General features: G+C 39.6%; 1 protein-coding gene across 1 annotated transcript; it reads left to right on the top strand.

Moving 5' to 3' along the window:
* Nucleotides 1-40,997: 40,997 nt before the first annotated feature.
* On the top strand, nucleotides 40,998-42,437 carry LOC138885223 (uncharacterized). Its single transcript, XM_070166138.1, has one exon. It carries the CDS (start codon nucleotides 40,998-41,000, stop codon nucleotides 42,435-42,437), a length of 1,440 nt encoding a protein of 479 aa, XP_070022239.1.
* Nucleotides 42,438-72,089: the final 29,652 nt, after the last annotated feature.

Raw genomic sequence — 72,089 nt, 5'->3', positions numbered from 1 at the left:
TTGATTCATTTAACATTTATTGATATCGTTAAGTAAATTATGGCTAGATACAAGCGAATTGGTGGTGGAAACAAGAGGTAAAGCGATAGTTGATGCTTGAATTGTGTTTGTGGCATTGAGATAAGTGTTTGGTATATCCTTAGCTTGAGGAATTAGGAGTTGTGTCTTATTTGCTATGTGTTAATTGTTGAGTACGACGTATAGGTGTGGTGACGAGTATCTATACGTCGGTGTCAAGCATGCTCGTGAGTCTTATACTATGATTAATGTGGCTCCGTTTCGTAATGTTCATGCTTTATATGATGATTTCTGTTGTTGAACAAAGCTTGTGGAAGTATTATTGGTATTAAACATTGTAGAGCGTTAGCTCAAGTTGGGAATTGAGTTGTGAAGTAATTGTGGAAAAGAGAAGAGGTTTATGATATTGTCTCCCTTGTCGGGATGTTGTTGCTTTTGATATTATCTCCATTGTCGGGATGTTATTACTCATGATATTGTTCCATTGCCGGGATATTGTTGTTATGCTATTGTTCCCTTGTCGTGATTTTATTGTGATATTATTGATTCCATTGCCCAAATTGATTTGTAATTGTTGCTTGGGTAAGGAAGAGTATAAAGCACGAAGGGTGATGTCGGGCATGATTTTGAGAGTGTTAATGCACGAAGGGTGATGCCGTGCCGATATTATGAGGTAAAAAAATGAAGGGTGATGTCGTGCCGCATGATGTACAATGTCATTCCATGATATGAGTGATAATGCATGAAGGATAATTTCGTGCCATGATTATGTGAGGTAAAAGCACGAGGGGTAATGCCGTGCCGATTCTATTGATTTTTATGGTGAGGATGAGAGTAAAAGCACGAAAGGTGATGCCGTGCACTGGTTATTGAGTTCCTGATTCTTGCTGATAATTGAATTATGGTGTTCTTTACATTAATTTATTGGTTTTTTGTTGTTACTTAATATTCCCTGTAGCATGTTTCCCCCTCCTATCTTTAACTATAAATTTTTGCCTTTATTTTTCCGCTGTGTATGATTTAACTACACAGGTTTATTTGGTAGTCTTGTCTTAGCCTTGTCACTACTTCGCCGGGGTTAGGCTAGGCACTTACCAGCACATGGGGTCGGTTGTGCTGATACTACACTCTGCACTATGTGCAGATCCCGGTGTTGCAGCTTTGGGACCACAGTGAGGCTGCTACCTTCAGTCCATCAGGCGACCCGAGGTAGTCCTGCAGGCGTCCCCAAGCCTTGGCGTCTCCTTATATCTTTCCATTTTATTTCTTTTATGTATTTTAGAGACATCTTTGTATTTATCTTTCAACCACTGTTTGTAGTATTCTTAGATAGTCTGTGAGATTGTGACACCAGTTCTGGGTGGCTTATGTTTATGAATATTTATCGGTATTATTTTAAATCTTACATGACATTCTTCCGTTTTATTATTTCCGTTGTTTATAAAATATTAACTCACAATTGTTAAGAGATTAAAAATGAAAAGGGTTAAATAATTGGAATAATTGATTTGCCTAGCTTTCACTAGTAGGCATCATCACGACTCCCGATGGTAAAAAATTCGGGTCGTGGGAGTTAAGTACTATTGTTTAGAACAAGATATATCAAATTTGATTTTGACAAAATAAAGACTGGAACTTGGAAACAAAAATTCAATTTCTTCCGGAGAATGTGGCTTTACATTGGCCAAGAGTTTTGAAGGAATAGACAAATAATGTGATGTTCTTTCAATTCCCGTAGATAAAGACAAACGATCTTCAATGGGTTAATGTTATCTACGTTAACTTTATTTTTCCCCTGTTGGGGATTTTATTTTATGATTTTATTGAAGTCTTCATGTATATATGGCACATGATATAGTTAATAATATGCTTCACTTGTTGAAGCTAGAAAGTGAGTTTGTATCTACAGAATTAATTAAAAGGGAACTACAGAATATTGTTATTTTGACTACTTGCAAGTGAGATCTTTTTTGGTCAGTTTTATGTGTAATTGGATGCAATACTACACAAAAAAGAATATGACAGTATTACATACAGACAAATCTATATAATAGTTTCGGTAGTAATTCTTACACTGATATGAAAATGCCTTATCTTTGTGTGTTTTCCCTTGCATGGCCATTAATGGCTAAGACAATATATTTGAATATCTAGTGAATTGTTCTGCCATAAAACTCATTGTTCCTTATGAGAAGCAACTTCGTCAAGTCTTAACCATTTATACTGATACTTAATGATCCTAAATGACTATGACCATATATTCCTCTCTAGTGGTGGTTGTGGACCAACACAATCTTTATTTTCACTAAGTCAAACTCTTTATCACACTTATTTGTGCATGATATCATGTGATTTCTAGAAATTTGGCCTTAATTAACTTCACTAACTACTTAATATAGAAAATTAGTTTAAGCCTTAATCCTTTACATTGATATATTCTACGAGTTATTGTGATATATATTATTACATTGAGTGGTTGTAGCTATTCTTATCATTTTCTTGGTCCTATTTCATATATGGCTGGACAGGAACAAGTTTGAATTACTCCAAGTGGGAGTTCTCGAAGTCGAGGGAGGGGACTGTCATGACCCAAAATTCACTAAGGGCTGTGATGGTGGTGGACATCACTGCCAGGCAAGACAACACCAAGAAGTTAATTAAATTCTCATTTTAGTATTTATTGAAATCATTCCTTTGATACATTAGACCGTAAATAATGAAATTTATTAAAATAACATGATGTTTTTAACAAACTTAATATTTAATAATCTCATAATCATCCCAGAAACCGGTGTCACAAGTGCATGAACTATTTCTAGGAAATCAAATAAAGTACAATAACTGTCCGGTATACAAATTGAATAGAAGATAAACACTATACACTAAAAGAAACTATGCCGGTTGCGGGTCGCCTCGAGAGATGCAGCTCACCTAAGTCTTCGTATCATCCATGTTGATATGCCCATTAGGACGCTAGAGGTACATATGCATGTACAACAAAAATGCACATCAAGTGTAGCATGAGCACAAAAATAACGTATACTCAGTAAGTATCCCGTCTCATCTCGAAGAAGTAGAGACGAGAGGTCGACTTCGACACTTACTAGTAGTCCAATAACAATATACCAATAATATAGTAAATCGAGGATTTTCATAAAAAGGGTTGTAACTCAATAGCATGAGGCAAGTAAACAATCCTTTCTTTTATAGGAAATTCCCAAATTAATTTTCGTCATTTATACATTTATCTCAAGCCAGAGAGAAACAAATATCAACATCAATGAATTTCAAGGCAAGCAATACAAGCACGCGCAAGTCATGCCGAGGTCGTACGGCCCGATCCAACAAATATTTAAATTGTGCACTGCTAGAGGGTCGAATGGAGCGAACCACAGATGCATCTATTTAATCTACCGAAGCGTTCGCCCGTTCCACAATAGATAAACACATTCAAATAGTCAAATCAAGGATTCATCAAGGAGCAATTATTCAGAAAAGGAAAGCTTCTCTTTTAAAAGTCAAGAAATGATGTCTAACCGTTTAGAAATTTATTTATACGTTCGATATGTTTTAAGTATTTTTAAGTTGACAACAAGGTTGCAAATATTACAAGTAAAGCATGCTTTTGGTAACTAGACTACCTAGACTTAACCATAATAGTAGCTACGCACGGACTCTCGTCACCTCGTGCGTACGTAGCCCCCACAAATAGGAGCTCATATTCAATTAATTCACATATAGGGATAATTCCCTCTTACAAGGTTAGAAAAGAGACTCACCTCGCTCCGAAGTTCTATAACCGGCAATCCACACCCTTCCGAAGACTCAAATTTATGCACAACGTTACAAAGCTCATGCTTGGTGGTGAAAATGGAACCTCAAAGTTGCTCCAAAATCGGCTCCAATAGAAGAAATGGGGTTGAAATAAACCCAACCCCCGATTTAAAAGAACATCATTGCCTCCAGCATTTTCGCACCTGCGGTCACTTGACCGCTTCTGCGGTTCCGCAGGTGCGACCCACAATCCGCTTCTACGATCCTCCTCTAGGTCCTCAACTTCCGCATCTACGCCCTTCATTCCGCAGGTGCGGTCCCACTTCTGCGGCAAGATGATTGCATCTACATTCCCACCCTACCCCAACCACTCCCCCTTCTGCGGCACCAAGACACTTCCGCGGCTCCGCACTTGCGGCCAAGACCTCACAGGTGCGGTTACACCAGATGACAGCAGGCTTCATCTCTTCCTCCCAACTCCAATTTGATCCGTTTACCACCCGGAATCCATCCGAGGCCTCCAGAACCCCATCCAATCATGCCAACCTGTCCCATGACATAACTCGGACCTGCTCGAGGCCTCAAATCACATCAAACAACGCTGAAATGATGAATCACACCCAAATTCGAGCTTTATGAACTTTAGAACTTCAAACTTCTACATCCGATGTCGAAACCTATCAAATCACGTCCAATTGACCTCAAATTTTGCACACAAATCATATTTGACATCACGGACCTACTCCAACTTCCGAAAATTAGGATCCAACCCCGATATCAAAAAGTCCACTTCCAATCAAACATCCCACAAACCTTCAAATTTCTAACTTTGGACAAATGACTCCGAAATGACCTACGGGCCTCCAAATCCACTCCCGATTAGGATCCCAATACCAGAATCACCATACGGAGCTATTCCCAGACTCGGAATCCCAAACGGACATCGATAACACTGAAATGCACTTCAACCCAAACTTATAAAAAATTTCCAAAATGTTAACTTCCACAATAGGCACTGAAACGCTCCCGGGTTATCTAAAACCTGATCCTGACATACACCTAAGTCCAAAATCATCGTATGAACCTGCTGGGACCTTCAAATCTTGATTCCGAAGTCGTTTACTCAAAAATCCAATCTTAGTCAATTCTTCCAACTTCAAGTTTTTGAAATGAGAATTTTCTTTCTAAATCAACTCTGAACATCCCGAAATTCAATTCTAACCATGCATACAAGTTAATACCTGAAGTGAGGCTGCTTATGGCCTCAAACTGCCGAACAACGCACTAGAGCTCAAAACGACCGGTCGAGTCGTTACATTATCTCCCACTTAAACATACGTTCATCCTCGAACGTGCTGAGAACTATACTGGAGTTGTCCGAAATAACTGTTTAACACCTCGTGCACCTACCCATGCTACCACAACTCGGTTGAGCACATCAGCTTGGTCAATTCTGAAGATCTCCTCTTCTATTTAGGAAAATGAGCCTTAGAGCCCAGTTTCGATATCTGAAATTCTCTACCAAGCATGCTTCCAATATATGAACACCAAATCAATTACTACATGAGGTACCAGAACATAACTGCATACCTTTGCTGAATTCTCACCATGAAGCACATCATTCACAGGACCACAACAACATTCATTGATCATATAATCGACATTCCTCGAATCTGATGCTCACAATGTACCTCATGACATATATAAGTCTTGTTCCAACTCTTCCAATACTGCCGTGACGGAAGAGACGTGTAGAAACTTATAACCAACTGCCGAGTCGACAACTCATTGAGTCTATACTCCTCACAAGAATCATTACATCCTTCTGAACCAAATGATAGTATTTTCCCTTTAATATGCTTCATATAACCCGATTTCACTGATCCTAGATCCAATAATCTTGTCTCATCCAGTACGAGCTGCTCGGGTAATAAGTCACCCCAGACTTGACCAAAAGTCTCATATGATGCCAAAATGTGCCGATAGGCCACAAACTTGAACGTGATACATAAGAAAAGTGAACCCTGGAAGGGAGTACTCAACCCACGCAACTATTATGAACCTTCCCAAGAAAATAGGAAGCAAAACACACACAAAAAATTAGAATATAGGGGACTGAACTCAACATCACATTGTTGCGGCATGCAACCCGATCCAAATAACATACAACTCACATAAGGAGATACACTCTGAGCTAAATTTCTCGTTACTACAAAATATCGAATATCGGTCACAAGCACACTAAGTGCATAATACCATCCTTGGGGAGACATATAGCACCATAAGCTACAAAACTCAAGCACAACGGAGGTGCGATATATGATCTGAAACTCAAGAGCCATCCTGCTCACATAACACCATCGTTATACGGAACCTCAACACATAAGAAAATTATCAATCTGTTTCACAACTCACACGTCACAATGTAGCATTACATGAGATAGCCGACGACGAAGTAGAATCCAACGTCTGAATACTCCTTCATAAGGAGTGTTATGCTAAAATGAACACATCTGGCCTAATATAGAACCCATATTCATATTTAAATCCATCCACCGACCTCAAGCCGATTTTTATCGCACCATATTAGGCTAATAACCTTTCAGGGTTCATTATAACCCCTTTTTCCCATAACACACAAGAACAACCATCACGAACAGAACAATCTCCCACAGCCCACAACCAAATGATTTGTGCGCCCTCCGGGCATAAATTCTCAAATTAGCACCATTACCACAATCTTCACACTTGGTTTAAATCTTCAGTCAAGCATGTGACTACATGTCACGCTATCTTCCCGTGAAACACACTCCCACGACCTTTCGCACCAACTAACGAGTCTGCATATCCATACCACCGATCGCACTAACGTTGTAAAGAAAATCAAGAATCCATAACCAGATTGCAAAGCCTCTTTCACAAAATACCGATCTCAAGTGATGCCGAGGGTCATACCGGCTTACTCTAAGCATTCAAGCCCTTTTTTCCTACTCATCCGAGCTCGTGACATCTTTTCCAACACCGAATCAAATCTCGGTTCCTCACTTTCAATTTTCATATCGCTCACTGCACCTAACTTGCCAATATCCGATAGTATAAGAAATTCATCATAACTCCTGAACCACTATTAGGGTATACACTTCATCATACAAAAACCCTTTACTTAACTCATTTCAAGAGAACCATAGAAATACACGAGTGAATTCTCATAACCGCAAAATATGCAAATCCTCAAGTAGTGGTCTGAACCACTCGGACCCTTCCGGGATCTGCCTACACATAACATGCCATAATACTGGAATACTTCTAAATAAAATCAATTACGGCGGCCGACAAGCCTCACACGTACCGTCACGAATCACATGCATAATTTAATCACGCTGAAGGAACTGATCACTACCACCATTATGCCAATTCAACCATGTCTAACCAATCTAACTTCTTCCAATTTATCCTTGATTGCCTTAGAAATAATAACAACTCCATTCAGCATATAACACACTCAATCCGCACTCAACCCGAGTAGCCTTGTATCACGGGACCATGATGTCTCAAATCCTATGAAACATCTCATACCTTCCTTGTACGCATATTTGCATCCTCAACTGATACACCCATTCCAAGAATTCCCTATAAATACGAAGTCATTTTCTCTCTTTCCTCCAAATGCTACACTGCAATCCAAAATATCATAGAATATTTCGTGCCTCTTATCATAACCCGTTACAAAAGCTCGATCCTTAACCATACAGTGGACACGAAATTCTTAGGCACCGCATTTTTAACCTTTGAATTTGCCAGAACCGTTGTTGAGAGTCACCCACTCTGGCTTGGTCTCGAATATAATCAACTCCAAGGATTTGCTGGCATATGAACACCCATATCAATGAAATACTCGACTGAATCGCTTCCCTTGTAAATCACCTATGTACTGAGCATAAATTCTAAATCTTCCCAAAGCCCAAACATGAGTCCATAAGGCCAACTACAACATATCTTTATCAATTCCTTTGCTCAACTTACCACCTATGTTCTTTTCCCCTAGCTGTATTAACTCACCATTATGCTGATAACCCGAAACCTCATAAGTAAATAATCATGTAACCCAATCGTAGGAGGTGGAACTCTCCCACTTAGCTTGAAGCTATCATTACACAACTCTAGAACCCAGCAAGATTGTTTCTTCATTGTTGACATGATCTAGCATAACCAACCCGCCAAATTCTGCAAAATCTTTCTGTAAAACCCTTTATGAATACTTTGAATCATCAACCCCATTCACATGACCGATCTCTTTGCCGTATAGCCAATAGAATTCTTCGTAGAAGCTTTTCCAACCATACAATTATTGATCTACTCATAGGAGATAACCCACCTGTGGAAATTACATGCTGACATCTCCCGACGATGTTGCACGAGGTACAATCACTATGACATCTGCAACCCATCTTGAGGTCGTGCTCATTCACCGACTGCACTAGTCCGTTCTCGTCCTATGGACATCCACTAAGTACACGACAATATATTCCAATTCAAAGTCATGTTGTATCCTTACTCACATTAAGCAACTCATTTCCACTGTATCAAATCTCCCGCCGTATAATGGCCGATATTTTAAGTCAAGTCCGAAAACCTAGCCACTGTCCACCCTGAATCCCAATTCATTCCTAACTTTTTCTCCAAGTGTGGTTATCCTGCCACTGATCCCATATGCTACTTGCTACTCTCCCACTTTGGTCAAACTCACTCCTCTAAGCAATTTCTCGGCTCATGTCTTCCACACTAGGCTTTCTAGAAGTTTAATCACCACAAGACACATCCTATATATCCTTCCTCATCCTCTGTCGCCTAATTGTCGCCTTAAATCACCATCTATCTTGGTAGAACATGCACCAACAGATCGCTACTACTCTAAACCTTTTTGAAGATCATCTTTCTTGAGCCGTCAGCATTAGAAATACTGATTCGATCCTAAACATCTGCACATTACAATCTCTAATAGTCGTTCCCTGACACCATCTCGCAATACCCTGCCTAAAGGTGAGTTGAAGAAGATCATAACACCAACAAACTTAACACATTTAATCGACGAAGACGACACCACGTCGCATATGAAAATTCCACCGCACTTGAAAACACCAAGGCTCGCTATTCTATCGACCCAAACCTAATTATTCTTAGTCCAATTGCCTTTCCTCTGCTGGAAATAAAATACTGAATCTCTGAATCATGAACTGAGTAAACCTCCTTGCAAGTCATTCACTATCCCGACATGTAGGTAATCATCCTACTATCACATCAATACTGTGCGACAACCGCTCATAAGCATCATGGCAACTTATGCCTAGCCTCAGAGCTCTTAGAAGTACAGCTACAAAGCTGAAATGACAGAATATCCTTCCACAAGGTGACGATAATAGCTCAAACAACCACACAGAGAGAAACATCCCGCACCACATTCGTAGTACCATTATAATTACTCACCCGCTGATTCATGAGCAGTGCTTCGCGTCACATAATATTGAGTGGAAAGGAAATAAAGGCATAAGCCTCAAAGGGAATCAAATCGCATGATGAGGAAATCAAGAAGGGAAGTTCTCCTAACAGCCATGTAGCCTCTAGAAGATAAGTACAGACGTCTCCGTACCAATCCGCGAGACTCTACTAGACTTGCTCATGACTCGTGAGACTTAAGGGAACCTACTGCTCTGATACCATGTTGTCACAACCCAAAATCCACTAAGGGTCATGATGGCGCTGGACACCACTGTCAGGCAAGCCAACACCAAGAAGTTAATTAAATTCTCATTTTAGTATTTATTGAAATCATTCTTTTGATACATTAAATAGTAAATAATGAAATTTATTGAAATAAGATGATGTTTTTAAGAAAATTAATATTTAATAATTCTATAATCACCCGAGAACCCGGTATCACAAGTGCATAAGCTATTTCTAGGAAATCAAATGAAGTACAATAACTGTCCAGGATACAAATTGGACAGAAGGTAAATACTATACACTGAAAGAGACTATGCCGGCTGCGGGTCTCCTCGAGAGATGCAGCTCACCTAAGTCTCTGTATCTAATATCGAAGAAGTAGAGATGAGAGGTTGACTTCGATACTTACTAGTGGTCCAATAACAATATACCAATAATATAGTAAATCAAGGATTTTCATAAAAAAAGGTTGTAACTCAATAGCATGAGGCAAGTAAACAATCCTTTCTTTTATAGGAAATTCACAAATTCATTTTCGTCATTTATACATTTATCTCAGGCCAGAGAGAAACAAATACCAACATCAATGAATTTCAAGGCAAGCAATACAGGTACGCGCAAATCATGACAAGGTCGTACGACCCGATCCAACAAATATTTAAACTGTGCATTGCCAGAGGGTCAAATGGTGCGAACCATATATGAATCTATTTAATCTACCGAGGCATTTGACCCGTTCCACAATTGATAAACACATTCAAACAGTCAAATCAAGGATTCATCAAGGAGCAATTATTCAGAAAAGGCAAGCTTCTCTTTTAAAAGTCAAGAAATGATGTCCAACCGTTTAGATATTTATTTATACGTTCGATATGTTTTAATTATTTTTAAGTTGACAACAAGGTTGTAAATTCATGATTTCGATATTGTTTGATGTGATTTGAGGCCTCTATCATGTCCGTGTTATGCCTTGGGATAGGTTTGTGTGATTGGATGGGGTCCTGGGGGCCTCGGATGTATTTCGGGTTGATTTTGAGTCATTTTTCCACATGTTGCTGTTGTTGCTGCTGAAGTCTGGTGCGTCCTTCTTCATGTTCGCGAAGGAAGGATCGTGTATCAAAGGGTTGGGGAAAGCAGAGCTTCACGATCGCGAGAGGGTCTACGCGATCTCATAGAGAGGCAAACAGGAGGGAGGTCCCAGGGGATTTTGCTCTATGCGTTCGCGTGCCTGGGGCCACGTTTGCGAAAGGGAAGGGGAGTTGGTCATCACGTTCAAGACCGTCATGTTGCATTCTCGTAGTGGAGTTTTGGGAGCTGGACATGAGTGTTCTTCGCGAAAGCGAGGTTTTGGCCGCATTTGCGAAGAAGGGAGAGGACTGGGCAGTGCCTTTTAAAAGACGGGGGTTGGGCTCACTTCAACCCCATTTCCTCCATGGGAGCCAATTTTGGAGCAATTTTAAAGTGCCATTTTCATCACCAAGCATGAGGTAAGTGATTTCTACTAGTTTTGAGTTAAATACAATGTTTATATATGGATTTAGACATGGAAATTAGTAAAAATTTGGGATTTTGAAGTAAAACCTAGAAAATTAGTATTTTTAGATTTTAACCACGAAATTGGACATGGAATTGAGAATAAATTATATATTTGAGTTCATGATACTATGGGTAAAGTTTATCTTTGAAACTTTTCGGAATCCGGGCACGTGGGCCCAAGGGTGATTTTATCGACTTTTCGATCGGGGTTAGAAATTCTTATAAATTAGATTATGATGAGTATTAGAGTATATATTTATGGGATGCACAATTATTGGCTAGTTTTTGAGCATTGGGTGCCGGTGCTTGTCATCAGAAGGGCTTGGAGCCGATTATGGAACTTCGGAGCAAGGTAAGTCTCCTTTCTAACCTTGTAAGAGGGAATTATGACCATAGGTAAACTAAACCAATATGTGCTTCTATTTGTGAGGGCTACGTACGCACGAGGTGATGAGAGTTCGTGGGTAGCTACTATTATGCTTAAGTCCGGGTAGTCTAGGACCCAAAAACATGCTATACTTGTGATATTTGTAACCTTATTGTCAATGAAAATTGCTTAATCATATCGAACTTGGTAAATAAATTTCCAAAAGGATTAAACTTCATTTTCTTGACCGTTAAAAAAATGATTAACATTTTCCTTGGATGATTGCTCCTTAATGAATTCTCGATTGATTGTTTGATTGTGTTTTCCTTTTGTGAAATGGGCCGAACGCCTCGGCAAATTAAATATATGCATCTATGATTCGCGCAATTCAACCCTCTGGCAGTGCAGAGTTTAAATATTATGTTGGATCGGGTCGTACGACCTCGGCATGATTTGCGCATGTTTGTGATGCTTGCCTTGAAATTTAAAAAACATGATATTGCCTCCCTGGTCCGAGATAAATTGATAAATGATGAAAATGTATTTGGAAATCCCTTGTTATCAAAAGGATTGTTTACTTGCTTCATGATTTCTTTAAGTTTACTGATGTTTTTAATAAAATTCATGACTAATTATATTATTAGTACATTACTGTTGGACCACTAGTAAGTGTCAGAGTCGACCTCTCATCACTATTTCTTCAAAATTAGACTGGATACTTACTACGTATATGTTGTTTTTATACTCATACTATACTTGCTGTACATTTTATTGTACAGGCACATGTATGTATAGTGGCCTTGTGGGTGCAGCGACATGGTTGATACGGGAACTTAGGTGAGCTGCATCTTATACTACGATGCGTAGCCAGCAGAGTCTCCTTCAGAGTATTTACATTTTTCTCTCCTGCCCAAATTTATATTCTGGACAGATGCTATATTTTATTTATTTATTCTAGTTGATGCTCATGAACTTGTGACTCCAGGTTCTGGGATGATTATGGATTATTCATTGATGACATAGTTAAAATATTATTATTTATTCTGAAATCTCATATTTTACTATTAAATTAAAGAAAAATTATGGTTTCAAAAATACTAAAATGAGAACTAAATTAAGTATTTATGTTTGGCTTGCCTCACAGCGGTGTCCGGCGTCATTACGACCTTATTGGATTTTAGGTCGTGACAAAGTGCCAACCAGTATTGCTACTTTAGCATGTTACTAATAGCCATGAGTGATTCGGCAATGTAGTGCATGTCTAGGAAAGCAATTGATTTGGAATGGAAAGATTCAAGTAGAAAGGGAAGACAACTAAAAATTTAGCAATTTAACTTGTATTCATAGGTCGACCATTACACTTACCATGAGGTATCAAATATAATTATGGATACAAAGTTAAACATAAACTCGAGTTCACCTCTTTCGAGGATGAAGGATTGAATAACTAGCTACTGGAGTAGCGAGTGATGTCTGAGGTATTGCGAGTAATAATAAGACCCTCATGGTAGTGGTAATTAAGTCCTTTCTGCATGTGATTGGATTTCTACATGGAGCTGTTAAACAACCTTAAAGGGTTTAAAAATATTCTAGCTCTTAATGCTCGCAGGTCGCATGAACTATTTGCTAGTATGAATTACGTGTATTATTTTATGGTGGTTAGTGGTTTGAGTCTAGTCCACCATATGCAAAGTGAAAGATTGTAACGACCCGACCGGTCATTTTGAGTGTTGTAGCCCCGATCCCTCATTTACTACTTATTTTTTGCTTAATTGTTATTATGTAACTTGCCGGGGTAGTTAGTTCAGCTCCGGGGATATTTTAGAATGAGTTGAGACACTTAGTCTCAAGACTGGGAGTTTAAGTTGAAAAGGATGACCGGATGTTGACTTATGTATAAACGATTCCAGAAAGGAGTTTTGATGGTTCTGTTAGCTTTGTTGGGTGATTTTGGACTTAGGAGTATGTCTGATTTAAAGTTCCACAGTTGATTTAGGCTTGAAATGGCAAAAGTTGGAAAAAACTAGAAGTTTTGGAAATTTAGAAGTTTGATCGAGAGTTGACTTTGTAGTTACCGGGCTCAGATTAGGGTTCTGGGAGTTGGAGTATGTCCATTGTATCATTTGTAACTTGTATGCAAAATTTCAGGTCAATCAAACTTGATTTGATAGGTTTCAGCATCAAAAGTAGAAGTTAGAAGTTCAAAAGTTCATTAGACTTGAATCGATGCGTGATTCGTGGTTTAGCATTGTTTGATGTGATTCGAAGGCTCGACCTAATTCATATCATATTTTAGGACTTGTTGTTGCATTTGGTTGAGGTCCCGAGGGCCTCCGGTGGATTTAGGATGGTTAACGGGTCAAATTTTGAACTTGGAGATTTGTTGAAATTTTCTAGTGCACAGGTTTGGTTTCCTTATACGCGATCGCGTGGACATATCTGTGATCACGTAGGCTTAATTTGGCAGCTGAGGTCTTTGTTCTACGCTTTCACGAGTTGAGTACTGCGATCATGTAGTTGTGGGAAGCAGTGAATCATGAACGCATGGTTAAGGTCGCATTCACGTAGAGTATTGGATGCAGCAGCTGAGATCACGTGTTTATTCTTAGAGATCGCGTTAAGAGGGACGCAATTGCGTAGGTTGAGTAATCAGTTCTTCGCTTTCGCACGGGGATTGACGCGTTCGCGTAGGGTTAAATTTTAGGGCAGCATAGTTGTGCTTCGCGATTACGAAGCATTTTCTGCGATCGTGATTAAAGGACATCTGGACAGATTTAAATATTTCAAAAACGAGGGTTTGAGTTTATTTTGATTTTTGTAGCTGGGTTGGAGGCGATTCTCGGAGATATTTTTAAGAGGGTGATTGGGGTAAGTGATTCTTACTTAGTTTTGGTTAAATTCCATGATTATATCTTTGATTTCATCATTTAAGTAGTGATTTGGGTTAAAATAAATTGGAAAAAAATGAAGGAAACTCTTTAGGCCAATTTTCGGGAATTTAATCGAGCTATTACTATCGAATTTGAGTAAATTTGGTATAGGTGGACTCGTGGTTGGATTGGTGTTCAGATTTTGTGACTTTTATCAGAGTACAAGACATGGGCTCGGGGGTTGACTTTTCTGAGGAGAGTTTTCATAAGCTCAAGACTTCCTTGATTTTAACTCTAGTTCTAGTTTTGCTTTCAGGGTTCTTATACGGTGTGTTGTGATACTTCTCAGATTGGTATTGGGTGTGTCTTGATGTAGGAGGGTAGAGTGATTGCTTATGCTTCAAGCTAGTTGAAGCCCGATGAGAAGAACTACCTTGTCCATGATTTAGAGTTGGAAGCCATCATTCATGCATTAAAGATTTGGAGGCACTATCTCTATGGTGTGTCTTGTGAAGTATTTATAAATTATCGGAGTCTCCAGCACTTTTTCAAACAAAAGGATCAAAATTTGAGACATCAGGGATGATTGGAACTGCTAAAGGACTATGATATTACTATTTTGTATCATCCCAGGAAGGCCAATATGGTGGTCGATGTCTTGAGTAAAAAGGCAGTGAGTATGGGTAGCCTTGCATTCATTCTTGTTGGTGAGAGACGTCTTGTAGTTTATGCTCAGGCCTTGGCCAACCAGTTCATGAGATTAGATGTTTCGGAGCCTAGTCGAGTTCTATCTTGTGTGGATTCTCGGTCTTCCTTATTTGATCGCATCAGAGAGCGCTAGTATGATGATCCCCATTTGCTTGTCCTTATGGACACGGTTCAACACGGTGATGCCAAGTATGTTACTATTGGGGACGATAGGGTGCTGAGGATGCAGGGTCGGATTTGTGTGCCTAATATAGATAGGCAACGTAAGTTCATTTTTGAGGAGGCCCACAATTTGCGGTATTCCATTCGTCCTGGTGCCGTAAAGATGTAACAGGACTTGAGGCAGCATTATTTGTGGGGGAGGATGAAGAAGGATATAATGGGGTTTGTAGCTCGGTGCCTTAATTGTCTCCAGGTAAAGTATGAGCATCAGAGACCAAGCGGATTGCTTCAGAGGCTTGAGATTTTAGAGTAGAAATGGGAGCGTATCACCATAGATTTTGTAGTTGGACTCCTATGGACTTCGAGGATGTTTGATGCCATTTGGGTGATTGTGGATTGGTTGACCAAGTTCGTGCACTTCATTCCTATTGGAACTACTTATTCTTTGGAGCGGTTTCCTGAGATTAACATCCGCGAGATTGTTCGCCTTCACGGTTTGTCAGTGTCCATCATTTTAGATTGGGGCACGTAGTTTACTTCGCAATTTTAGAGAGTCGTGCAGTGAGAGTTGGGCACACAGGTTAAGTTGAGTACAACATTTCACCCTCAGACAGATGGGCAGTCTGAGCGCACTATTCTGATATTGGAGGTTATGCTACGTGCTTGTGTCATAGATTTCGGGGGTTCTTGGGATCCGTTTCTGCCTCTCGCAGAGTTTGCCTACAACAACAGATACCAATTGAGCATTAAGATGGCTATGTATGAGGCTTTGTATGGTAGACTGTGTCGGTCTCCGGTGGGTTGGTTTGAGCAGTGTGAGGCTAGGCTATTGGGTACTGACTTGGTTCAGGATGCTTTGGACAAGGTTAAACTGATTCAAGATTGGCTTCGCATGACGTAGTCTAGACAGAAGAGTTACGTCGATTGGAAGGTTCGTGATGTTGATTAGATGGTTAGGGAGCGGGTACTGCTTAAGATTTCATTCATGAAGGGTGATATAAGGTTCAGAAAGAATGGCAAGTTAATCCATCCGTATATTGGGCCGTTTGAGGTGCTTTAGAGGATTGGAGAGGTGGCTTACAAGTTTTCCTTGCCACCAAGTTTGTCGAGTGTTCATCCAGTATTTCATGTTTCTATGCTCCGGAAGTATGTTAGCGATTCGTCTCATGTTATGGACTTCAGCACGGTTCAGTTGGATGGTGATTTTGACTTATGATGTGAAGCCGGTGGCCATTTTAGGTCGGCAGGTTCGAAAGTTGAGGTCAAAGGACATAGCTTCAATAAAGGTGCAGCAGAGAGGTCAGCCAGTTGGGGAGGCTACTTGGGAGACCGAGTGGGAGATGTGGAGAAGATATCTACGCCTATTTGAGACTCCAGGTACATTTTTAGACCCATTCGAGGACGAACGTTTTTAAGAGGGAGAGGATGTAACAATTTGGCCGGTCATTTTGAGTGTTGTATCCTAGTTTCCTCATTTACTATTGCTTGTTTGCTTAACTATTGTTAAGTGACTTGCCGGGATAGTTAGTTTGGTTCCGAGGATGTTTCAGAATGAGTTGAGACACTTAGTCTAAAGGTCGGGAGCTTAAGTTGAAAAGGTTGAACGGATCTTAACTTATGTGTAAATAACTCCAAAATATAGTTTTGGTGGTTCCGTTAGCTCCGTTGGGTGATTTTGGAATTAGGAGTGTGTCCGGATAGTGATTTGGAGGTCCGTAGTTGATTTAGGCTTGAAATGGCGAAACTTGGAAAAAATTAGAAGTTTTTAAAATTTTGAAGTTTGACCGAGAGTTGACTTTGTGGTTACCAGGCTCGGATTAGGGTTCCGGAAGTTGGAGTAGGTCTGTTGTGTCATTTGTGACTTGTGTAAAAAAATTGAGGTCAATAGGACGTGATTTGATAGGTTTCGACATCGAAAATAGAAGTTCAAAAGTTTATTAGGCTTGAATCGATGTGCGATTTATGGTTTTAGCGTTGTTTGATATTCGAATAAGTTTTTATTTGTGCCTTAGGACTTTTTGGTGTGTTTGGTTGAGGTCCTAGGGGACTCGGGTAGTTTCGGATGGTTAACGGGTTAAATTTTGGGCTTAGAGATTTGTTGAAATTTTCTGGTGCGCGGGTCTTGTTTACATATATGCGATCGCGTGGACAAGTCCGCGATCACGTAGTCTTAATTAGGCAGTTGAGGTCTTCGTTCTACGTGTTCACGAGTTACGGACTGCGATCACGTAGTTGTGAGAAGCAATGAATTGCGAACGCATGGCTAAGGTTGTGTTCGCATAGAGTATAGGAGGCAGCAGATGAGGTCAGTGTTTGTTCTTCGCGATCACGTGAAGAGGGACGCGATCGCGTAGGTTGAGGAATTAGTTCTTCGCGTTCGCGTGGGGATTGATGCATTCGCGTAAGGTTATATTTTGGTGCAACATAGTTTTGCTTCGTGATCGTGAAGCATTTTCTGCGATCGCGATTAAAGACATCTAGGCAGATATTTTAAAAACGAGGGTTTGAGTTTATTTCACAAATGTTATTTTGGGATCTCGATTGGAGGCGACTCTTGGAGATATTTTCAAAGGAGTGATTAGGATAAGTGACTCTTACTTAGTTTTGGTTAAATTTCATGATTATATCTTTGATTTCATTATTTAATTAGTGATTTGGGTTGAAAAATTGGGGGGAAATGGAGGAATCTTTTTAGGCCAATTTTTGGGGATTTGATCGAGATTTCGGTATCGAATTTGAGTAATTTTTATATGGGTGGACTCGTGGTTATATGGGTGTTTTGATTTCGTGACATTTATCAGAGTCCGAGGGCCCGGGGGTTGACTTTTGAGTTGACTTTTTGACTTTTGATTAAGAACTTAGCATTTTTATATGGAATTGATTCCTACAAATTTGGTTGATCGTATCGAATTGTTTATGGCTAGACTTGAGGCATTCAGAGGCCGTTTCGCGAGAAAAGGCTTGTTGGAGTAGAGATTTGCACAATTTGAGGTAAGTAACACTTCTAAACTTGATTTTGAGGGTATGAAATTCCGAATTACGTGTTATGTGATTGGTGCTGAGGTGACGCATATGCTAGGTGAAGGGCGTGTGAGTGTGCACCATAAGAATTGTGACTCGGTTGATTTCACGCAACTGTATAGTTGATTAATCTTGTCGCTATCCGTATTTTCACCATGAGTTAAAGAATTGAGTTGCGAGTCACGTTAGAAATCATGCTTAGGCTACGTGTTGGTACTGTTGGGACCTACCGAGATCATGTTACATGTTGAATTATTTGCTTAATTTGTAATTGTGTACTCAGTCACAACTATTATTTGCATATTATATCTCAGTCTCTGCTGTCCTTTATTGATACATTCTATCATCATTGTTTGGGCTGATTATCATGATTCTTGTGAGCTCGAAAGATTGGAGAGATTGATGACTGAGTGAGTCCGAAGGCCTGATTGTGAGGATATTTATGGGATCGAGCTGCACGTCACAGCATATTTATTTGATTCATGCCATGATTGGCTTATAATAGAGCTTGAGCTAAAATTGCCCCTCCAGAGTCTGCACATCTACAGTGAGCGCATGTACCTACTGAGTGTGAATATGAGTGCCAAGTGCGAGTGTCGAGCGATTGTGAGGAAGGAATGACTGTGAGGAACGAGTGATTATGAGGATAGAGTGAATGGGAGGACTGAGCGGCTGATACTCTGAGAGTATGCATATGATTTTATTACTGCTTTGTACTTCAGTTGGCATATATAATTTCTATGTAGACACTGAGATGTACCATATCTTGTTTCAATTGAACTTGACATTATTTACTTGTTTGGGCTTTAACTGTTAAACTTGGAAGCATTCCTACATTTCTGTACTATAATTCTGTAATTGAACTATACATGTGAAGCTTATCACTACTTTTAGCCCAATAGGTAGACTTGTTACTTATTGAGTTGGTTGTACTCACACTACATCCTGCGCTTCGTGTGCAGATCCAGGTATTTTCGGATACGGTGGTTGCTGATTCTCATAGTTTACTATCATTCGGAGATATTCGGGGTAGCTACCCTAGCCTCCGCAGACCTTGACTCTCCTCCCCTACCCTTGGCCTTATTTTTTCAATTTTAGTTTTCTTAGACAGTATTTCATACTTCTGTTGTATAGATGCTCATGTACTTGTGACACCCTAGCTTTGGGAATTACCGTATTGAGTTAGTATTTTATCTAGTTTTTATGAGAGTTTTACTTATTTAAACCTATTTCAGTATATTTTAAATTTGAAAGTGTTGGTAATATATGAGTTGTCGACTTGCCTAGTACCATGATATGTGCCATCACGACAGGTTGAGTTTTTGGTCGTGACAGAGATGTTGGATATTATGTTTCGATCGCGGGTCGCCGATGTGGACTGACCCGACTCGTTTTAGAAGAGATTAAACTTAAGGAGGTTACTAACGGAGTTTTTTGTTTTTTAACTACTAAAAAACTACCGCACATGCTTGAGAGATGTAGGAACATGGAGTGGTAGTTTTCACCGGTATTTTTTCCTCTATTCCTCTTATATATATATCTCTGGTAGAAGAATTCTCAATGAGTGAAAACCCTTCTGTTCTTCTCCCAAACAACACACGTACAAAGAAGGAAAGATTTAGCTTGTGAAATTAACTTTATTTCCTGGTGATTCAAAGCAGATTGGGACAATTATCTTGGTAGCAATTACAATAATTTCCATTGTGTATGATAACGTACTACAATTTGTTGTTCTTGATCCATAATTTAGTTTATCAGAGAACGTTATACCACTATAGTCATGGCCAAAATCATTATAGGCAAGATATGTTGCTTTAATTACTTTTGCCCTGTAATAACCACATTGCCATAATAGTTTGGCATAATCACAATAAGTACGTGATCAATGACTATTCATGCCATAATAATGAAATTATTTTCTTATTTCATCTCAAACCTTCTTCTAGAGGTGAGTGTGGTATATTCACTACCACTAGCATGTTCATATTCTTCCAAGAATGAAGATGTATTCATAAATCATATGTTGTCACATTCATATCATGAATAGACCATAATCATCTATATGTGCCTTATAAAATCTCGTGTCAAATCAATGATAAACATTACTTTCACAGAGTGAATGATTATTTTAAGAATACTTATTATTCTCATTATCACAATGATGACAATTATGATTTTATTTATTGCCACATACACATCCATTGATACCTTCATGATAATAACTTGTCTTCTTTCAGACCTATTATATACTACTACCACATTCTCTTAAGGGAACGAGAATGAAGCAAATTCAATGGGACGAGTTTTCACTTTTTGTGCTCACAATCATACATGAATTTGATCATGGCAAGACATATAAATTTTATCACTTCGGGTGGTTAAAATTTCTTATAAACTCTATTAGAGTTATAATCAAAATTTATTGTTGATAAGATTTACTGATTACGTTTTCTAATCGGTATACATATATTATAGACTAATTATTCATATATCATATATAAAAGGAATCTTTACACAAATAGCCCGTCATATTCATTATAAACTTTTTATCCATATACATAAATTATCCATTAATTATACATGTATAATACATAAATTATACATATATTATGCTTTCGCCGGCTCCATGTGCACACAATGGTTCAAAAGTGATGTGGGTGAATGGTGATGTCATTTGATGGAGACAACTCTTTTGAGTTGTTTTTCTCATTAATCTATGTAAAGAAGCTGAATGTGTTGTTATAATATTATATAGGCTGAATGGCCTAAATGGCACTTGTACTTCATCCACTTTATCATGTCGATCCCCAAACTTAGATATTTGTCAATTGAACACTTATACTCATTCAAAACGTGAATAATAAATGCTTATCTAAGGAGGCTGCCAGTGCGTGTATGACAATCGCCTACACGTAGGACGCCACGACAATAAAATAAAACCATGTAGGCTCCAAGTCACATATGATGGCCAAATAAGATAAAAAATCGGCAAAGGATTATTTACCCCCCCCCCCAAACCCACATTTTCCCCTCATTTTATAATTACCCACGTACTTAGTGCTTAGATAGTATCGAACAACAATGAGTCTCTCCTCTCTTCTCCGTCGTTGTTGCTGGGATTTTCATCTGTACTGTTGTTACCAAAGTTTGTGGGGTAAGTTTCTTCATTTGTTCTTCATATTTGTCTTTATTGTTCTTCATTTCCCTCTTTTTATGGGGCTTTTGCCCTGTTTAGGGTTTCTTAGGGGAAGGTTGGTTAGGTCGTAATTGTTGTTTAATATCCCTTAATATATAGGGCTTTTATTGTGTTTTGCTACATGTTAGAGTGAAAGCCTTTTTTAATATAGTGTCATGCATGTAATTGCATATTTAGTTATTCCGTTTAGTGTTTTGGGTTTTTGTTGTCAAAGCAGAATTTCATCCTATGTTTATGCATTTTTTTGTGATGTTTGTTGGGTCTCCTTCTTGTTAATGGTCCACCACAGTATTTCTGAATATTATAAGGCATTGTGGGGACGAAAAAGGAATCTTGGAAGCTTTTTTACTTTAAAAATCTGTCTTTTTTGTTGGTTTGTTTATAGAGTTGAGTAAAGGTGCAACTTTTGATAACAAATTGTCATTGATAACACTGTTTTTTTTGTTACTTTGCAGGTATGAAAAGAAAATGGTTTCAACCCTAGTTAACCTACAAATCCACCACAGTGGTAATTTTGTATCTGACCCTGACCTAAGGTATGCAAATGGACTAACTTGTCCTCAATTAGCTACAGTTGATGTTGATGAGCTACATATTATGTTGTTTCACAAGTTTGTTAGTGACTTGGGATTTTTAGAAGTTGATTTATTTGGATGCAAAGTTAACAAAAGTGTACATTTTAAAACAGATGCTGATGTGTTAAAGTTTCTTAATACATTGAAAGGTGGTGACTTTGTTGATGTTTGTATTGTCCATAAAATTAGTGATCCTATTCTTGTCGAGGACATAACTGAACTAGACCCCACTATACAAACAGATAGGCATGACATTGGGTTAAATGTTAGGGCTAATGTGTCACCTCCCAACTATGATATAAATAGGACTGAAAAGGGGGAAGATATAAATGAAGAGATAGAAGAATCAGATGAAGATGAAGGTAATAACTTCTCATCCTATCACCTTCAAACATCAGAATCTGATTTTGATGAGGACCTTGATGATTCTGAAGGGTCTGACTCACTGTTTGATATAGATGAGAACATTGAAGATTGTAGTGATTTGGAAGATGATTTAGCTGCATTTAGACAGTCTAAACTCAACAAAAAGAAGGATGCCCAAGTAAATATAAATGAGATACCATCTAGTACAGTTGGTATAGATACTGGTTTTGAAGATATGCATAAGATCAAAAGGGGAAAATATGAAGGGAAACTAGGAGGGGATGAGAAGTATTTTAATAGCTTAGATCCAGGTAGTGAGTGTAGTGAAGATGAAAGAGAACTTGTTGGCCCTAATGAAGTAAGGGATGCATCAGCTAGGAATCCAAGTAAGAAGGTCTACTTTGACACAACTTGCAAAAGAATATTTTTTGTATTGTATATGATATTTGAGAATGTTGTACAGTTTAGAGAGGCATTGCAGACATATTCTATTCAAAAAGGTATGAACCTTAAGTTGAAACCTAATGAGAAGGAAAGGGTTAGGGCAAAGTGCACAAAGAAAGGCTGGCCATGGCATATCCTTGGTAGCATAGAAGGCAGCACCAGTAATTTTAGGGTGATTACATACTACCCTGTCCATAAATGCTACAAGAAAATAAGGAACAAGATGTGTACATGCAATTACAGCAATGCATTATAAGAACTATGAGGTTGAGCTATATGTTGACCATTGGTATAGAAAGGATACCTACCTTAAGGCATATAGCAGATTTATTCAACCTTTAACTAGAATGAATTTGTGGCCAAAAAGCACAGTACAAGCTATTGAGCCACCTGTTATAACTGCAATGCCAGGAAGGCCAAAGAAACAAAGGAGAAAAGTTGCTGATGAACCAAAGAAGAATTTTGGGAAGGGTACAAGGATAGGGAGACAAATGAGATGTTCTTTGTGCAAGACTCTAGGACATAACAAGAAAGGATGCCCATCAGCAGTAAGTATTAATGTTTGTTTTGTTACTAATTGAAAGAATTCGATTACGAGTGATAGTTTTGTTATGTGTATGCAGAGAAACCAAGGGGGAAGGGCTGGAACTAGTTCAGTTGGAGGTGAAACTGCTGAAAGTGGAACTGCAGCAGCAGCAGCAGTTGAAAGTGCATCAGTACCAGCAACTAGATCATCAGCAGCAACACCTTCAACTATGGAAAGTGTTACCTTCACTCCACCAATCATTGATCCAAGCACACAACAATCAACTAATGTTGCAGGAGGTCCAAAAAGGAAGACCAATGAGCCTAGAAGAGGTGGTGCAAATGCAGGGTCTAAGAGACCAAAGGCAGTAGGATATGGTGTGCTATTTGATTCAAGTGGCACTGTTATACAGAGGGTAAATATTTCCACTCAATTATACAATGGTTTACTACATAATCCCTCACTCACAACCTTTTATTTTTGTGTAGTCTGGAACTACTGACAGAGTGGTACACAATCCTTCTACACTCATAAGTTCTGCTCCTACCAACATTGAACTTAGGTTCAAACCACCTGGACTAAAGTGGAAGGGCCGAGCAGCAGTTATACAAAGGCAGCTGCTATAACAGAGTTACAGAAGGGCAAAAGCCTGCTACAACCACTCAAGTCACCCCAGTTACACAATACACACCAAGCAGCCAAGCTACAATATATATTAATTGAAGTGCTCAACTAATATTTACACATGTATGTTTTTGTTAACTGTGGTAGACAATATTTTGTAAAGCTACTTCATTATGTATGTTTTTGTTGACTGCCTATCGTTGGCAATATTTTGTAAACCAGCTCTCTTATTTTGGATGTTTTATTAACTACATATAACAGAGGCCATTATATTAGTACTTGTTGCTGTAATGGAGCCTTTGTCAATATATTCCATGAACAAAATTGTACACCAACACAAAATATGTAGCCTAAACCCAGGAAATAAGAAAGTGCACTATCAATAATATAATAGCTAACATTAGAACAACTACAACCAAAATTATAATAGCAGCAACTCTGAACTTCGACCTTCCTTGTCTTCTTTGACAATGGCATCGATCACTTTTCTTAATAAGAGCCGCAAGAAGAGTCTTGTAGTGTTCTTCCTCAATCGCAAGATCAACCCATCTGAAAAAGCCACAACCTTCACCAATCTCATATTTTCGGCTGCCCAGGAACCTCCTTCCAGGATTGGTGGGTGTTCGTGATATTTTAAGATCTGCAGCAACTCCACAATAACACAAATGTTCCTTCCTCATTGTTGAAGGAGAAGAGGCGGCAGTAACTTATTTGTTGCAGGAGAAGCAGAAAAAAAATTGACTTTCAAAACAAAAGGAGATGGCAAAAATTAATGGGCAACGAAGAATCACAGGAAAATAAAATTCTATTTTTCACTATTGAAGCTAACAAAGAAAGAAGAAGGCATCAGATTTGCTAAATTTAGCTTCTATAATGTTTAACAATGGAGAATAAGGTAGGAAGAAAAGATGGCTGTTAAATAGGCTAAATTATTACCTTTAGGGCTTTTTAAACTGTTTTTACACCCCTTACAGGCGTGTGAATCACGCACTGAAGCCACATATGATACAAAGGATAAGCCATGTTAGATAAGCGTTTATTATTCACGTTTTGAATGAGTATAAGCGTTCAATTGACAAATATTTAAGTTTGGGGACCGACATAACAAAGTGGGTGAAGTACATGTGCCATTTAGGCTATTCTGCCTATTATATATATCTAGATAGGGAAAAAAGAAATTTAAATTTTCAAGTGTTCTTTTAGTATTAAAATAAATGTCTAACCTACTTTGAGTCCTTGTTTTCTTTCTCATTTTAGTGCTTCAAAATTGTATTTTAATTCGTGGGCCATGATTTCCCATAATACCTCGTCCTCTAAAGTGAATTTTGGAAGGTTCTCTCTATCCCTCTCATTGGCTTCTACTAATATTTTATTTTTCTTCTTTATTGCTATATTTATTGATTAAAAATTCATTATTTAAGCTAAGTGCTCCCAAGATTTGACCCATGCCATAATTTTTGCTGGTTTTCTTCTCCTTCGTTGAGTTGAAAATAATTTGGCAGATCTTTTTATGAGACAAACCTGTAATGCCTACTCTTATGTGACATTTGCACTACCAAAATGGGCAGGTAAAAACTTCTTCTTAGTTTTCTCTATCTACATTAATGTAGTCGTTCAAGATTTGTACGACCTGATAGTATATGCAGAATAGATAAGTACTTCAAAAGTCGATATAAAAGTAAAAGCAAGAAAAGAAAATCTGATGAAATCAAATGACAAAGCAACCTTTAGCTCTACTACTAACTAACTTGTTAGATCAACTATATTAATTTTTATTCACGTTTCACATCTATACAAAGTTAATTTGTTTATTCAAGTAAACTCCATTATGAATAAACTGAAATATGTCCTAATTATATATTGGGAACTCTTCTTTCATTATGATTTGTACCATCTTTTATGCATGATTTGTAAATGATCGGTCTTATTTTTGTGACTGTTTTTTTTTTGTCTATTTAAATTCCTAACCGACAAAAATTAACATTCCCAAATTTTCCTCTAAACTTTACAGTATTCTAATTAGGTACCTCTTAAAAACTTCAATTAGCTTTTATACAAAGAGAGATGCCCTTTAACTTTAATAGGCTTACTCTACGATTTGACTCCTAATTTGATGGGGTATTAATTAAACATATCTTCTTAATTACATGATATTTTTGGGGTTGAGGTGCATTCTTTCTAATCACCATTTTGCAACTTGCCCTCAAAATAATTATTTTGCCCCTCCACCAGTATAGTATTCTAAATTTTAAATAAAATAATCGATCAAAACATAGATTCAGATCGAATCAGATGACATGCAATGTCTATTATGACATATTCGTCATCATAACCCTGCCATTATACATTTTTGAAAACCAAGAATGAAAGAACCAAATATTATTTGTAGGGGCGTACATAGATCGGGTTTGTTCGAATTTTTTAGTTATCAAACCGAACCAACAAAAGTCGGGTGTTTCAATTTCAGATTTTCTCGGATTTTCGAATTTTTTTCGACAAAATCTTCATAGCATAAAATATATAATTTGTGCTCTAATATTTCTTAGGCCTAGTAAGATAAAACTATAGAAAATGTTACCCAATAAAATAATATAAAATAATATGAGATGAGTCATGATTATACTAAAATACTCAACAAATCGCATAAAATAAATATTGCTAATTAATGCCATAATAAAAATAATCATCATCTAAAAGTACAAAGTCATGCTAAAAGAAGTACGACGAATAAGTACTAAGTATTAATTATATGACTAAGAGCTCGCTTGGATAGGCTTGTTTTAAGTGACTTTTAAGCCAAAATAGCTTTTAAGCCATAAATTAGGAATTCTAACTTTTGGCTTTTGCCTTGTTTTTGTCATTTTAGCTTAAAAACAAGTGTTTAAAAGTACTTTTTTACTTTATTCAAACATTACAAAATGACTTAAAATTATTTTGGCTTAAAAGCACTTAAAACAAGCTAATCCAAACGGGCTGTAAATAATATTAAAAGTAAGTTATGCATTTTCACTATCTAAACCAATGCAAAACTAAAAAAAAAAAATCTAACAATATTGTCATTCCTAGTATTGATTGATTTTTTTTGTTAGCATTAGTTTTAATTTGATTTTGCTTTGAGCTTTATTTGAATTACTAACTTTTATGGGTTATAAAACATATTAGATCATTCAAAAGTTCTAAGTCCAGGCTTGAAATAATACATTAAAAGAGAGAACTATGAAAAAGTTTAAAAAATATTTATAAATTACATTACAATTATTATTTTTATGCATAAGATAATATTAAAATTGTGTACATGTAATGTCGGGTTGGTTTGGTTTCGATTTGACTTTTTTTAGTTAAAATCAAATCAAACCAATTATGATTGATTTTTCTTTTCTAACACCAAATCATAGTCTGATTGTTTTTCTCGATTTGACTCGAATTATCGCGTCCTTTTGCAAATGGAACTTCTTATGTGTCACGACTCTAAACTCAGACCTGGTCGTGATGGCTCATCTCATGAAGACAAGGCCAGCCGACACAACACCCATATTAACCCTTTAATCATTAAGAGTCATTTTTAAGTCTTTAATTAAACAAATGTTTTATAATATAATTCTAAAGGAACAGTGCAAAAATAACATACAAGTCCGACATCGGGGTGTCACTAGTCATGAGCATCTACTAAGGTCTAAGTACAACAAGTAGGGGTGTTCAAACCGAACCGGAAAACCACACCAAACCGAAAAATCAAATCAAGCCGATTAAAAAATCCGAACCAAACCGACATATAAATATATAAATTTTATTTATATTTTTAAGACTTTATAGTGAATTTTATTTAGAAAATATAGAAATAATTGGGATCCTCTCATGTATTAACCTTGAAAGCGTAAATTAACGAAAAACTATTGTTAGACGACTAAGAAAATAACTATCATGTGTTACTAAAAAAAAATCGCCCATTAGAATATTTTAATAGATCATATGTTTGTCAATTTTTTTTTCATATTTACTAAACGTATATTCATTTATCAGAACTTTATCTATAATTTTAATAAAGTAAGATTGAAAAAATATTCATGTAACAAAAAAATTCGAAAATTCGAAAACCCCGACAAAACTGAACCAATTCACACCAATATAGTTGGTTTGGTTTGGTTTTGATAAAAACCAAACCAACTCGGTCCACGTACACCCCTAACAACAAGAATCTAAAAATGTACTAAATACAGTAATAAAAATGAGAGGAAGGAAAGTAGTGTTGCGAACGTCGTGCTGTCACCTTACTAACTCCGATGACTCTGCCTCTGAGTAATCAACAACCGCTACCGGGTTCCGAAATACCTGAATCTGCACATGAGGTGCAGGGAGTAATGTGAGTACTCCAACCCAGTAAGTAATAAAAGTAAATAAAGTCTGAGCAGCAAGAAATCACGTATACCACATCATGGCACCACAGAGGGTACCGCATGTTTCCAAAAACAACAGGATACACATCAAATCACATCGTTAAACTTCCATTTTCAGTAAAATACTTTGGAAAATATCTTTCTAACCTTTCCCATAGAGGTTTAATGAAATATATATATAGTGAAAGTGATGAAAATCATAATCGGCCCCTCGGGCACAACATAGTTCGTATACAGCCCCTCGGCATAATAGAAATTCACAACTATTTCATAACTTAAAAACTTCAGTTTAAATGGAAGTTATTTAAAATATTTGTCCAACATTTTCAATAGTGGCTCGGTCTAAAGATGAGCGAAAACAGTAATTAAATCAACATGTTCAATAGAAACTCACTTTAAAGAGCAGTGAAAAAAATAGTAAGTTCATAATTTGGCCCCTCAGGAAAAGCATCACTCATGTACGTATATATTTATAGCCCCTCGGGCAAGCCTCTCAGTCACTCATGACTCAACTCTTACCAATCAGCGCTCACACTCAGCACTCACACTCAATAGGTACCATATAGTAATAGTTGTGGCGTGCAGCCCGATCCATATATCGCTACGGCATGCAGCCCGATCCATATATATAGTCGACTGCGCTCACTGGGGTGAGCAGACTCTGGAGGGGCTCCTACAGCCCAAGCGCTATATCGCTGCGGCTTGCATCCCGATCCAACATATCGTTGCGGCGCGTAGCCCAATCCGTGTACATATATATATATATATATATATATATATATATATATATATATATATATATATATATATATATATTGTTGCGGCGTGCAGCCCGATCCATAAATATATAATCCTCACAACCAGGCCCTTGGCCTCTCTCATTCATTAACCTCACAATCAGACCCTCGGACTATCTTAGTCATCAATCTCACAATCAGACCATCGGTCTATCTCAGTCATCAACCTCATAATCACTCGGACCATCAGTAAAACAGGGAACTCAGCCCAAACAGTTTTCACATTTGTAAGAAGTAAAGTGATAAAACCAGATTTAAACAACAAACAGGTAAAACATGACTGAGGATATGCTTTCAAAACAAATATAGTGAGGAAAAATAGTGAAAATGCCCCTAAGGGTCTCAACAGGTCGGCACAAGGCCCCAAACATGGCATGCAGCGCAAAATATAATATATATCTATAAAATATGGAATATCATAAGATTTCAAATCAAATACGCGACTTAACAGTCATACAGGATGGACCAAGTCAAAATCCCCAACGGTGCACGACTCCACGTTCGTCATCTAGCGTGTGTGTTACTTCAAAGCAGCACAACAATGTGAAATCCGGGGTTTCATATCCTTCGGACAACATTTACAATCATTACTTACCTCGATCTGGACGAAAATCTATGTCGCGATTCCCTTGCCTCTCGACTCGGCCTCAAATCGCCCCGAATCTATCCAAAATCAGAATCATATTATCAATACATGTCAAAGGGACAAAGCCCACGCGAAAATAATCGAATTAAACTCAAAGTCCCAAAATTGGTCCAACCCGGCCCCTGGGCCCATGTCTCGGAATCCGATAAAAATCACATCAATAGAATCCTCATCCTCCCACGAGTCTATACATATCAAGATAATCAAAATTGGACCTCAAATGGCCCCTCAAATCCCCAATTTAACTCTCCATTTTCAAGCCCTAATTTTCCAACTCTTTATCTGATTTTTCCTCTAATTTCATGATTAAACAATGAAATAATCACCATAAACACAAGATACAAAGCCCAACTAACTTACCCCATTGAAGATCCATGATTCCTCTTGAAAATCACTGCCCAAAGCTCAAATCCCGGCCAAAAATGGTGAAGAGTGACCAAAAATTCGCGAAGGAGCCTTTATATACACTCTGCCCAGCACTTCCGCATCTGCGGTCCTCATCACGCATCTGCTGGGCTGCATCTGCGCAAAATCCTCCGCTTCTGCGGAATTTCATTAAAAGGCAATTTTCGCTTCTGCGGTTGCCTAACCGCACCTGTGGTCATTGTAGATTCGGGGACCAAACCGCACCTAAGACACCTTCTACGCACCTGCGCCACATAACCGCTTCTATGGACCTCGCACCTGCGGTCCCCAATCCGCAGGTGCGGAAATGACAGGAACAACAAAAATCTGCAGCACAACTCAAATTCTAAACTTTCCGGTTACCATCCGAAATCATCCCGAGGCCCCTGGCACCTCAACCAAAAGCACAAAAACGTCACATACCACCATTCAAACTTGTATCAATCTTCAAAACACCTCAAACAACATCGAATCACCCAAAACACATCGGATTCATGCCGAAGCTTCCAAAATCTTCCGGATTACGCATTCGATCAAAAAGTATACCAGACCACGTCCGAATGAACCGAAATTTTGTGCACACATCCCTAATGCCCCAACGAAACTACTGCAACTTCTGGAATTTCATTCCGACCCCTGAATCAAAATCTCACCTATTAACCGGAAAATGCCAAAATCTCAATTTCGCCAATTCGAGCGTAAACCTTCCACTGACTTCTAAAATGCATTCCGATCACGCTTCTAAGTCCCAAATCACATAACGGAGCTAACCAAATCATGAAAATTCCAATTAAAGGTCATCTACTAACAAGTCAAAACTTGGTCAAACCTTTCAAATTTTAAGCTTCAAACTGAGAACTGCTCTTCCAAATTTATTCTGATTGCCCTGAAAACCAAAACCAATGCTTTACATAAGTCATAATACATCACACGGGGCTAGTCATGCCCTAGAACTAGCGAGCGAAGTGCAAAAGCTCAAAATGACCGGTTGGGTCATTACATCCCCTCCACTAAACATATGTTCGTCCTCGAACATGCCTAGAGTAGTTTCAAAAGCCAACCAATCGCTGAATAACCTTACCATGCACATACCCGGGGTTGATCCCATGTCACCCTATCTCATATAGGTCCGATAACACAATGTAATTGAAATTTCACCATCCAACCTAGCCCATAAACCTTAGAACCACATTTCCACTTCCAAAATCATCCACAAGATCAAGATCTCACATCTATACTCTGAATAAGCCCGAACAACTATAATGACCCATACCTGTAACCTCGGGTGCAATTACATGATATATCACATACTTAAACACTTGTAGCAGTAACTTCTAATCACAGCAACTGCACACAACAACCGAATATCGATAAAAAACCGCGTATCAACTAAAGTCTCATTCCAACACTTTCATATGCTGCCAATGATAAACGAAACACGCAGTTAGCCATACCTACTTCTCAGATCAACCCTTCATGAAGCCACTTCTCCTTTGGCAAAGACCACAGCAAATTTCTGAGCCGAACCTCGATATTATCCTTCCAACATGCTGACGTCGAATCCATTTGCATTCATTAAAGATCCCAACGATCTCATCTAATCCAACACAACTACTATGGTGACATGACACATCAATACAAGCTAAATCCACAACTTGTGCAATCCATGCACCAATAAGCAACAATCCAAACTTACTCAAATCATGAAAATGACTCAAATGAAAGAGCTGTACCGCAAGCTCACCAGTACCACCACAACACAAGGCTGAGAACCCATCACACCTCATAGAAATAGAACACACGAATCTAACCCGCGGGATCATACTTCCATATAGCTTCGCTCCAATGTGCAACCTCATCCAAACACTGGTACACATGAGACACCTTAAGTCACTATGCTCAAAATCGATAACCATGCGCAATATGATGTCTAAAACCAAAGAAATCATCATAACCACTGCGAGGCAATTACATAACACCACACAACTCGAAAGGACATAACCGATACGCCATCCACTAAGCAATACCAAGCACTCTTCCCGCTCGAATTCCACTGAGAGGCCCCAATAACACCGCACCACATGTGCCTATAACCAACAAATCCTAACGTCTCGCAATACGGAAATATGACTCATAGATCCCCCCTGATTACTAACAGCTCCATAACAACCGAATCAACGCATCCCTCACCAATAGTAACTCGAAGTCAACAAAGCCGTCTCGATGCAGAACACACATCCATATAGGTTTACCAATGAAACACACATCAACTCTAGTCACCCACAATAGATAAATAACCCTCTGAAGGTTCACAATGACTGAATCATAGCACATACTATCATCTGACTAACTTGCCCACATCTTTACCGTCCACAACCACGAGCTAACCTATTTACAATATCTTTCAATCTCCAAGTCCATAAGCCATACGAATTACCATATCTGATCCTAATTTCGCCGCTCGAATAAACAACACACCTCTAATAATCAATCATCCCATGAGAGGTACACCTATAATTCTTCTATGCCACCAAACAAACTCGAATATCATTAGTCGATCAGACAAGATAGTGCCGCAATACCAATAAAGCATCCATAATTCAAACACATCGCCATTTCTGATATGTATAACCCCATCAAGCCACACCAATCAGTGATCTCATTTATCTAGTCATCGGAAGCTGCCTATGTTATCTAAGAGTTTATGACCTTTCTTTCAAAACTGAACCGTGACCCTACACATGCAAATCTCAACCCCACACAACATACCGCATATACTATACAATCCTAGGATAACATGGAAACATCATATCCCTTCCGAGCTACAAGTAACTATGTACTCAACCAGTCAAGAACTTTTCCATTTGATCTCATCTAGGAGAAAATCAATATACATCCCATGCTCCTCATGCCAGTAAAAAATATACACCTCCAAACTGTGGTAGGAATCATCAAGAACTCTCTGAGTTCCCTTTGCACAACCAGACCTGCCAGGACTGAATCCTTCTAACTTGACCAAGCTATGCAAGCCGTCAAAACCTAAGAGTGTTTCCACAAAGCACCTGCAGAAACTCATTATCTCATAAATACCCAAAAAAACTAATCGTATCCTTACCATGCTGATCCGGCCTACTACTATGCTATCCCATATATCCAAGTTCCTTCTGATTTACCTTCGACTTGATACTTCTTCTTGACATAATACCGCAATCCTCAACCCAGACTCACCACACGAGACCCAAGCATAAAACCACATTGTCTAAGGCTCATAAGCCGCTGAATGCTCTCCTTAATATTCCCAAAGGCACCACATTCAAAATACCTACCCTGATGAGACTTCCTGTGAATCTGAAGCCATTACCTTCCTAATATTAATATATAGAATCCCATAATTGATATAGAAATGACACAAGTCTTGACACCCTCCAATGTAAACCTCAGTTTCTAGCCAAATCATGCACTTGAAAATTTTCAATTTTTACATGTACAATCTCGAACACATTCGAACCATTCTCGAGAGTCATTCACTCTACTCGAACTGCAGTTAGCATGATCAAACAAACCGAACAACATGTGCCTTATTAGTACTCCGACAATGCAGATTGTAACCTCATCCTAATACAACCAAGGAACTTCCTGTTCTACGCACCGAGCATCCTTTACTAACAACAACCCAAGACATTCTGTGATTCTCACACACCTATGAAGCATGCTATAACATTTGTCAAGAATTTTCCTTTACTCGAGTTATCCTCGGTCTCAGTCTCCGCAGGCCATAACTAATTCTCCTGTGCGCCTCAACTGGAATCAACATAGCACATAACCATGCAGTCAATCTAATTAATAGCAGACTCTCCCACTTGGCTTGAAGCCTTAGATCAAAACACTCACAATAACTCCTCATGCATATACTCTATTACTGCCATAATACAATAGTGAGATTAAACATAATCCTTCATAAGCTTGTGAAACACATATCACCTAGTACTTTAAATCTTTTGCAATCTCGCATTCACTCTCGTAACAATTAAACCCACTCTCTTAAGCGATCCCAAATTTAAATTGCAACACATATATTTCACTTGTAAACGAGATCTTCTAACAAACAACATAAGGATGCACAACTTCAGAACACTCTGCAGGAGATAACCCACCTGCTTCGCCTCAAACTAACATTTCTGTATGCCTTCCAGCGTCATAAATATTACACAGTCACTTAATCTTCTTGAGTCTGAACTCATACCGCAACATGAAACTTACTTCACTCCCAACTAGAAAACATGAAAAGATTCTTCACACACCCATAACTCGGGGCTATACCTCAAATCAAGATAAACACCAAGTACCTAATAGTTATTCTATCCTCCAGTAGACCCTTCTCGTCCTTTCCAAATCATAGGACTACATCTCGCGGTCATAGCATACTCATCGCATAGCCATCCAGCCATTACTTCTACTAATAGGGATACAACTGAACATATAAGTTCAAAAAAACTTGCTCACATAATCAGCACCTCGGTGCTCAAGCTGCAGACAAAAACCTGGCCTCAAGTCCTCTAGACTAGCCAACATCAACACACAGAGATCATATCTCGTCCCTCGATCAGGGAATTACCAGCCTTCGATGCATATCTGATACTGAGCGCTTATGTGCGCATACGAATGCGTGAAAGGAATTCAAAGAGTTACATTCCAAGCTGAATCAAGGACGCACGATAAGAATTCAAGAATGTGAAGTTTTTTCTAAAGGTTCTGCAGCCTCCCGAGGATAAGTATAGACGTCTCCGTATCGATCCGCGAGACTTTGCTAAACCTGCTCATGACTCGTGAAACCTATGTAACCTAGGCTCTGATACCAACTTGTCACGACCCTAAACTCAGACCTGGTCGTGGTGGCGCCTCTCGTAAAGACAAGGCCAGTCGACACAACACCCATATTAACCCTTTAATTATTAAGAGTCATTTTTAAGCCTTTAATTAAACAAATATTTCATAATATAATTCTAAATGAACAATGCGAAAATAATATACAAGCTCGACATCGGGGTGTCACTATTCTTGAGCATCTACTATGGTCTGAATACAACAGGAGTCTAAAAATGTACTAAATACAGTAATGAAAATGAGAGGAAGGAAAACAGTGCTGCAAATGTCGTGCAGCCACCTTGCTAACTCTGATGACTCTGCCTCTAAGCAATCAACACCCGCTACCAAGTTCCGAAATACCTGAATCTGCACACGAGGTGCGGGGAGTAATGTGAGTATTTCAACCCATTAAGTAACAAAAGTAAATAAAATTTGAGCAGCAAGAAATCATGTATACCACATAGGGTACCGCATGTTTCCAAAAACAACAGGATACACATCAAATCACTTTGTTAAACTTCCATTTTCAGTAAAATCCTTTGGAAAATATCTTTCCAACCTTTCCCATAGAGGTTTAATGAAATATATATCTAGTGAAAGCGATAAAAATCATAATCAGCCCCTCGGCATAATAGAAATTCATAACCATTTCATAACTTAAAAACTTCAATTTAAATGGAAGTTATTTAAAACATTTGTCCAATATTTTCAATAGAGGCTCGCTCTAAAGATGAGCGAAAGTAGTAATTAAATCAACATGTTCAATAGAAACTCACTTTAAAGAGGAGTGAAAAAAATAGTAAGTTCATAAACTGACCCCTCAAGCAAAGCATCACTCATGTACATATATATTTATAGCCCCTCGGGCAAGCCTCTCAGTCACTCATGGCTCAACTCTTACCAATCAGTGCTCACACTCAGCAGTCACACTCAATAGGTACCATATAGTAATCGCTGCGGAGTGCAACCCGATCCATATATATAGTCAACTGGGCTTACTAGGGGTGTGCAGACTCCGGAGAGGCTCCTACAGCACAAGCGCTATATCGCTGCGGCGTGTAGCCCAATCCATGTACACACACACACACACACACACACACATATATATATATATATATATATATATATATATATATATATATATATATATATATTGCTGCGGCGTGCAGCCCGATCCATAAATATATAATCCTCACAACCAGGCCCTCGGCCTCTCTTAGTCATTAAACTCACAATCAGACCCTCGGTCTATCTCAGTCATCAATCTCACAATCAGACCCTCGGTCTATCTCAGTCATCAACCTCATAATCACTCGGACCGTCAGTAAAACAAGGAACTCAGCCCAAACAGTTTTCACATTTTTAAGAAGTAAAGTGATAAAACTAGATTTAAATAATAAACAGGTAAAGCATGACAGAGGATATTCTTTCAAAACAAATAGAGTGAGGAAAAATAGTGAAAATGCCCCTAAGGGTCTTAACAGGTCGGCACAAAGCCCCAAACATGGCATGCAACCCAAAATATAATATAAATCTAAAGAATATGGAATATCATAAGATTTCAAATCAAATACACGACTTAACAGTCATACGGGACGGACCAAGTCACAATCCCCAACGGTGCACGACTCCACGCTCGTCATCTAGCGTGTGCGTCACCTCAAAGTAGCACAATGATGTGAAATCCGGGGGTTCAAACACTTAGGACAGCATTTACAATCATTACTTACCTTGATCCGAAAGAAAATCTACGCCGCGATGCCCTTGCCTCTCGACTCGGCCTCAAATCACCCCGAATCTATCCAAAATCAGAATCATATCATCAATACATGCCAAAGGGACAAAGCCCACACGAAAATAATCGAATTAAACTCAAAACCCCGAAATTGGTCCAACCCGGCCCCCGGGCCCACGTCTCGGAATCCGATAAAAATCACATCAATAGAATCTTCATCCTCCCACGAGTCTATACATATCAAGATAATCAAAATCGGACCTCAAATGGCCCCTCAAATCCTCAATTTAACTCTCCAACTTCAAGCCCTAATTTCCCAACTCTTTCTCTAATTTTTCCACTAATTTCATGATTAAACAATGAAATAATCATCATAAACACAAAATACAAAACCTAACTAACTTACCCCATTGAAGATCCTTGATTCCTCTTGAAAATCACTGCCCAAAGCTCAAATCCTGGCCAAAAATGGTGAAGAATGACCAAAAAATCTCGAAGGAGCCTTTATATACACTCTGCCCAGCACTTTCGCATCTACGGTCCCCGTCACACATCTGCGGGGCCGCATCTGCGCAAAATCCTCCACTTTTGCGGAATTTCATTAAAAGGCAATTTTCGCTTCTGCGGTTGCCTAACTGTACTTGCGGTTATCGCAAATGCGAGGACCAAACCGCACCTGCGACACCTTCTATGCACCTGCGCCACATAACCGCTTTTGCGGACCTCGCACCTGCGGTCCCCAATCCGCAGGTGCGGAAATGACAGGAACAACAAAAATCTACAGCACAACTCAAATTCTAAACTTTCCGGTCACCATCCAAAATCATCCCGAGGCCCCCGGGACCTCAACCAAAAGCACAAACAAGTCACATACCACCATTCAAACTTGTACCAACCTTCAAAACACCTCAAACAATATCGAATCACCCAAAACACATCGGATTCAAGCCGAAGCTTCCAAAATCTTTCGAATTACGCTTTCGATCAAAAAGTATACCAGATCACGTCCGAATGACCTGAAATTTTGCACACACATCCCAAATGCCCCAACGAAACTACTGCAACTTCCGGAATTCCATTCCGACCCCTGAATCAAAATCTCACCTATCAACCGGAAAACGCCAAAATCTCAATTTCGCCAATTCGAGCCTAAACCTTCCACGGAATTCCAAAATGCATTCCGATCACGCTCCTAAATCCCAAATCACATAACGGAGCTTACCAAATCATAAAAATTCCAATCCGAGGTCATCTACTAACAAGTCAAAACTTGGTCAAACCTTTCAAATTTTAAGCTTCAAAGTGAGAACTGTTCTTCCAAATTCATTCTAATTGCCCTGAAAACCAAAACCAGCGATTTACATAAGTCATAATACATCACACGGGGCTAGTCATTCCCGAAAACTGGCGAGCGAAGTGCAAAAGCTCAAAACGACCGGTCGGATCGTACGAGAGAATTCTACATCAAACTAGTCAACCAAATCAAATACCTATTTCACACTGAATTACTCGATGTGTCATATGATTAATTGATGAGATACAATTAAATAATTGAGGGGTGATCTGATTTTAATATATAGCTTATTTCAGAGAAATAAGTGGTCCACGAGAAATAAAATAAAAAAACAACTAAGTATTATAATTGATTGGACCCAGACAATGGAAAAGTATTCAATAAGTTTTTATGTTTATTTTCTATATACATACTTTTGAATGGAAAATAACTTAATTCCCACCCCCAATCGGTCTGAAATTGATGAGCTCTAATGGCCGGTTAACAAAATATAGGAAATGACGAACTACGTACATGCGCATGCAAAACTGCAAATCCTTCAAAGATTAGATTCAAGAATAAAATGAATTAAATATTATCTATGGATAACCGAAAGCCGAAAAGTTAAAGGAAAATTCAGACCATCTCCTCTAGTCCTCTTCCTTTAATCCATGCAAAACACATTAATGTTTCTCTCACAAGAATCCAAAATGGTCAAAATCCGTAAAGATATAAAGATTTGTAGGTCGGTGTGCTCAAGGAAAAAAGAACAAAAATTCACTCTTTATGTTGTATAGTAAAGGTACAAGAAGAGTACGTTGAGTGAAAACAAGAAACATAGATGGATATTCAAGATTCGAGGTAAGAAAGTTAAGATGATCGTAAAACAAAATGTCGTCAAAGGCGGAAAGGGATAATAGAAAATGAGAAGAGAATCATGATTGCACATATATATGATATGCAATACTAGCTCCTAAATGATTTATCAGTTAGTCAAACAACTCCTAAAGGAATGTAAATGGTAGATTTGTTGAATATGGTTACAAAAACAATGAGTTAATTAGGAGATTCGATCTACTAACTTATATCTACTGCTAGTTTAAGAAAACTTTTACACTCTCACTATAATTTTAGCCTGCTACAAAAGTTACTTATTTAATTTTTTAAATTATTAATTCCACTTATATTAGTAATTATATGTAATTATTTTTTAACAAATACTCTAATAGTGTCGACTTTTCTTATTGTTTTAGTATATAGAAGCTAAACTTTTGTAAAGATTACCTATTTGTTAGATGCATGTTTTAGAATTAACTTAAATAGTCGCACAATCGCTTAAACTAAAAAATGTGATAGTAGTAGTAGTAGCAAGTGTATATATATATATATGTGTGTGTGTGTATGTGTGTATAACCATATAATCGATGTATACTCTATAAATAGTGGCTAGAAAAAAGGTAAACAATAAATCATACCGGTTATTTAGGTAAAGAACCCTAAAATTGGGCTTAAATAGGCCGAAGGGTTAACTAAATTCAAGTGAAATTAACTTCAATAACCGCCCTTCAAAGAAAAGCTGATAAATATGTATATAATATAAAATTAGTGTATAATATATGTATATTAGCTACAGGCTCCAAATAATTTTGAGCAGCTAAATATGTAGCTTTCCCTTTAAAGATCTTGAGTCTTAAGTCCAAATTCTTCAGGCTGGTCTTCGAAAAAAGGTGGGCTGGGCCTAGAATAGGCTTATGTCAGTCATTTAGACATGAGTGACACAAAAGGACAAGTTACATATTTGGCCGGTTGTCAATGTTAACCAAATATATATAAAAAATATATTAATTATACATATATTATATATATACTGGTTATTATTTTTGGGAGCTGCTATACATTGTTGTTTTCCCTTGACAAAATTTCACCGATATATGCTGCAAGTCCAAGAGATCACCCTTAAGAAGCATTTGAGGTTCAATTTACTATAACAAGAAAGAATTATCTTAATTGACTGAGTTTAAAGAGGTTTTAACACTAGAGTAACCATTCAAACAATTACTTGTCCCCAAGTTAACGGGTAAAAATTCTTTATACACTAGATAGGATGAGTTTTAGGCATTAATAAATGGAAATTTGAAGAAATGCAACCCCCACCCCAACAGATAGTTTTATATCCATGTCAGATAGTATGAGTTTTAGATGTAATTCGTTTGTTCTCTGACTAATGACAAGTGACAAAGTTCGTATGCAAAAAGGCTTTAGGGCCTATCTATTTAAGTCCAAACAATAGAGAACCAACATTCTAATATGTCGTTTCAAAAATGAAAACTTTTGTCCGTAGCAGGAGATGGAATTCAAACGGATCTTTCATCGTTGTCTAGAGTACAGACAGCTAGAGGGCCAGCATTTGGTCCGAAGCAGACTCCAACAATTTTAAAAAAGGATCCAGGTTATATTCGCGGGAATAGCTGCGGCTGCCCAGGCAAGCTCGAGACATACGGGCGAGTAGAGCGGAGCATCACCGGGCGCATCAAATCATATCTCCAGGTTCTTTCCATCGGGAGTTGGTACCTCCCGTTTTCTTGCCTCTTTCTCTATGTTAGTTAATTTGTGGCTATTTAGTTAGCATCACTTTAAGCATCTTATTAGAATATTTGTAGTTGCAACCGGTTATTTTCTAGTTTGGGTCCGTGTTAGTGTTTTCCGGAGTTTGCCGTAGGTATAGTGACTGTGGTGTGAGATGGTAGAGTAAGGTCATGTCCTCGAGGGATTCCGGGGGTGACTAGGGGGGTAGGGAGGGGGTCAGGGGTTGGGACGAGAGGAAAGGAGGGTAAGGGGAAAGAGGGAGCTTGCAGATTGAGGATAGGGTCGTGGAACATAGGCACGCTGACGGGTAAGTCTATTGAGTTGACAAAGATTCTCCAGAAGAGAAAGGTTAATATAGCTTGTATCCAGGAGACTAGGTGGGCAGGGATGAAGGCGAAGAATGCGGATGGGTATAAGTTATGGTACTCTGGAGTCGTGAGGGGTAAGAATGGAGTGGGTATCTTGGTGAATAAGGATCTTAGAGAGTCTGGTGTTGAGGTTAGGCGAGTGAATGATAGGCTAATGTTTATTAAGTTGTTGATTGGTGAGTGCACCCTCAATGTCGTTAGCGTTTACGCACCGCAAGCAGGCTTGGATGAGGAGGTTAAGAGGCGCTTTTGGGAGGGCTTGGACGAGATTGTGCGTAGTATTCCACATACTGAAAGGTTATTTATTGGAGGGGATTTTAATGGCCATATTGGGGCGGCTGCTGGTAGTTACGGCAAGGTCCATGGTGTCTTTGGACTTGGGGATAGGAACGGAGGAGGTACTTCGCTATTAGACTTCGCTAAGGCTTTCAAGCTGGTGATTGCAAACTTGACTTTCCCAAAGAGGGAGGAGCATCTAGTTACTTTTCGGAGTTTGGCGGTGCAGACTCAGATCGATTACCTTCTCCTCGGAAGGTGTCATAGAGGGTTGTGCAAGGATTGCAAGGTTATCCCGGGAGAGACCCTCGCGACTCAGCATAGGCTCTTAGTGATGGACATCGACATTATGATGAAGAGGAAGAAGAGGTTTGCTCGTGGCCGATCGAGGATTAGATGGGAAGCTTTAACCAAGGATAAAGCCCAAGAGTTGGAAGGGAGGTTATTCGCTATGGGAGCTTGGAGGAGTAGTGGAGATGCAAGCACTATGTGGTCGACGACGACAAACTATGTGAGGGAGGCGGCGAGAGAGGTGCTAGGTGTATCGAAGGATTTTTCTGGCAGGTACCAAGGAGACTGGTGGTGGAATGACATAGTCCAAGGTAAAGTGGAGGCGAAGAAGGTAGCGTACGCGAAGTTAGCAGGGAGCACAAGCGAGGAGGAGAGGAGTGCGAATAGAGAGAGGTACAAAGTGGCTAGGAAGGAGGCAAAGTTGGCGGTCACGGAGGCTAAGAATGCAGCGTTTAGCCGTCTATGCGAGGAATTTGGGGAGAAAGGCGGTGAAAGGAAGTTGTTTCAGCTGGCTAAAGCGAGGGAGAGGAAGGCCCGGGATCTGGACCAAGTAAGGTGCATCAAAGACGATGATGGTAGAGTATTGATGGGGGAGTCCCAGATGAAGCAGAGATGGCAGACATACTTTTATGGTCTTCTTAATGAGGAGGGGGACTGGGATATAGCACTAGGGGACTTGGGGCATTTGGAGAGTCTCCAAGATTTTAGGTATTGCAGGCGCATTAAGGTAGAGGAGGTCGTGGGGGCTTTGCGTAAGATGAGTAGGGGTAGAGCAACGGGGCCAGAAGAAATTCTGGTTGAGTTTTGGAAGTGTGTGGGTAGAGCAGGATTGGAATGGCTGACTGGGTTGTTCAATGTAATTTTTAGAACGAAGAGGATGCCGGAGGAATGAAGGTCGAGTACAGTGGTACTGTTGTACAAGAACAAAGGTGATATCTAGTGTTGTAACAATTATAGGGGTATCAAGTTACTTAGCCATACCATGAAAGTCTGGGAGAGGGTGGTGGAGGTGAGGGAGAGGAAGATGACGTCTATATCCAACAATCAGTTTGGGTTCATGCCGGGCCGCTCCACTACGGAAGCTATCCACCTTATTAGGAGGTTGGTGGAACAGTACAGGGATAAGAAGAAGGATTTGCACATGGTGTTTATTGAATTGGAGAAAGCGTATGATAAGGTTCCTAGGGAGGTGCTCTGGAGATGTCTTGAGGCGAAGGGCGTGCCGGTAGCCTACATACGAGCGATCAAGGACATGTATGATGAAGCTAAGACTAAGGTTAGGATTGTGGGAGGCGACTCGGAGCATTTTCCGGTTGTAATGGGATTACACAAGGCTTTGCGCTTAGCCCATTCTTATTTGCCTTGGTGATGGATGCTTTGACACACCATATTCAAGGGGAGGTGCCATGGTGTATATTATTTGCTGATGACATAGTTCTAATTGACTAGTCGAGGGTCGGTGTTAATGAGAGATTGGAGGTTTGGAGACAGACTCTCGAGTCTAAGGGTTTCAAATTGAGAAGGTCTAAGACAGAGTACCTGGAGTGCAAGTTTAGCGCTGAGTCGAGGGAAGTAGGCGGGGACGTGAGGCTTGGGTCACAGGTCATCCCTAAGAGAGATAGCTTCAAGTACCTTGGGTCGATGATTCAGGGGGACGGAGAGATCGATGAGGACGTCACTCACCGCATAAGGGCGGGCTGGATGAAATGGAGGCTTGCATCTGGAGTCTTGTGTGGTAAGAAAGTGTCACCGATACTCAAAGGTAAGTTTTATAGAGCTGTGGTTAGGCTGGTCATGTTGTATGGGGCAGAGTGTTGGCCGGTTAAGAACTCCCATATCCAGATGATGAAAGTAGAAGAGATGCGAATGCTGAGGTGGATATGCGGGCACACTAGGATAGACAAGATTAGGAATAAAGATATTCGGAGGAAGGTGGGGGTCGCCCCTGTGGATGACAAGATGGGGGAAGCGAGGCTCAGATGGCTCGGGCACGTGCAGAGGAGAAGCCTTGATGCACCGGTGAGGAGGTGTGAGCGGCTGGCCGTGGTGGGTACGAGAAGAGGTAGAGGGAGACCTAAGAAGTATTGAGGAGAGGTGATCAGGCAGGACATGGTACGACTGCAGATTTTCGAGGACATAGCCCTTGATAGGAAGGCCCGGAGGTCAATCATTAGGGTTGTAGGATAGGGGTAGTAAAGCTTTCCTTACTTCAAACCGAGGGTGAGGCGGGGTTGGATTAGGGTTGATCTTAGATGGCTTGCAGTTTATGTTGAACCCACATTATTCTTGTTGTTTATCTTAGCCCCGGGCCTTAGATTCTGGTTACTGTTATTGCATGTCATTCATCTTTTGGTTTTTATGCTTTTGTTACTATTACTGTTTCTACTGGAGGTACTAATGAATTCTCTTTTCTTGTATTTTTTTTATTTTTTTTGTTTTTTATTTTATTTTTGTCTTTCTGAGCCGAGGGTCTATCGGAAACAGCTTCTCTGCCCCTATCGGGGTAGGGGTAAGGTCTGCGTACACATTACTCTCCCTAGACCCCACTATGTGGGATTTTACTGGATAGTTGTTGTTGTTGTTGAATTTTTACTTCTATATGTCAAATTATAAATTTAATTACCATTTACCAACTATTAGAAAGATTTCTATTGAATTATCTAACATAATTATATTTATCAGTTACTTACAATTAGTAAAGGATTAGACTTCAAGTTCTAGTCTGAGCCAGCTCAAGGGTCAATCAAGTGAGAACCTTGCTTTAGGCCCCTTAAAAATTAGGGCCCCCAAATATTGTTACTAGTAATTATTAGGGCAAAAAATATAAGTAGGCAAAATTTTAGGAAATATTCCACTTGGGTAGCCGCTGGACTTATTTTACACATAAGGCCACTAAATATTTATATTTCTAGCAAGAAATCTTTAAAAGATACCCCTAAAATCGAGCATCAAAATCGTTGATGGAAATACGTGTTTCAGTTTCACTTGAAATCTGCTCCCCGCCTTAATGATCCCTAATTTAGTGTCCGACAATTGGGTTATACGTAACAGTAGTAATCTTTTGTATTCTATATATATTGCATAATATATTACACGAGAAGCAAACTAGCAGAAAGGAAATAACTAAATATCTAGTTTATTTGTTTTGCCATGGATAACAGAATCACTATTTTGCATCAACATAGCGGGGAATGGGATATGCAACACAAGTATAAAAATTTCAGCGTCGATGGGATATTGTTCAATATAAATTGGGATTTTAAATCTATTCGTTCGGAGATATCAAAGATCCTTGGAGTTGATGCAAACAGTGATACAATGGATATTGATTTTCTGTGAAAGAGAATTTTTCACCAATAAAAATATACGACGCCAGGAGTTTAGGCTTGTACATGGAGTTGAAAAGGAAAAATTTGTCATTCATTGATTATCCTTTGTGTATAAGCAAGAAGAAGCAGGTTAATGATGGTACATTCTCGAATTCAGTTATAAACGAATCGAACTTCAATGTTTTTTTAGAAATTGTCAATGGTTGACAATCTGGAAACCACTGAATTGTTTAGTTTTGAAAATGAGGAGGATTATGATGTTATGCGGATCGATGAATATTAATATGGTATTATTGATAACAGTAAACATCAAGAGGTTAAGGTCAGTTGTACAAAAACAAGTATATACTGCAAAATGTTATGAAACATCTTGCAATCCGAGAAAAGTTCTAGTTCAAGGTTGAGCGTTCAAATAAGACCAGGTAAATGTGAAATTAACGTCTGTATAAAATTTTATATATAAAAGGTTCATTGAAGGATGCAGAAGAACTAAAAATATGTAACGTATTATTAGAAATAAACTTAAATTATACATGTATATTTTTCAGCTAGTATCATTAAGAGACTAACAGTAACGCTTGTGTTTTAGGTTTTTATATGCACGAATTATACTTGGAATGATGGTTGTTGTATGTCTATATCAGTAGCGTTTCAAACTAGTTTTTAGCTAACTTACATTGCTATTTTATAATTGAAATCAAAATAGTAATTCACGTATGTAGTCTAATCATATTGCAGGTATTATCTTGTATGTGTGGATGATCAATGCTCATGGAATCTTAAGTCGTCAAGCCTAAACACCTCGAATATATTTAAGGCGAGAAAGTTTGAAAAATATACACTTGTGAAAATAGTTCCAGATTATTTTCACAACGACAGGCTACCTCAAATCTCATTGGAACTTTGATAATGAAAAAGTTAGATGATCCTAAGCTAGAGTATACTCCAACAGAAATGCAGCGTAACATCAAAAGGGAATATGGAGTTGATTTGAACTATATGAATGCATGGAGGTCGAGGAAAAGAGCTTTCAAGCTACTAAGAGGTAAACCAATCAATTCATACAATAAGGTGTCGCGGTTTTTGTATATGTTAATGTATATAAATCCTGGATCTGTGACAAGACTAGAAAAGTCAGATGACGGCTGCTTCTTATATGTGTATGTGGCACTCTACTCATCAATTAAAGGGTGGGAGTATTGCATGCCTAATGTATTTGTTGATGGCAACTTTTTAAAATCAACACACAGAGAGACCAAACTAACGGCTTGCACACAAAATACGGCAGGTTAGTTGAAGTATACATTCATTGAATATAATGTGGTAAATAGAAATTACATGCAGTATATTTTATTTATTGTATAAATCTTGTATTTGTAATCATATCCTTGTACTCTTACATAAAATCCACTTTTTCATTTAATATGTTGTATAATATAAGCTTAAGTAAAGTATTTTTGGGATGTTCAATCAGGTAAAATATTTTTACTCGCATATGCTGTGGTTAATTCAGAGAATAATGCATCATGGGAATAGGTCTTCCAGAATTTTCGAGAAACATACGGTATAAGGGAGGGAATGTGCATCGTATCCGACAGGCATGAAAGCATTTTGAAGGCAACTTCAGATGTGTATCTAGAAGTGCCTCATTGTGTATGCATATTCCATTTATGGAATAACATAAAGTTGAGGTTCAAGAAGAGCCAGAAGAAAATAAGGCCCATATTTTGCTATGGCTAAGTTACACATAATTGACGAATTCAACCAACACATGGAAGAAATATGTAACCTTGATGGGAGTGTGAAACAATACTTATTCAACATTGGATATGATAGGTGGTCCGTAGCGCATTAAATAGTTAACAGGTTCATGGTGATGACTTCAAATATTGCAGAATCTATGAATTCTACAAATAAGGCGGCGATGGATCTACATATATACAATCTTCTTGACTACTTGATGAAGTTGGTTGCGTCTTGGAGTAACACAAACAGAAATGGAGCAATGGCAACTGGTACAACGACAACAACAACAACAACAACAACGACCCAGTATAATCCCACAAGTGGGGTCTGGGGAGGGTAATATGTACGCAGACCTTACCCCTACCCCGAAGGGTAGAGAGGCTGTTTCCAGGAGACCCTCGGCTCAAAAGGCTCAAAAAAGCAATAGGAGATAATATATTAGTACCATAAAAATGCGTAATAAAATAACAACAATATATAGGAGATACGAAATATGAAACACAGGATACGAAATACGAAATACGAATTAGATGGCTGGTATAGTACAACTAGAAGGTAAAGCCCTGCATCAATAGACGACCACTGACATTCCTAGTCTAACTCCTAACTAGATAGTCTCTCTCAGTTGTGCTGTAGAAATATTCACCCTCTCCCCTAACCTACAACCTTAATGCTCGACCTCCATAATTCCCTATCAAGGGCCATGTCCTCCGTAATCCTAAGTCGCGTCATGTCATGTCTGATCACCTCTCCCCAATACTTCTTAGGTCTCCCTCTACCTCTCCGCGTGCCCACTACAGCCAGTCGCTCACACCTCCTCACCGGTGCATCAGTGCTCCTCCTCTGAATGTGCCCAAACCATCTGAGTCTTACTTCCCGCATCTTGTCCTCCATGGGGGCCACACCCACCTTCTCTCGAATATCTGCATTCCTAATCTTATCCATCCTTGTATGCCCGCACATCCACCTTAACATCCTCATCTCTGCTACTTTCATCTTCTGGGTGTGTGAGTTCTTTACCGGCCAACATTCAGTTCCATACAACATGGCAGGCCTAACTACTGCTCTATAAAACTTACCTTTTAGTAACGGTGGAACTTTCTTGTCACACAAAACTCCCGACGCTAACCTCCACTTCATCCACCCCACCCCTATACGGTGTGTGACATCCTCGTCAATCTCCCCGATCCCCTGAATAACCGATCCAAGGTACTTGAAACTATCTTTCTTGGGAATGACTTGAGAGTCAAGCCTCACCTCAACTCCCGCTTCCGTCGGCTCAACTCCAAATTTGCACTCGAGGTATTCCGTCTTCGTCCTACTCAACTTGAAACCTTTAGACTCAAGAGCATGTCTCCAAATCTCTAGCCTCTCGTTGACGCCGCCTCTTGTCTCGTCAATTAGAATAATGTCATCAGCAAATAGCATGCACCATGGAACCTCCCCTTGAATATGATGAGTCAGTGCATCCATCACTAGGGCAAATAGGAATGGGCTGAGCGCCGACCCTTGGTGCAATCCCGTAATAACTGGAAAGTGTTCAGAGTCGCCTCCTACTGTCCTAACCCGAGTCTTAGCTCCATCATACATGTCTTTAATCACCCTAATATAGTTACTCGGGACCCCTTTATCCTCTAAGCAGCTCCATAAGACCTTCCTAGGAACCTTATCGTACGCTTTCTCCAGATCAATAAACACCATGTGGAGATCCTTCTTCTTATCTCTGTACTGTTCCACCATCCTCCTAATAAGGTGGATAGCTTCTGTGGTAGATCGTCCCGGCATGAACCCGAACTGGTTGTCTGAAATAGACACCGTCCTTCGCACTCTCATTTCTACCACTCTCTCCCAAACTTTCATGGTATGACTTAGTAATTTGATGCCCCTATAGTTGTTACAGCTCTGGACATCACCTTTGTTCTTATACAACGGGACCATTGTACTCCACCTCCACTCTTCAGGCATTCTATTAGTCTTGAATATAACACTAAACAATGCAGTAAGCCATTCCAAGCCTGCTTGACCCACACACCTCCACAGTTCAACCGGAATCTCGTCTGGCCCGGTAGCTCTGCCCCTTCTCATCTTACGCATTGCCTCCATGACTTCATCGATCTCAATGTCCCTACAATTACTTACTTCATGGTGACTGTCGGCATTCCTCGATTCCCCAAGTATAATATCCTGATCCCCTTCTTCACTTAGAAGTTTATGAAAAGTAGGTCTGCCACCTCCTCTTAATCTGGTCATCTCCCATCAAAACTTTGCCGTCATCATCTTTTATGCACCTCACTTGGTCCAGATCCCGAGTTGTCCTCTCTCTCGCCTTAGCGAGTCGGAATAACTTCTTCTCCCCACCTTTGTTCCTTAGCTCCTCATACAGACGAGCAAAAGCTGTCGTTTTAGCCTCTGTCACTGCCATCTTCGCCTCCTTCCTAGCTACCTTATACCTTTGACTGTTCTCTCTCTTCTCCTCCTCGTCAGTGCTCCCTACTAACCTTAGGTAAGCCGCCTTCTTTGCTTCCACTTTACCTTGGACAACTGCATTCCACCACCAATCTCCTTTGTGTCCACCATAGTGTCCCGTAGATATCCCTAACACCTCCCTCGCCGCCTTTCTTATACAGTCCGCAGTCGTCGACCACATTGTGTTTGCGTCCTCACTACTTCTCCAAGCTCCCATTGCCGATAACCTTCCTTCCAACTCTTTAGCTTTATCCTTAGTTAAGGCGCCCCACCTAATCCTGGGGCGTCCTTGTACTGACCTCTTCTTCCTCCTTATCCTAATACAAATGTCCATCACCAAAAGCCTATGCTGCGTTGAGAGGGTCTCACCTGGGATAACCTTGCAGTCCTCGCACAACCTTCTGTCGCATCTCCTGAGGAGTAGATAGTCAATCTGAGTCTTCGCCACCGAACTTTGGTAAGTAACCAAATGTTCATCCCGCTTCGTAAAACTCGAGTTTGCAATGACTAGATCGAAAGCCTTGGCAAAGTCCAACAGCGCAATGCCCCCTCCGTTCCGCTCTCCGAAACCAAATCCGCCATGCACCTCAGTGTACCCACCTGCAGATAACCCAATATGACCATTGAAATCTCCTCCTATGAATAACCTCTCAGAAGGCGGTATACTACGAACAATCTCATCCAACCCCTCCCAAAATTGCCTTTTAATATCCTCATCCAAGCCTGCTTGTGGCGCGTACGCGCTAACGACATTTAAAGTACCCTCACCCACCACCAACTTTATAGTCATTAGCCTATCATTCACCCGCCTGACCTCTACCACGGACTCCCTAAGATGGCTATCTACCAGGATACCCACTCCATTCTTACCCCTCAGGACACCAGAGTACCACAACTTATACCCATCCACGTTTTTCGCCCTCGATCCGACCCACCTAGTTTCCTGGACACACGCTATATTAATCTTCCTCTTCTGCAGGATTTTCGCCAACTCTATGGATTTACTCGTTAGTGAACCTATGTTCCATGACCCGATTCTCAACCTATATGCTCCATTGCCCCCTATACCTACCCTGCTACCCGACCCACCCCCTGAACCCCACCCCACACTCTGCCCCACCCGAGGACATGCCCTTATTCTATCATCCCAGACTGCAGCCACTACACCTACAACAATCTAGAGAAGTCTCGCTAGTGTACAACGTACACAAATCAAACTTGAAGGAAACACGTGGTAGCTAGTATCCTAGTTCAAAGGTTTAACTATTGCGAAGTAAAATAACATTGAATTATGGATAGAACGCTTAGTACAAAATATGAAATATTTTTTATGGATAGAATCATTGCGTCAAGAAGTATGACGGTAAGTTAAGTTTTAATACCATTTCTAATGGTGCTAATTATATTGAATTCATACAAGGTATAAAATTTAAAATACTTAAATACGTCATACAATGTTTTGAGGTTGGTGTTACTACATAAATATCATATTTTATGTTATGTATAAAGCTACAACATCTAGATATAGATTTAATGTTGTGTATAAAGCTACATATTTTATGTTCTGGTTTTAAATGTTGGTGTTACTGCATAAAGACCAAATTCCATTATACAATGTATAAGGTTATTATTTTACTTTCGGATAATTTGTTATATTATAGGTTATACCATCAAATGATCACTTGTTCACAGTCGTTGATGATGGTAGGCGATTTGTGGTGTGCATGCGGGAAAGACAATATAGTTGCAGAAGGTTCCAAATGGATGTGATACCATGTGAGCATGCATTGGCAATTGTGACTAAATACCACATGGATGAATACCAATATTGCTCGGGATATTGTAGCAAGGATTACATGGTAAAGACCTATGAAGTTTTGGTTAATTATCCAACTCCTGATGAAAGTCAATGGGAAATTCCTAGAGATGTCTTAGGGGATGTCGTTAAACCACCAAAAGTAAGAGTTAAATCTGGAAGGCCAAAAAAGATGAGAATGAAAGGTGCCGGTGAATTTCAAGCAAAAAGATGTAAAATTACATGTAGTTTGTGTGGACAACAAGGTCACAATAAGAAATGATGCAGGAATCCTCCTATGAATGTTTCGCTCTTATGCTAGTTTGCTAGTGGTATTTTATTTAGTTTGACAACTGCAGTCATATCTGCTTTTTTATCGTTAAACAGAAGTTTAATAAAAATGCACTATGTTTTATGGCTAATCTATTGGCTGCATCTTAATATCGGTATCTCCTCCGTATTTGGTTGGTACGTCCTTTGCTTTGTATTACCCTCCCGCAAAGAGAAATATATAGCAAATACTATACATGTTTAGCGAAATGTATAATTTATGTGTTAGCGAAATGTATAATTTATGAACAGTCACTGGACTAATACAGGTTATGAGCAGTTTTATAATGTGTGTATATGAATATAATTTCATATATGGTATCAAGTTTGAAAAGTATGAGCTGCCGTGGTCCGGACCCGATCGTGATGGTGCATCTCGTGAAGACAAGGCCAGCCGACACTTTCCATTTTCCAATTATTAACAGTTAAGCATTTAAGATACGGTCCAAACATGATAAAATAAATCCGAAATAAAATGATAACATAAATACGCGGAAGAACACCCATACACGGCCCTAACCGGGGTGTCACTAGTCATGAGCATCTATAATTCATAATACAAATCCGCTAAGTCGATAAACTAGTACAACTGTCTGAAAAGAGATAGAAGTGATAAAGGAGTAGAGACACGGGGCTACGTACGCCGACAACTACCTCGTGAACTACGAATGTCCGCCTGAAGCTAGAGGGATCAGCACTCGGGAGCGGAACCAGCTATGCCTGAATCTGCACACAGGGTGCAGGGAGTAAAGTGAGTAATCCAACTCAGTGAGTAATAAATGTAAATAACGACTGAAAGTAAGGAAACACGTAAGGCACAAGGCATTCTATAATGAAGCAGTAAAACCATTTAAAAGTCGTAAACCAGTGAAAAGTTAAGTAAAATTCTTTTTCAACAAATAAACAGGTAGTTGACAGGCAGTGGAGGTAAATTAAACAAATAGAAGTTCGCTCCTCGGGCACAGTATCAACAAATCCTCCCCTCGGGCAATATCTCAAAACAATACCAGCTCCTCGGGCTCAATCTCACATCACAATGGGTACCAGCGCCCATTAGGGGTGTGCAGACTCCTGGGGGGACCTTACAGCCCAAGAGCAATAACAACCATCTCGTGGCATCAAAACTTGGCCCTCGGCCTCATATCAGTCAAGCCACCTCGTGGCATACATATCTCAAACCCTCGACCTCATTATCGGTATCAAATGTTTCCTCACAACATAGGCTCTCGGCCTTACTCAGTCAAAAATCCTCACAAGCCACTCGGGCAGTAGTAAAACATGTTTCTCAGCCCAAAATATCATTCAAAAGATCATATAAGTGTTAAAATAGAGTAAACCTGGCTGAGTACGAAAAATAGTGAAATATAACATGATTGAGTTTAAGTATAAAGTCAAAGCAGTGAGGAAATACCAGTAAATATCCCTGAAGGGTTCAAATAGTTGGCACAAGGCCCATATATGGCGTTCAGCCTAAGTAATGATGATAACAAATAGATTTCAGTCAAATACGCGGTAAAATCATCAATCGGGACGGACCAAGCCACAATTCCCAATAGTGAACGACCCCACACCCGTCATCAAGCGTGTGCCTCACTCAATATAGCACTACGATGTGCAATACGGGGTTTCAAACCCTCAGAACATCATTTACAATCATTACTCACCTCGAACCGGTCAAATCCCTAACTCGTGACGCCTTTGCTCCTCGAATTGGCCTCCATGCACGTCGAATCTATTCAAAATCAGAACGAGGACGTCAAAATATGCTAAGGAAACGAAGCCCAAGCGAAAACAATCAATAAAGGGCACAAATCCAGAAATTACCAAAACTCGGCCCCTGGGCCTACGTCTCGAAATTCAATAATTTTTACATCAATAGGTTTCCTATCTCTCCACGAGTTCATACATATCAAAAGTTCTCAAATTTGACCACAAATGGTCTTTCAAATCCTCAATTAAAGGTTTAAGTTTCCAAACCCTAGGTTTCCCAAATTTCACCCTTGATTTCCTAAATTTCTAGCTCTAATCCATGGAATAATAGTATAGGGATGAGTTTTAAGTCCAAATCCCTTACCTAAATGAAGTCTCCTTGAATTCCCTCTTTCAAATCACCCAAAAAGCTCCCAAGCTGAAGTAGAAATGGTGAAAATAGCTCAAAATCTCGAATGAAAAAACTTATATATTCTGCCCAGTCCTTCAACCGCATCTGCGGTACGACATTTGCGATCATTATTCCGCTTCTACGGAAATCACTTAACTGGCCACCATCCGTATCTGCGACCATCCTTCCGCAGATGCGGTCCTCTTAGCCGCTTTTGCGGTCCCTGACAAATCCCCATAATGCGCTTCTGCGGCCACTCTCTCGCACATGCGGCGTGGCACCTGTGGTCCCCAAACTGCAGGTGCGAAAATACCAGAAGCAGCCATTCAACAGCTGCAACAACAATCCAAACTTCCCATTAACCATCCGAAATCACTCCGAGGCCCCCAAGACCTCAACCAAAAGCACAAACATCTCCTACTACCTTATTCAAACTTGTTCCCATCATCAAATCACCTCAAACAACGTCAAATCACCCAAAACACATCGGATTCAAGCCAAATTTTCTAAAAGCATTCGAATTCCTCTTTTGATCAGAAACCCAAACAAACCATATCCGAATGACCTGAAATTTTGCACGCATATCCCAAGTGACACAACGGAACTACTGCAACTCTCGAAATTCCATTCTGACCCCCATATCAAAATCTCGCCTACCAACCGGAAATCGCCAAAATATCAATTTCGCCAATTCAAGCCTAAATCTACTACGAACCTCCAAAATTCATTCTGATCATGCTCCTAAGTCACAAATCACTTCCCAAAGCTAACTAAACCATCGAAACTCACATCCGAGCCCTCTAACATATAAGTCAACATCCGGTTGACTTTTCCAACTTAAGCTCTCTCAAAAGAGACTAAGTGTCTCAAACCTTACCAAAATCATTCCGGATTCGATCCGACCAACCCGGTACCACAAAACACGGATAAACAAGGTATAAAGAAGTAGAAATGGGAAAAACGGAGCGGTAACTCATGAGACAACTGGCTGGGTCGTCACATCCTCCCTAACTTAAACAAACGTTCGTCCTCAAACGAGTCAAGAAACATACCTGAAGCCTCAAACAGGTGAGGATATCTGCTCCACATCTCCCGCTCGGTCTCCTAGGTAGCCTCCTCCACGGGCCGACCTCTCCACTGCACTTTTACTGAAGCTATATCCTTTGACCTCAACTTTCGAACCTGACGACCCAAAATAGCTACTGGCTCCACATCATAGGTTAAGTCATTATCCAACTGAACCGTGTTGATGTCCAGAACATGAGACGGATCCCCAATATACTTCCGGAGCATGGAAACCTGAAATACCGAATGCACACTCGACAAGCTGGGTGGCAAAGCAAGCTCATACGCCACTTCCCCAATCCTCTGAAGCACCTCAAAAGGCCCAATAAACCGAGGACTCAATTTCCCTTTCTTCCCAAATCTCATAATACCCTTCATGGGCTAAACTTTCAACAGAACCTTTTCACCAACCATGTAGGACACATCCCGAACCTTCCTGTTAGCATAACTCTTTTTGTCTCGACTGCACTGTACGAAGTCTCACCTGAATCACCTTCACCTTTTCTAAAGCATCCTGCACCAAGTTTGTCCCCATTAGCCTAGCCTCACCGGGCTCGAACCAACCAACTGGAGATCTACACCGCCTCCCATACAAAGCCTCATATGGAGCCATCTGAATACTCGACTGGTAACTGTTGTTATAAGCAAACTGTGCAAGCGGTAGAAACTGATCCCATGACACTCCGAAATCAATGACGCAAGCACGCACCATGTCCTCCAATATCTGAATAGTACGCTCGGACTGCCCGTCCGTCGGAGGATGAAAAGTTGTGCTCAACTTAACCTGAGTACCCAACTCTTGCTGCACAGACCTCCAAAACTGCTAGGTAAACTGAGTGCCCCTATCTGAAATGATGGAAACTGGGACACCATGCAAACGAACAATCTCTCCGATATAGATCTCTGCCAATCGCTCTGAAGAATAAGTAGTACAAACATGAATGAAGTGCGCGGATTTGGTCAGCCGATCCACAATCACCCAAATAGCATCGAACTTTCTCAAAGTCCATGGAAGTCCAACAACAAAGTCCATAGTGATCCTCTCCTACTTCCACTCGGGAATATCCATCTGCTGAAGTAATCCACCCGGTCTCTGATGCTCATATTTCACCTGCTGACACTTGAGACACCGAGATACAAATCCCATAATATCTTTCTTCATTCTTCTCCACCAGTAGTGCTGCCTCAAATCCTAATACATCTTCGCGGCACCGGGATGAATAGAATACCGCGAGCTCTGGGCCTCCTCCAGAATCAACTCCCGAATCCCATCCACATTAGGCACACAAATTCGGCCTTGCATCCTCAACACCCCATCATCTCTAATGGTCACATCTCTAGCATCGTCATGCTGAACTCTGTCCTTAAGGACAAGAAAGTGAGGATCATCATATTGGCGCTCTCTGATGCGATCATATAAGGAAGACCGAGAAACCACACAAGCCAAAACCCGACTGGGCTCCGAAATATCTAGCCTCACGAACCGATTGGCCAAGGCCTGAACATCAACTGTAAGAGGTCTCTCCCCAACCGGAACATATGCCAAACTCCCCATACTCACTGCCTTTTAGCTCAAAGCATCGGTCACCACATTGGCCTTTCCCTGATGGTACTCCAACCATCTCCGCTGTCTCAAATTAAGGTCCTTTTGATTGAACAAATGCTGAAGATTGCGATGATTAGTGAACACCTCACAAGATACGCCATACAAGTAATGCCTCCAAATCTTCAATGCGTGAACTATGGCAGCTAACTCCAAATCATGAACGGGGTAGTTCTTCTCATGGGGCTTCAACTGACAAGAAGCATAAACAATAACTCTTCCCTCCTGCATCAACACACAACCAATCCCAACGCTGAAGCATCACAATACACGGTATATGAACCTAAAGCTGATGGAAAGACCAACACTAGAGCTGTGGTTAAAGCTGTCTTGAGCTTCTGAAAGCTCTCCTTACACTTGTCCGACCATACAAATGAAGCACCCTTCTGAGTCAACTTGGTCAAGGGCGATGTGATAGATGAGAATCCCTGAACAAAACAGCGATAATAACCCACCAAACCAAGAAAGCTGCGAATCTCTATGGCTGAGGACGGTCTGGGACAACTTTGAACTGCCTCTATCTTTTTCGGATCAACCTGAATACCCTCGCTGGACACCACGTGCCCCAAGAAAGCCACTGAACTGAGCCAAAACTCACGCTTGGAGAATTGTGCATAAAGCTTCTCCTCCCTCAATCTCTGCAACACAACTCTCAAATGCTCTGCGTGCTCCTCTTGACTACGCAAATATACCATAATATCATCAATGAAAACTATGACAAACGAGTCAAGATAAGGCCGGAACACACTGTTCATCAAATGCATGAACGCTGCTAGGGCATTGGTCAGCCCAAAAAACATCACCAAGAACTCATAATGACCATATCTGGTCCTAAAACCTGTCTTGAGAATATCCGAGTCCCTGATCTTCAACTGGTGATAACCTGAACGGAGATCAATCTTGGAGAACACTCTCGCTCCCTGAATCTGGTCGAATAAATCATCAATGCGAGACAAAGGATACTTGTTCTTAATTGTTACCTTGTTCAATTACCTATAATCAATACACATCCTCATAGTGCCATCCTTCTTTTTCACAAATAGGACCGGCGCACCCCAAGGTGACACACTAGGCCGAATGAACCTTTTATCAAGGAGTTCTTGAAGTTGTTCTTTTAATTCCTTCAACTCCACTGGTGCCATACGATACGACGGAATAGAAATGGGATCAGTGCCCGGCACCAGGTCAATACCAAAATCAATATCCATGTCCGGTGGCATGCCCGGCAGGTCTGCAGGAAACACATCGGGAAAATCCCTCACAACTGGAATAGAAATAATACTGGGAGTCTCAGCTCCGACATTCCTCACGAAGGCTATATACGAAAGACAACCCTTTCCAACTATATGTTGGGCTTTCAAGAATGAGATCACCCTACTGGGAACATAATCAGTCACACCTCGCCACTCGATCCATGGGACACCCGGTATATCCAATGTGACTGTCTTAGCATGACAGTCCAGAATAGCACGACACGGAGATAACCAATCCATGCCCAAAATGACATCAAAATCCACCATGCTCAATAATAATAGATCCACTCGGGTCTCCAAACCCCCAATAGTCACCACACACGGCCAGTACACACGGTCTACAACAACAGTATCGCCCACCGGGGTAGATACATGAATAGGTAAAGCAAGAAACTCACAGGGCGTACCCAAATAATGAGCAAAATATGATGACACATAAGAAAAGGTGGAACCGGGATCAAAATAATACAGAGGCATCTCTGTGGCAGACTGAAATAATACTTGTAATAACAACATCTGAAGAAATAACATCGGGTCTGCCTAGAAGTGCGTAGAAATGGGCCTAACCGCCCCCTGATTGACCTTCCCCTCTGGGGCGACCCCTAGCTGACTGACCTCATCCCCTAGCTGGCAGGGCGGGTGGTGATGAAACAACTGGCACTGAAGTCGATGACTGACCCCTCTGCTGGGATGAACTAGAAAAATGACGAGGACACTGCCTCCATATGTGACCCATCTCACCACACTCAAAACAACTCCCAAGTGCTGGAGAAGGGATCTGAAGGGAACCCCTCGTACCGGAGTGACTAGCAGATGCACTCGGTATAGAAGAGCCCTGAACTGATGGAGCACGAGATGAACTATTAGTTGGAAGGGCACTAAGTGATGACTGGCCCTGATGAGAACTGTGAGAACCATGACCCGATGATGCCCCACGATAACCTGGGCGAGCTGGTTGAACATGCCTGAATGGACGGCCTCTACCGTGCTGAAACTGAACTCTCGAAGGAGTACCACTATAACTACCATATCCTCGAGGCCTCTTGGCCTCTCTCTCCTCTCGCTCCTAGAGATGAACGAACTCAATCTCACGGAAAATATCCACAACCTCCTCGAAAGTAGCACCAATCACCCTCTCCCTGGTCATGAGAATACGAAGCTGATAAGTGAGGCCATCAACAAACCTCCTAATCCTCTCTCTATCTGTCGGAACCATCCAAATAGCATGACGAGCTAACTCGAAGAACCTCATCTCGTACTGTGTCACAATCATCTCTTCCTGATGCAACCACTCAACCTCTCTACGCAGCTCCTCTCTGTGGGACTACAACACATACTTCTTCAGAAAGAGAACGGATAACTACTGTTAGGTAAGGGGTGCTACACCAATAGGCCTACGCCTCTCAAAAGCCTCCCACCAAGTAAAGGTAGCTCTCGAAAACTGATAAGTAGTGAAAGCGACCCCGCTGGTCTACAGAATACCTGCTGTACCAAGCATCCTCTGACACTTGTCCAAAGAGACCTGGGCATCCTCGCCCTCTGCACCACTGAAGGTCAGAGGCTGAAGCCTACCAAATCTCTCCAACTTACGCTGCTCATCCTCCGGCATGGCAAGAACTACATAGTCCTGAGCAGCTACAACCAGCTGGGCTGGATGCGCCCCCGACATCTGAAGTCCCTGCATGACTTGCTCAGGTGTGCAAGCAGCGGGAGTCTAATTGCCTCACCCAGCTTGAGAAGTAGATGCGACTGTAGTGGCTGAAACCGCCTGAGCTAGGCCAGTGCAAACTGATAAGATCTGAGCCAAAGCCTTCTGAAGACCCAGAATCACGATGGGCACGACTGGCACCTGAGATGGTGCTGCTAGAGCATCCAAAGCTGGGACCTGGTCCTAAATTGGGGCAGCTGGTAGATCTACAGGTGTTGCCCTAGCTGCTCTGCCCCTACCATGACCACGGTCGCGTCCTCGGCCTCTGGTGGCCACAGCTGGTGGTATTGGCGATCGTCCATCCTGACCGGTAGCGTGTGTCCTCACCATATGTGAGAGAATAGAATAACATAAGTTTGGTACTCGGATCAACAAATTCGCACGACAAGAATTTCAAGGATATGAAGTTTTTCCTAAAGGTTTTGCAGCCTCTCGAGGATAAATACAGATGTCTCTGTACCGATCCGCGGGACTCTACCAAACCTGCTCATGAATCGTGATACCTATGTAACCTAGGCTCTGATACCAACTTGTCACGAACCTAACCCGGACCCAGTCGGGATGGCGCCTCTCGTGAAGATAAGGGCAGCCGACACTTCCCATTTTTCAGTTATTTACAGTTAAGCATTTAAGATACGGTCCAAACATGATAAAATAAATCCGAAATGAAAATGATAACATAAATACAGGGAAAAACACCCATACACGACCCTAACCGGGGTGACACAAGTCATGAGCATCTATAAGACATAATACAAATCCGTTAAGTCGATAAACTAGTACAACTATCTGAAAAGAGATAGAAGTGATAAAGGAGTAAAGACACGGGGCTGTGGACGCCGACAGCTACCTTGTGAAGTACGAATGTCCGCCTGAAGCTGGAGGGATCAGCACTCGGGAGCGGAACCAGCTATGCCTGAATCTGCACACAGGGTGCAGGGAGTAAAGTGAGTACTCCAACTCAGTGAGTAAGAAATGTAAATAACGACTGAAAGTAAGGAAAAACGTAAGGCACAAGGCATTCTATAATGAAGCAGTAAAACCATTTAAAAGCCATAAACCAGTGAAAAGTTAAGTAAAATCCTTTTTCAACAAATAAACAGGTAGTTGACAGGTAGTGAAGGTAATGTAAACGAAGTTTGCCCCTCGAGCACAGTATCAACAAATCCGCCCCTCAGGCTCAATCTCACATCACAATGGGTACCCGCGCTCACTGGGGTGTGTAGAATCCTGGAGGGGCCCCTTACGGCCCAAGCACAATAACAAGCCGTCTCGTGGCATCAAAACTAGGCCCTAGTCCTCATATCAGTCAAGCCACCTCGTGGCGTACATATCTCAGGCCCTCGGCCTCATTATCGGTATCAAATATTTCCTCACAACATAGGCCCTCAGCCTTACTCAGTCAAAAATCCTCACAAGCCAATCGGGCAGTAGTAAGACATGTTTTTCAGCCCCAAATATCATTTAAAAAATCATATAAGTGTTAAAACAGAGTAAACCTGGCTGAGTACAAAAAACAGTGAAATATAACATGACTAAGTTTAAGTATAAAGTCAAAACGGTGAGGAAATACCAGTAAAAATCCCCAAAGGGTTCAAATAGTTGGCACAAGGCCCAAATATGCATTCAGCCCAAATAATGATGATAACAAATAGATTTCAATGAAATACGCGGTAAAATCATCAATCGGGACGGACCAAGCCACAATCCCCAATAGTGCATGACCTCACACCCATCATCAAGCGTGTGCCTCATCTCAATATGGCACTAAGATGTGCAATCCGGGGTTTCAAACCCTCAGAACATCATTTACAATCATTACTCACCTCGAACCGGTCAAATCCCTAGCTCACGACGCCTTTGCCCCTCGAATCGACCTCCACACATGTCGAATCTATTCAAAATCAGAACTAGCACGTCAAAATATGCTAAGGGAACGAAGCTCAAGCGAAAACAATCAATAAAGGGCAAAAATCCCGAAATTACCAAAACCTGGCCCATGGGCCTACATCTTGAAATTCAATCATTTTTACATCAATAAGTTCCTTATCTCCCTAAGAGTTCATATATATCAAAAGTTCTCAAATCCGACCCAAATGGTCCTTCATATCCTCAATTAAAGGTCTAAATTTTCAAGCCCTAGTTTCCCCAAATTTCACCCTTTATTTCCTAAATTTCGAGCTCTAATCCATGGAATAATAGCATAGGAATGAGTTTTATGTTCAAATCCCTTACCTCAATGAAGTCTCCTTGAATTCTCTCTTTCAAATGCCCCAAAAAGCTCCCAAGCCAAAGTAGAAATGGTGAAAATAGCTCAAAATTGCAAATGAAATAACTTATATGTTCTGCCTAGGCCTTTCCGCATCTGCGGTCCTTCAACCACATCTGCGGCACCGCATTTGCGATCATTATTCCTCTTCTGCGGAAATCACTTAACTGGCCACATCCGCATCTATAATCATACTGCCGCATCTGCGACTCCGCAGATGCGGTCCTCTTAGCCACTTTTGCGGTCCCTGACAAATCCCCATAATGCGCTTCTGCGGTCACTTTCTCGCACATGCGGCGCGGCACCTGCGGTCTCCAAACTGCAGGTGCAAAAATACCAGAAGCAGCCATTCAGCAGCTGCAACAACAATCCAAACTTCCCATTAACCATTCGAAATCACTCTGAGGCCCCCAAGACCTCAACCAAAAGCACAAACATCTCCTAATACCTTATTCAAACTTGTTCCCATCATCAAATCACCTCAAACAACGTCAAATCACCCAAAACACATCAGATTCAAGCCAAATTTTCTAAAATCTTTCGAATTCCGCTTTTGTTCAGAAACCCAAACAAACCACGTCCGAATGGCCTGAAATTTTGCACGCACATCCCAAGTGACACAACGGAACTACTGCAACTCTCGAAATTCCATTCCGACCCCCATATCAAAATCTCGCCTACCAACCAGAAATCGCCAAAATATCAACTTCGCCAATTCAAGCCTAAATCTACTAAGAACCTCCAAAATTCATTCCGATCATGCTCCTAAGTCAAAACTCACCTCCCAAAGCTAACCGAACCATCGGAACTCATATCTGAGCCCTCTAATATATAAGTCAACATCCGGTTGACTTTTCCAACTTAAGCTCCCTCAAAAGAGACTAAGTGTCTCAAACCTTACCAAAATCATTCCGGATTCGATCCGACCAACCGATACCACAAAGCACGGATAAACAAGGCATAAAGAAGTAGAAATGGGAAAAACGGAGCGGTAACTCATGAGACGACTGGTCGGGTTGTTACACGTGAGTTATACTGTTATTCCATAAGCTTATAATAGCTCATAATAGATTGTATTTTACAAGCTAATTTCAGCATTAGTTGAAAATATTAGTTAGTATAACAATTACAGGCATAATACACTGTATTAGCTTAATCAAAATATTATGCCAAAAAGAAAACAACTATGATTACCAGTAAAATACACATTGGATCTTCATTCACTTTCCAATTATTTTTACAGTGATTACTATCATTGAGGCCATGATGCTTTGCGCTTTTATCACGACCTTCGCTTCCATGGTAACCATATAATTCACAACCAACATACATGCCTTGGTGACGAACTCCTTTATGACGACCTGACTGGTCGCTTTGCTTTCTAGAACCCTGTTATCCTAAATAAGACTTTTCATACTTACTTTTACTGATTTATGACTTGCGGGGATGGTTGGTTCGGAATTTGGAAGAGTTTGAGTTGAAACCGGAACACTTGTTTCCTTAATGTTGGTTTAAAAGGCCAAGTTTGACTTCGATCAACGTTTTGAGTAAACGACCTCGGAATCAAAATTTGAAGGTTCCAACAGGTTCATATGATGATTTCGAACTTAGGCGTATGTTCGGATCGGATTTTGAATAACCCGGAAGCGTTTTGGCGCCAAATAGTGAAAGTTGATTCCTTAAGGATTTTGAAGTTCTTTAAATTTAGTTTGGTGCGAATTTTTATGATATTAAGGTCTGAACGAAATTCCGAGACCAAAAATAGTTTTGTATTGTTATTTAAGACTTGCACACAAAATTTGGTGTCAATCCGAGTAGTATAAGTGTGTTTCGGTACATTGGAGTTAGATTAAAGAACTTGAAATTCATAAGTTTGATTCAATTGATTTTAGGGGGTGATTCTTAGATTTAGCGTTGTTTCAGGCATTCCAAGGGTTCGAGCAAGTCTGTTTTATGATTTTAAACTTTTTGGTATCTTCAAGCGGGGCCTCGGGGACCCCGAGCATCAATCGAACGAGGCTCGAGTTGAGTTAGAAAATTTTAGAAGGAGCTGAAGCACCAGTTCTGTCATAACCGCACCTGCGGTTGGCCAGCCGCAGGTGCGAGACCGCAGAAGCGGCCTATCCATCGTAGGTGCGCCCCAAGGGGAGGAGCCCAGGAATCGCAGATGCGGCCCCTCTTCCTCAGAAGCAGTCCCCAGACCACAGATGAGGCCCCAGCTAGCCCGGCCCAATTCCGCAGATGTGGACCTTCCCTCGCAGAAGCGAGACCGCAGATGTGGTCACCTAACCACAAGTGCGATAATCGCTGAAGGCAGTGCCTTCATTTAATTTCATTCATTTTTTGGGCGATTTGGGAGCTTCCAAAGGGGGAATTTCAGCCTAGCATTGTGAGATAAGTTATTTCTACTTAATATGGGTTTAATACGTAGTTTAGGGGTAGATTACTCCATGTAAACTAGTGAAAATTGTGGGTTTAGAGCAAAACCTAAAAATTTGATAAAAACAAGATTTAACCACGAAATTCGTTATGTTATGAAGTAAAAATTATATATTCTTGATCCTTAGGTTATGGGTAACAATTTCCATAAAACATTTCCGGAGCACGTGGGACCGAGGATGAATTTTTAAGAACCTTGCATTTAAGGTTGGAAAATTTATTTAATAGTTAGAATATGGACTCTTGAGCATGTATTGACTAGTTCTTACCCCATTTGAATAGTTATGGATTTTTTGGCTCCGATTTGAGGGTTTGAGCAAATTCTTGAATTTGGAAGTAATCTTTGGAGCAAGGTAAGTCTCCTTTCTAACCTTGTAAGAGAGAAATATCCCCATAAGAGAAATAATTGAATATTTGCCACTAATTGTGGGGGATACGTATGCACGAGGTGACGAGAGTCCGTGTGTAGCTATTATTATGCTTAAGTCTGGGTAGTCTAGGACCCAAAAGCATACTTTACTTGTCGTATTTGTAACTTTATTGTGAATTTAAATTTCGTAAATCATGGTGAACTTGGCAAAATGAATTTCTAAAAAGTTAAATATCATTTTCTTGATTGTTAAAGATAAGTTTGACATTACTTTAGATAATTGCCTTCCTGATAAATTATTGATTAACTGTTGGATGTGTTTATCTGTATTTGACCGCATCGTATGTATGATTCACGAGTGAGGTAATAGATGCATCTATGGTTCGCGTTGTTTGACCCTCCGACAGTGCACACTTTATTATTATGTTGGATCGGGTCGTACGACGTCGGCATTATTTGCGTATGCTATTTGCTTGGTACTTCTGTGATTTGAATTACTTTAAATGCCTTGATTTATAGATTGTTGACTGAAATATCATCTATGAAAGAACCCGGCATTGCCTATTATCAACTATTATTTATTCATGACATCCATGCCTAACACTTAAATTACGTTATTATTGACCCTAGTAAGTGTCAAGTCGACCCCTCGTCACTACTTCTTCGAGGTTAGACTGGATACTTACTGGGTACATATTGTTTATGTACTTATAATATGCTTTTGTACTTAAATGTACAGGATCTGAGGCAGGTGCATCTAGCTACCAGTCTGACACGCGTTCCTGATAATTGACTGAGATTTCATGGTAAGCTGCCCCTTCTGAGTCGTTCAGTAGCATACCAGAGTCTCTCTTTTTGTCATTACTGTCTATTCTATTTCAGGCAGTATGATAGTTATATTCTTTTGTATATTCTACTAGTTGTCCTAATACTTGTAACACTAGTTCCTGACACACACGTTGTAGACTATTATTTTGGGATGTAATTCTATTATTATGATCTTGTTAATTATCGACTGTTCAAAAGTTTAAAATTAAGAAAATATTGGAATTGTTTTGATAAAATAAATGAGAACTCACTAGTTGATTAGGGTTGGCTTGCCTGACAACGGTGTTGGGCGCCATCACGACCTATAATGAAAATTGGGTTGTAACATCCTCGCCCAAGCTATTCAAACACAAGGAAAATAACTTTTAAAACATATATATGATTGGAAATTTAAGAAACTGCTATCATATTTAAACTCCAAGATAATAATTAAACGCTTGTTATGATAAATACCTCAGCAGTAGTGAGACTATCCACTTTCTTTGACAATAAATCAATAGTGTTAACTAATTTGGAATTAGATTCCACAATGAATATATTCATCTTCTGGATTTCATCTTTGATCTAGTGAAACAAAAATAAGGATATTAAGATCCTGGCTAAATATATTATTTTAAAAGCCAAAATAATAATATACACATACCATTTGAAAATCTTCCTTCAAAACTTTCTGACTGTCTGATATACGTTTGATCTCACCTATCAAATCCATACTAGAAGGTTCGGGATCAAAATTTGATTTCTTGTATATCTTAGATGGCATACGTTTGATCTCATCTATTAAGTCCATACTAGAATGTTCGGGATCTGAATGTGATTTTCTGTATATCTTAGATGGCATAGGAAAAGGAGATTGGAAGTCATCGCCAAGTTCACATGCAACATCATCCTGAACTGCTACATTTTCTTTCATTTCGAGATCAAAAAAAGCAAGCACATCCATACTTGATTTCTCAAGTGTCGTTGGTGAAATATTTCTTACCTTCAATTATATAGTAAAATACATCAATATTATAACATATAATAAAAATGCTTATTAACAGGTAAAAAAATATAATTAAAAGTAACCTATATGTCAGACAGTAACTTTAATGCCTTCCTGTGACGACCCGGCCAGTCGTCCCATGAGTTACCGTTCCGTTTTTCCCTATTTTAGCTTCTTTATGCTTTGTTATCCGTGTTTTATGTGATCGGGTTGATTAATTCGAGTTCGGAGAGGATTTGGTAAGAAATGAGACACTTAGTCTCTTTTAAGAAGGCTTAAGTTGGAAAAGTCAACCGGATATTGACTTATATGTTAGAAGGCACGGAAGTGAGTTCTGATGGTTCGGTTAGCTTCGGGAGGTGATTTGTGACTTAGGAGCGCAATCAGAATGGGTTTTGGAGTTGTAGAGAAGATTTAGGCTTAAATTGGTGAAGTTGATATTTTGGCGGTTCCGGTGATAGGCGAGATTTTTATATAGGGGTCGGAATGGAATTCCGAGAGTGACAGTAGCTTCGTTGTGTCATTTGGGATGTGTGTGCAAATTTTAGGTCATTCGGACGAGATTTGATAGATTTCGATCGAAAGCATAATTTAAGAGTTCTTGGAGTTCTTAGGCTTGAATCCTATGTTAAATTGGTGATTGATGTTGTTGTGAGCATTCCGAAGTTTTGAACAAGTTTGAGCGATGTCATGGGATGGGTTGGTACAATTGGTTTGAAATTCCAGGAGTTCCGGGTAGGTTCCGGGATGTTTTAGGCCAAAAATTATAGCTGGGTCCAGAAGGGTTGCAGGCCTCAGAACTCACCCGCGCGGACCGCACAAAATGAAGTGCGGTCGCAGTGGTTTTGTGCGGGCTGCGGTGGTTTTTTTCGGACCGCGGTGCTTCTGCGCGGACCGCGGTGGTTCTGCGCGGACCGCAGAGGCTGAGATCTGAGGGGTACTCTATAAATACGAGGTTTTGGGTTTTATTTAATATTTTGACCTAGAGAGCTCGGATTTTGGCTATTTTTCGAAGGTTTTTCAAGAAATTCATCGGGGTAAGTGATTCTAACTCAGATTTGGCTAGAGTACATGAATCTATCATTGAATTCATCATTTAATTTATGATTTTGGATGGAATTTGGGAAGAAAATTGTGAAACCTTTCAAAAATATAAAATAATGATTCGAAGGACCAAATGGTATCGGAATTGGATAATTTTGGTATGGTTAGACTCGTGAGGGTATGAGAATTCTGAAAATGTAATTTTTACCCGATTTCGAGACGTGGGCCCGGGGCTCGGGTTTTGCTAATTTCGGGATTTTTGATATTTTTCGAATGTTTTCGCTTGGGCTTTGTTCCCTTAGCATATTGTGACATATTCGTTCTGATTTTGGATAGATTCGACGCGCATGGAGGACAATTCGAGGGGAAAAGGCGTCGCGAGCTAGAGAATTAGCCGGTTCGAGGTGAGTAATGGTTGTAAATGATGTTCTGAGGGTTTGAAATCCCGGATTGCACATCGTAGTGCTATATTGAGGTGAGACATGCGCTGGATGATGAGCGTGGGGTCTTTTACTACTGGAGATTGTGACTTGGTCCGTCCCGATTGATGATTTTACCGCGTATTTGACTGAAATTTATTTGTTATCATCATGATTTGGGCTGATTGCCATATTTGGGCTTCGTGCCAACTATTTAGATCCTTCGGGAATTTTTATCACTGTTTCCTCAGTGATTGACTTATTATTTGAACTCAGTCCTGTTAATATCTGCTGTTTTACAAACTCAGCCACTTTTACTCAGATTTGAAACTTAAATGATATTTCACATCATGTTTTGGGCTGAGAACTACTGTTTTACTAATGCCCAAGGGGCTTGTGATGATTTTCGGACTGAGTGAGGCCCAGGGCCATATGTGAGGATATGTTGAATGATATGAGGCCGAGTGCCGAGTGATGCGAGGCCGAATGCCGAGTGATGATGCCACGAGGTGGCTTGATATTGCGCTTGGGCCGTAAAGGGCCCCTCCGGAGTCTGCACACTCATAGTGAGCGCAGGTACCCATTATGATCTGAGAGTGAGCCCGAGGGGCTGATACTGTTCTGAGTGATTGATACTGAGCCCGAGGGGCTGATACTGTACTGAGAGTGAACTCGAGGGGCTGACACTGTTCTGGGCGATTGATACTGAGCCCGAGGGGCGGATTTCTACTTGTTATTTACTTGTTAAATTTCATGTTTTACTTGTTTAAAAAGGGATTTCATTTGACTTCTTCACTGATTTACTGTTTTAAGTGATTTTACTGCTTGATATGGAATTGTTTTGTGCCTATACGTGTTTTCATACTTTCAGCCATTATTTATAATTATTACTCACTGAGTCGGAGTACTCACATTACTCCCTGCACCATGTGTGCAGATTCAGGCGTCGCAGAGTCCGCTCTTGAGTGCTGATTCTCCCAGTCCAGGCAGTGATTCGGAGACTACGAGGTAGCTGTTGGCGTTCACAGCCTCATGCCTCCCTTATCTTATCATTTTCATGTTTTTAGAACTATTGTATCGGATTTAGTGTTCAGTAGACTTGTATCCGAATTTTTTAGTTGCTCATGACTTGTGACACCCCGATTTGGGCTGTGTCGGGATGATTTTTGTTGTTATTGTCGTTAAATTCCGCAATTTATGGATATTATACTACGTTTTATTACCGTTTATGAAACATTAATTGCTTAAAAGAGGTTTTCTGTTTTGGTCTGGCTGGCCTTGTCTTCACGAGAGGCGCCATCACGACCGGGTTTGGGAATTGGGTCGTGACACTTCCCCAAAGTAGAATTACCGATTACTTTCCAACTAAGTATGCGAGGGAATCTATGCTAAACAAACACAACAATTTGATCTTTTGCTCGATGACAACATTCATAAAACCAAATTTGAAAAGCTAATGGAAGTCCATATAGCCTGGAATATTTTTTTGCTTTCTTCTCTCGAAAAGCTTTTTTCAATGAGTTGAACATTTCGTTAAAACCCAATTTACCCTATGGATAATTTTCAAATTCACAAGACTCAACTAACTCAAAGTGACCAACTGAGACGGGACTATCAGGAAGTGATGAAAATAAAAAGATATTAATGAAGTATATCACAACAATCTTCACTGCATCTTGATCTGATGACTATATCTCCCCTTCAAAATAATCAACTATAGCTTGGCTATTAAGTTTCTTAATTCCTTCAAAACACTGATCAATCAAACTACAACTTTGATTATCATTATAACGTTTATGCGCCACGCCAGTACATTTCAGACACGTAACAAGTTCAAATTCACCGATATCAAAACGTATTTTATAACCATTCAATGATAACCACAATTCATCTCTATTGTTGTGAACAACCTCCCTCAATAATAAAGTATGTCTCAAACAGGGTTGCATAGCTACCCTCGGCAACTCAACAAAGTATCCAAAACATGTTTCTCTGAACATTTTAAATTGTCTTGGAGTCAAATGCTTCCTCAAATTTTCAATCCCGCTAATATTATTGTTGGCTACAATCTTTACTTTAGAATGATCTTCCACTTTGAAATAAAAATTCCAAACCTACACAAAATATATTTTCAAGTCATAAGAATGAGTCCTATTGCTGACTTAATTGTTTATTTTGATGTTTATACATTATAAGAATAAATTAAAAAAAAACTATAACAGATAAAAAGTTACAAGTATAAATGGTGTTGCAATAATCTTAAATACAAACATATCATACCTTCAAATTTGCGATCTGCCCACTGGCCCCATCCGCCTTTCTTTTTTTTTTTTTTTTGTGTTTCACTAACTGAAATTGTATATCCTGAAATTCATCGTCAACCCCTTTTGCTCGTTTCTTCTCATCTAACTTTCTTGTTGTTTTATGCTTACTTATACCTAATTCATTCATATTTGGTTTTGCAACTGGATTATAACTTTTGGGAGTAAAATGTGAAGGTACTTTAGAAACAATTGTCAAACCTTCCACCCTTTGCTCCCTAATCTCCCCAATTGAACCCCCCATTTGCAGACGCCTCTGGTTTGTAGACTTTTCAGGAGTTTCATACAACAACTCAAAGCTGGGACGAGAAAGTGGTAAAGCATTTTTACTACTTCCTGAAGGAGAATCACAGTAGATATCCCTGATAGCCTTGACAGCCGAGACATCCAATTTCAATCCTTTTCCCAAATAATTGTTCGAAACAGTTTTTTGTTGTTATTTTGACTTCTCCATTGTTGGAAATTCTGCGGGAAAAAAAAATGAAAGCTTAAGGTTAAATTATTCATAAACTGATGTAAAAATAAATTAAAGATACAGAGTCTAGGGTTTTTCTTACCTTAAACTTCAAAGAACCCACATAAGCAATAGAGAAAACGAAGAAGTAATCGGATATATATATATATAAATCAATAAGAGATTTATGAGTGAGTCTTGTGTGCAATTTGTATGATATTATGGCACGATTCCATATCAAAATTATCGCATCCATAAAGAAAATTTATAGTAATTGATAGTAATACTCGTGAATCCGTATAAAAATTATCTAAAGCGTGAATTAGTGAATGATAAATAGGAGAAGAAGAAATATGCGGAGTATATGAAGGCTTCATCAGCGAGATACGTTGATGGAGATACGACAAAAAAATACGAAGAGAGAGAGTAAGAAAAAAAGGTACTTTTCCTGTGATTAATGCAATCCGTTAATTTATTAAATATTGAGCCTAATTTTATAATGTGCTACAAATGTAAAAATAAAAGTGCTTATTTTGGAATAAACAACAAATGATACTATTTATTTAAATAATAGTTATAAAAAGATCAAGCATGTAAAAATCTCTAATTATTTTAATGTAAAAAATATTAAATCTTGTAAATATACAAAATTTCTATAAATTAAAAGAGCTAGTTATGGTAAAGGTGGTGTTAAACAAGGAGACATGCATGAGCATAATCAATTAATCTTTACGTGTGAAGAAATATGTATATATATATATAGAGAGGTTTTTCTAACTAGGTTGGCAAGTCACATTTTTTTTCTAACTATGTCATGTCTTCCAAATTCATATTTATACATAGGTTTTAATTTTCTATGCATTTACATATTCTGTCGAGAAAAAAAATTGAATTGCAAATTTATTTTCATTCTTTCTCAAGTTTTCAAGCATCAAAATAAGCAAATTGAAGTAATGAAATTCTCTCGGATATATTTTTATATCAATCAACAAGTTAGTAACTTTCACAATCGGATTTAACTGTTCTAACTTTCTATTATCTTTTTTTTAAAATTAAAATTAAAATATGTCATCAAGAAAATAGGTATGAATCAGGTTAGTGAAAAATAAAAAAATAGAACGATTAACATTTAAATACGATCTCAAAAAAGTACTCCTAATAAATTTCTATCAAACAAAAAAAAACTATCAAAGGAAAAGTATTCAAAGAACAAGTCTCCAATCAAATTGATTTAAATGGTAATTAAAAAAAATCTATATGTCAAAAAGTTTTAAAACAAATTCCAAATAACTAAATATAAATTTTGATTTACATATTCTATCAAACAAAATAATAATAATTGAATTGCACATTTATTTTCATTCTTTCTCAAGTTTTCAAGCATCAAAGTAAGCAAATTAAAGTAATGAAACTCTCTCATGGATTGATTTATTTTTATATCAATCAATAAGTTAGTAAGTTTCAGGATCGGATTTAATTGTTCTAACTTTCTATTTTCTTTTTAAATATGCCATCAAGAAAATAAGTATAACTAAGGTTAGTGAAAACTCAAAAAGGAGAACGACAAAAACTTTAGTACCATATCAAAAAGGTACTCATACTACTTCGAATAAAATATTTAACCAATTCCACGCGTCTAACCAAAAAGTCCTTTCTTCTTCCAACTTTTCGAACATCCGTTTCATTCCTGTGTACCCTTCTGTTAGAGTGAATAGGATCAACAACAGAGAGACAAAATAAAAGAGAAAACCCTCGTCTACTACGAGAGAAGGTAGACGAAGAGAGAGAGTTTTATTCTGTATATTCAACAATCAGAATGCTTTCCAAAATATCTATATCTCTACTTATATACAATTGGGTCGGGTCCACAATTAAAAGGAAATGTAAAAATAGGCTAACTATCCAGTACTCTAATATTTACAATTGGGCCTAAACTAAACAAAATTTGTGATGTCCAACACCCCCTCAAGCCGGAGGGCGAAACACTCCAAGCTTGCAAAGCAAATGATGATGAGCTTA

This window comes from Nicotiana sylvestris, chromosome 2, assembly GCF_000393655.2.
Source record: "Nicotiana sylvestris chromosome 2, ASM39365v2, whole genome shotgun sequence".
Lineage (NCBI taxonomy): Eukaryota > Viridiplantae > Streptophyta > Magnoliopsida > Solanales > Solanaceae > Nicotiana > Nicotiana sylvestris.
This window is presented reverse-complemented; position numbering and strand designations above follow the sequence as displayed.

Excerpts from the sequence above, each read along its gene's own strand:
- LOC138885223 (XM_070166138.1), top strand. The coding sequence starts at position 40,998 with ATGAAGGCGAAGAATGCGGATGGGTATAAGTTATGGTACTCTGGAGTC.